Source organism: Equus quagga, chromosome 3 (assembly GCF_021613505.1).
Source record: "Equus quagga isolate Etosha38 chromosome 3, UCLA_HA_Equagga_1.0, whole genome shotgun sequence".
Taxonomy (NCBI): domain Eukaryota; kingdom Metazoa; phylum Chordata; class Mammalia; order Perissodactyla; family Equidae; genus Equus; species Equus quagga.
Window position 1 is genome coordinate 101,636,941 of NC_060269.1, and position 72,089 is coordinate 101,709,029.

The 72,089-nt window shown below is 35.9% G+C and overlaps 1 protein-coding gene and 1 pseudogene across 1 annotated transcript; both read left to right on the top strand.

Moving 5' to 3' along the window:
* The first annotated feature begins 14,771 nt into the window (after positions 1 to 14,771).
* Positions 14,772 to 48,716, top strand: LOC124237172 (UDP-glucuronosyltransferase 2C1-like). Its single transcript, XM_046656556.1, has 6 exons — positions 14,772 to 15,492; positions 28,516 to 28,664; positions 36,243 to 36,374; positions 41,874 to 41,961; positions 43,296 to 43,515; positions 48,437 to 48,716. The coding sequence occupies exons 1-6, from the start codon at positions 14,772 to 14,774 to the stop codon at positions 48,714 to 48,716; spliced, it is 1,590 nt and encodes a 529-aa protein (XP_046512512.1).
* A 19,750-nt stretch (positions 48,717 to 68,466) lies between these two features.
* Positions 68,467 to 72,089, top strand: part of LOC124236812 (UDP-glucuronosyltransferase 2B17-like) — a 5,002-nt pseudogene continuing 1,379 nt past the window's right edge.

Sequence of the window (72,089 nt, forward strand, 5' to 3'; positions counted from 1 at the left end):
TTGCAGTTCCCACACTTAATTTAGAAAATCTATTGGAATGAAACCTGGTTGATGAGTGAATCTAGAAATTCTTTTGTTCTGGGCCATAGTATCTAAATCTCATCCTTAATTTATATCCATATAACTTTCTGAAAGCAATGTAAAACAAGATTTGCATAATTTAAGCAAATATATAAAATAATGAATAATGGAAATAAGATATTAGGATATACATATATTTTGAAATTCTACCTCCTTTTGTGGAAGGCAATTTATAAATATGATAAAGAGATTAAAGTTTATCTGACTCTCTATGGGATCTGGTCAAGGGCCACTGTGATCCTGTTTGTGCTTTCTTCTGTGAGATTGTTGATCATTGTTCTTAATGAAAACAATACAATACCATATTGTCCTAAGCTCTGGACAAATTCTTCCATTTCTTGTATAGAAACAATTTGCTCATCCATGAAAGAAATGCATTATAGGGTTTTTAAAAAAAATTGATGGCTACACTTGTAAATAGAGATAAATTGTTAATACATTCCTGCCTTCTAATATGCCAAACCATTAAATACCTTCAGTTGAAAGGATTGATGTCAAATCTGTATCCCTCAAATTATGGATAAACCAGGCTAGTAGAAAAATTATGGAAATGAACAATATTCACCAGGAATTCATAAAGATGGCTTCGTTTTTTCTTATTGTGGTCATAAAATGTTATAACATTGTGAGATTTAAGTTGTATAATATTGTTTGTCAGACACCATATAAATGTACCCCTTCACCTCTTGTGCCCACCCTTCCCACTAGTAACCGCTAATCTGTTCTCTTTGTCTGTAAGTTTGTTTATATTACACAAATGAGTGAAATCATACCATGTTTGTCTTCCTCTGTCTCTCTTTTTCACTTAACATAATACTCTCAAGGTCCATCAATGTGGTTGTGAATAATGTTGCAATGAACATAGAGGTGCATAAGTCTCTTTGAATTGTTGATTTCAAGTTCTTTGGATAAATCCCAAGTAGTGGGATAGCTGGGTCATATGGTATTTCTATTTTTAATTTTTTGAGAAATGTCCATACTGTTTTCCATAGTGGCTGTGCCAGTTTGCATTCTCACCAGAGTGTATGAAGTTCCCCTTTTCTCCACAACCTTACCAGCATTTGTTATTTTTTGTCTTGGTGATTATAGACATTATAACGGATGTAAGCTGATATCTAAGCGTAGGTTTGATTTGCATTTCCCTGAATATTAGTGATGTTGAGCATCTTTTTGTGTGTCTATTTGCCATCTGTATAGATAAAGATGAGTTCTTTATGCTTGAAAACAGAGACAAGAGATCGTCCATAGTCTGGACCCTAGAATCACTTGTGGGCCATTCTATGTCTAACAAAATTATTATTACACTGATTTATTTTTCTTCTGGGTAGACTTTCAGGATACTTTTTCGGTGAGTACCCCTTACATATCTCTCCAAATAATGAAAACCACAGAACTTACAATTATTTGCTTTGTTTTAAGAGGAAAATTAGCTTTGTTAAATCACACACGCAGTAAATCAAAACCATATTCACAATACTCTTCCTGATGTTTCAAAGATTTGAGATTTGAGTCTTACATCCCTGTCCTGTTTTTTGTTTACTTAGTAACTTATCTTTCTAAGGAAATAAATACTTAAGCTGTAAGTGCTTACTATGTTGTTTGTGTGGTTTCCTAGATCTACAGCTTTATGCTACATCTCAATTAATTTATTTTTTGCTGCAACCTGAATAAAATTAAAATTGGAACCTCGATGCCCCACTTGTATTCAGACTAGCTAGTCCATTTTCATGCTTCCTTTGTTGTAAACTGTTCTCCCTATTCATAAGTGATGTGTGGTGTACCATCACAAGGGAAAAGGCAGTCACTAAGTTCATGAATAGTGATCTTTGGAGAAAATCTGAAGGTAGGGAAGGGAAAATATGTACTCAGAATAAGTATATCACCCTGTGAGGACCAAACACTGCCCCTTTCAGGTGGAAAGGAGGCCAATACTCACTCACAGGAGTTTAATACTCACTGCATGGCTGGTTTCCTCAGGAAATAATGATCAACATTAGGAGCTCAATATTGGCTGTAACTATTAGACATATGCAATGGCAGCAGCTAGTTCAGATCTAAAAAGGGGAAGTGCATATTATGTAACCCATGTTCCCATTGCCATTTTGTATGTGGGCCTATCTGAAAGAAGCAGGGAAGCCCAGGAAAGAAGCTGACTGAAATCCACAGGATGAGTTGTCACATCCATCTACTAACTGAGTTTCTTTTGTAGTGGATGTCCTCTGATAAGCATTTACATGGATCACAAATATCTTCACCCTCTGAATATTGTATATTGGTATGTATTGCCACATGAAATAGAGACACTTATTATCTTTGTTGATAGGGATAGGATAGAGAAGCATTTTCCAGATTAACACCTGAGTACCTGGTGTATGGATTTCCTTCACTAAAGATAGCACATCCAGGGCCAGTCCCATGGCCAAGTGGTTAAGTTCGCATGTTCTGCTTTGGTGGCCTGGGGTTAATTGGTTCAGATCTTGGGCGCTGACCTGAACACCACTCATCAAGCCATGCTTTTGCGGCATCCCACATAGAAGAACTAGAATGGCATACAAGTAGTATATGCAACTATATACTGGGGCTTTAGGGAGAAGAAAAAAAGAGGAAGATTAGTAACAGATGTTAGCCCAGGGTCAATCTTATCATTAAAAAAAATAAAAGATTTCACATCTGATCTTGAACCTGTGATTGGCTTCACTAACCAATTAAGTTTGTGATAAATTACAGTCATTTTGATAACCCGTCTAACTTTTAGTTCTCCAAACAGGTGTGTTAAATGAGATTGTGATAGGGATCATCAGCTCTTTATCTTCCAAGTCTGCGATGGTAGCACTAATATCTGAAAATCCCTGAGTTATGACAGTGCTTGTGATGTATTATCTTTATGGAAGGTGTGGAGAAGTCAATTCTAGTGGCCTCCACTTGGCCTTTTGTGAAGATCTCTAGCTTGGGACAATAGAAACGACTCACAGAACTCCACAGAAAATACTTTTGTAATGTTTTTAATAGAGAAAAAATAGAGCTTGTTGGGTTACAGTAGGAGAAAGAGAGTAAAGGTGAGCATCAAGGGTAGAAGAGATGTCCAGGAAGATCTCTAGAGTCCTTTCTTCTTTGTACAGGACACACTTTGTCGCAGGATAGGAAACACCAGGATTTGTATGATGAATTTTGATTGGTTGTACAAGACAAAAATGACTAATGGAGTCTTTTGTGCTCCTCTAGTCCTTTACCTAAGCCAGCCTATCTCATTCATTACTGCAGTTGTAAACCATCAGTAAACAAACTGGCATTGTTGGCTAATGGAAAAGGAGGGGAAGACTTTCAAACTGTAAATGACAAGTCATAAATCATTAGTTAGCCACTCTTCCTTATTGTGGCCCAGAGTTAGTACTAGACTCTCGACATCCACAAAGATAACCATAGAGTTGTCACCATCTAAGTGAGGTGACCCACATGGAGACTATGTCAGTTACTAAGTGTATCTACATTCAGGAATCAGAGAAATAATGTAGATGCTTCCACAATCTGCATGGATCCATTGTAAGAAGAATTGAGATAAATTTTTACCTATCATTTGACCTTTTTGAACTCTCACTCTTCATTTTGTACCATAGTAGTATTCTAGGTCTCCAGAGATTAGTGTCAGTTCAAAGTAATTAACAAAAAATCTTTAGATATTTGTCTTTCTCCCATTGTGAGTACCATGGCAAATAGACTCCATGTAATTTAATACAGAGATCTCATCTGAGACTGTAATTGGAATCAGCTTCTGATTTATGTTGAGATAAATTGCTGCATCACGAAGGAGCTAAGCAAAAGGAGAGAGATGTCAGGAGAAATGCTCAGAGGAAGAACGTGGAAGATGTAGGTCAAGATTGCATTATATTTTCCAATAATAATAAAAAAAATGAATAGTACCTCATAGCAAGCTATCATCTGGACCCAGGAATGAGTATCAAGTCCGAGATCAAGTCTGCTTTCATAATCATTCTGGGATGGGCATGTTTGGGTAGTGGAGCCATTGCTCTGTAATAAACTCTAGCAAATAACACACTCAAATTATGGCTTTGAGGCTCGAAGAGTAGCTACTACTTGGGGATGAGCATCATCATCTGGTCTTGTAAACATATAAAAGTACAGATGAATTAACATTCCAAATTTTAGGATTCTCCAGACATATAGCATTAGATTTTGTGAAGATCTGGAATGGAAACTCGCCACTAACTGGAAAGTGATGGTGCAGGAGTAATTATAACAGAAGTGGTTTCTGCTATCTCTCAGACAAGCAATATGCCACCGTGACACCTGGAAAGTGAATCCTCCTTCAATTCGTACTAGTTACTGATGAAATCGTAATTTTATATCAAGAAACAAAGAAAGACCTACTATTGCAAACTCTCAGAGAGGTTTAGGAAGCCTCCCCTTCATCATTACCTGTGTGATGAGATCTTATGTCTAGGAGTTCCTGGCAAAGAGACGGGAACTATAATTAGTCATGCTAATTAGAGCAAAGGATCTCCAGGACCATGGGGTGGCTTCCCTTCATGGAACAATCATGCTTTTATGATCTAACAGTTGCTTTAAGAGTGAAACAGAAGTGCCTGCATTTCATGGTGTCATATGGATTAAGTGGTATCATAATATGAGAGTATTTCATCTGACTGGGTGAAAGGACTGTCTTTGGGGGAAATGATTTGCAGGAACTGAAAGTGAGAGATTAGAATTTCAGCTTCTTTGTCTAGGTTTAGATCCAGAATCCAGAACAATGGCAGAACTAGAGTGGCATTTAGAAGCCGAGAACCCATGGAGAGAATGAAAGTGAGAGGCAGAAGGTTGGTGGTGATTCAGTGTGCACTGCAGAACTTACGTTCTCCATTCCATAGGCAGCAGACTCTTCTCAATCCCAGTTGTATAATAGTTTAAATATGGATACTATTCCATTAATTTAGGGATTATGGTAGATCCGGGTCTGCAGGTGAATCATTATTTTTGGTAAAATATGTAAACCTTAACAGAAACAAATACTTCTCTCATTGTAAAAGGCAATCAAGTTCAAAACTCAAAACATACAGCAATATGAATCACTTTTTATTCATAACGTATAAAACATCGCTTTTTGTTCACATATATACACATGTGTGCATGTAAAAAATATTTGCATCTACCTATTAGATTTTAAATTAAGTTATGATACAGACTAAACTTAACAGTGCTTCATGATATAGTCACATAGGAATTATAAGTAGTTTAAAAATAAACTATTTTGAAATGTGTTATTTTAACTGACTATGAAACCAGAGATCATTAAACTCTTAAGACCTGTTCTTATTAAGTATTCAACTGGAAAAATGTAATGTTTTACAAAGGTTTAGCCTCTGCATACCAAAAATTATTACCAGAATGTTAATATATTTTATATAATGATATATAGGTGATTTAAATAGATATTTTTTTTTTCTTTTTGGGAGGAAGATTGTCCCTGAGCTGACATCTGTTGCCAATATTCCTCTTTTTGCTTGAGGAAGATTGTGCCTGAGCTAACATTCTTACCAATCCTCCTCTATTTCGTATGTGGGATGCTGCCACAGCATGGCTTGATGAGTGGTATGTAGGTCCATTTTTCCAGCTTTATTGACATATAATTGAAATACTACAATGTGTAACTTTAAATGTACTGTACATAGATTTGATGTATACATTTATATATTGCAATATGATTACTACTGTAGCATTAGCTAAATACCTGCATCACAACACATAATTACCATTTCTTTTTTGCATTAAGAACATTTGGGATCTACTCACTTCACAACTTTTGACTATATATTGCAATATTATTAGCTTTAACCACCATGCTGTACAACAATTCCTAGAAATTATTGATCTTCTAACTGGAAGTAGGAGACCAAGTGATGATGCTCAATCACCAGAAGTCAAATTGTCATAATGATCACAATGAGCAGTAAGGTAAGAGTGACAGCCAGGCAGGCCAAATCCATGAAATCTATGGATACCATCATACAGCATGCAGCCCTAGGGACCAAATAGATAAGCCACTAAAAAGAGCACTGTTTAGTCTATACTACCAGAAGAGTTCCAGGATAGGTATCTGAAGGTTGAGAGTAATATCTCCCATAAAATCACAATTACTTGCCAGGTTTTTGGACCTGAGCATTTTCAGACCTGGAACTCAATGACTGATAAAGCGAATGGGTCTACAGAGGAAGAATCCTGTAACATCATAGTACATGTATATGCTGATAATTCCCTCAATTCTTTCCCAAAGAGACATTAGCATCTTTGGAACATCTGATGATTGTCTCAGTCCCCAACACACATAACTGAATAGATACTCTTTGTCATTCACATAAGTCTCAAAAGGCATTCGTGGCCTATGGGATAAAGCCTATCACAGAGGGAAAGGCCAAACAGAAGCACTTTGCATTGGATTCTCAGGGCTGCTGTATCAAATTACCTCAAACTCAGTGGCTTAAAACAGTAGAAATTTATTGTTTCATAGTTCTGGAAGCAAGAAGTCTGAAATCAAAGTGTTGTCAGGATCAATTCCTTCTGGAGGCTTTGGAAAAGAATCCATTCCATGCCTCTCTCCCACCTTCTGGTGGCTGCTGACAATCCTTGGTGTTCCTTGGCTGTAACTTCCCTCTAATCTCTGTCTTCACATCATCTTTTCCTTTGCGTGTCTCTAGTCTGCCTCCACTTTTCTTCTATTAGGAGAAGTGCCATTGGGTTTAGAGTCTATCCTGAATCCAGAGTGAACTTATTTTGATATCTTCAGCTTTAGAATACTGCAAAGGCTCTTTCTCCAAATAAGGTCACTTTCATAGGCTCTGAGGATTAAGACTTGGACGTATTTGAGGGGATACTACTATTCAACTCTCTACATCCTTGAGACAACTGCCTCCTATCACTTCTCTGACTTCATAGCCAAAGTGCAAATAGAAAATAAAATTACATTTCTGAGGACAGTGGAAGTTAAAGATCTTAAATATTTAAAGTATATAGGATGATAGACTCTATTACATCTCCATTAATTAACAGTCTTGCCACTGCAAAACCAACTGATTCTGGAGACTGATATTATACCCCTGAAAACTCTAGCACATAGTCACTCCACTCTCAGTCTCTGTGCCGGATGTAGGATCTCTGCTAAACTAGACTAATTCATTTTCATGGACATACATGGTATGAGGCCATTACTTTGGTGACTGTGTTCCTATCTGAAAAGATAATCAAAAACAGTTCTCATTCTCTTGGAGCACACAATGGAAGACATTTACAGTTTTGCCTCAGGACTACATAAAACAAACTTTCTTATCTTCTCTCATATGATAGCCCAAAGAGATATAGATTTTCTGGACACTCTTCAGAAAATTGCACTAACCCACCATGTTGATGTTATTATGCAAATCAGGAAAGATGAGTAAGAAATGGCTAGTATTTTGGAGGCCTGTGAAGATACATGAGCTCCAGAAAGTGAGAAATAAACTCCATGAATATTAAAGTATTTACCACATCAATAAAATTGAGATCCAGTCATCAGGGATATTTGAGGTTATCATTTCCATATAGAGAATAGATTTTCACATTTTGCCTTTCTCTCCACAAAGAAGGAAGACAGTCAACTGTAGGCCTTCTCAGGAATCAAACGAAGTATATTCCTTACTCTGGCTCATATACCAGGTAACACAGAAGACTACCAGTTTTGAGTGGGCCTAGAGCAAGAAAGGACTCCCCAGTGGGTCTAGCCTGTGAAGGACTATACTACTACATAGACATTATGATATTAAAAATATCAGTGGTGAGAGAAGATGCTGTGTGGATTTACGGCAGCATAATAAGAGAATCACAGCACAGTAAGACAATGCCATGTGAACTGGAGGATTACACGCATTTGGATAAAACAAGTCCTCGCATGCTACAGGGGCCTGTTAGAGATAAAATACCCAATCCTGGGACACTATGTTAATGCTCACCAGAGAATATCCATCACAGAACAGATGATAAACAATATATGCAAAATAGTTCAGCCAGTTTACTTCAGCCAGCTTCTATCATCAGTTATCTTAGTTTTTGCCACAAAAGCAATTAGAAAAGTGGTCATAGTGGCAGAGTGGCATTATGCATGGGCCTAAATGAATGGGATTCCATTTACCAAAACTGATCTAACTCTGCCAACACCAAGTATCTAGAGTATCAAATCTAGTAGCAGGGGTCAGCCCAGTGGTGCTGCGGTGGCCCATGGTTCCCTGGTTTGGATCCCAGGTGCTGTGGCAGGTGTCCTACATATAAAGTGGATGAAGATGGGTACTGATGTTAGCTCAGGGCCTATCTTCCTCAGTAAAAAAGAGGAGGGTTGGCGGTAGATGTTAGCTCAGGGCTAATCTTCCTCAAAAAAAAAAAAAAATCTGCTAACAACAGAATCAAACACTGAGTCCTTGATATGGCATCATTGTTTGAATAGACCAACTGGACACCTACCGGCCAGTTTTCTAATTGGATCCCTTTCACTCTGAATATTTACCCTGACAGGAATAGCCACATATTTTGGGAATGACTTTATCTTATTATTTGCATGGGTTCTGCAAAAATGTCACATTCTGCTAAACTGGAATTTTAGCAGTTTAAATAGTTGACAAGGGTGAAAGTTATACAAGCAGTACTACAGTGAAGACAGTTTAAGGCCATGCTTGAAAATTGACTTTGACATATAAAACAAAGCACTCTTTGAGTAGCTTAATTTTTCAGCATAAAATAGTGTGAGCTATTTTGAATTTCTAATTTATGCAGATCCTATTCCAGATGTATAGTCTCCTCAAACTCCACTTTCTTTTCCTCATTCAGAGACACCCCCAGCTTCTGATAGGTCCCATTCTTTGCAATGTAATCTGAAAGGTGGCTATGGTCACAAAGATGGAGTGATTTTAGGATTCACTTCATTATTTTCCCTTCTCTTGGTTGTCATCTTTCTGTGATGTCTAATGCTCATTATCTGAAAATAATCGTTGTATATAATTTGTCTAGTTTTCTAGTTGTTTATGACAGAGGGTTAATCTGGCTCCAGTTACATCATCATGTCCAGAAATGGAAGTCAATATCTTAATTCTTAAGCAGTACAAACAACTTGGAACATTATTTGAGTAGACAAATTAAAGCAGAAACTGAGGAAACTTTGTAAAAAGAGGAATTTTCATAATGTAGACATGTAGTGACTACCGAACTCACATCATAGTGACGGCAAATCTTATTTTTCCAGACTTACTAAAACTATGAGAACAAAAATAAGGACCACTTTTTTTCCTAATGAGAACAAAATGGTTAATACTCAGGCCAGAATGTACCCAAAGCCATTGAGAAAGTAATATTGATAACGAATGAATTCACTTCTGTAGGTCAAAGGTCTTTATCTCTTCTGTGGCATAACAATTACAATTGAGAAGAATGCTTGATTTAGGGGATTTTTAAAATAATATTCTAGCATTATTTTAAAATCTCAAAATTTTTTCAGCTTTACTGAAATATATTTATTTATATATTTTGAAATATATTTATTTATATATTTATATATTTTGGATATTAACACCTTATCTGATACATGATTTGCAAATATTTTCTCCCTTTCCAAGTGTTGCCTTTTCATTTTGTTGATTAATTCTTTTGCTGTGCAGAATTTATTAGTAGAACATAGTTCTACTTGTTTGTTTTTGCTTCTGTTGCTTATGCTTTTTGCATCACACCCAAAAAATTATTGGCAAAACAAATTTCAAAGAACTTTTCTCTATGTTTCCTCTAGGAGGTTTCCAGTTTTTGGTGCTGTATTTAAGTTTTTATTCACTTTGTGTTAATTTTCATGAGTAGTGTAGTATAGGGTCCAGTTTCATTCTTCTGCATGTGGTTATCCAATTTTCCAACCCTATTTATTAAAGATACTATCTTTTCCCCATTGAGTATTCTTGGCACCCTTGTCTAATATTAGTTGACCATAGATTAGAGGCTTGTTTTTTTCCTGGACTCTATTCCATTCCTTTTGCTTATGTGCATAATTGTTAAACCAGTACCATACTTTTTGATCACTATAGAATGGAGATACAGTTTTAAATCAGGAAGTGTGATGCCTTCAACTTTGTTCTTGTTTCTTAGGATTTCTTTGGCTAGTCAAGGTGTTTTTTTGTCTCCATACAAATTTTAGCATTGTTTTTTCTATTTCTGTGAAAATGCCTTGGAATTTTTACAGGGATTGTATTTAACATAGATTGCTTTGGGTATGGACATTTTAGCAATATTAATTCTACTGATCCATGTATCATTTCTTCTTTTGTGCCTTCTTCCATTTCTTTCATCAAAATCTTGTATTTTTCAGTAGAGACATGCATCACTTAATGATGAGATGCATTCTGAGAAATGCATCATTAGGCAATGCTGTTGTTATGCGAACATCATAAAGCGTACTTACACAAACTTAGATGGTACAGCCTACTACACACCTAAGCTATATGGTACTAAACTTATGGCACCATTGTTATATATGCAGTCCATTATTGATCAAAATGTGGTTATGTGGTGCATGACTGTATACAGATCTTTCATGTACCTTGTTAAATTTATTCCTAAGCATTTATCATTTTTGATGCCATTGTGAATGGCAATGTTTTCCTTCCTTCTTTCTTCCTTTCTTTCTTTTTTTTTTTTGTTTTGTGAAGAACATTTGCTATGAGCTAACATCTGTTGCCAAACCTCCTCTTTTTTGCTTGAGCAAGAATATCCCCGAGACCACATCTGTGCCAACCCTCCTCTACCTTACCTATGGGATGCGCCTACAGCATTGCTGACAAATGGAGTAGGTCTGCACCTGGGATCCAAACCTGCAAACCAGGGCCACCAAAGTGGAGCACACAGAACATCAACCACTCAGCCACAGAGTCAACCCCCTACTTATTTATTTTTTAGAGGTTTCATTGTTAGTGTACAGAAACACATCTCATTTCTGTATGTTGATTTTTGTATTCTGAAAACTTACTGAGTCCATTGATTAATTCTAACAATTTTTTGGTGGAGCCTTTAGGATTTTCTGTATGTAAGACATATAATCCACAAATAAATATAATTTTACTTCTTCCTTTCGAATTTGGATGCCTATTATTTCTTTTCCTTGCCTGATTGTTCTTTCTAGGACTTCCAAGACTATGTTGAATAAAATGGTGAGAGTAGGCAGGTGCCTCCTTCCTGATTTTAGAAGAAAGCTTTCAGCTTTTCACCACTGAGTATGATGTTAGCTGTGAGCTTGCCATATATTACTTTTAATATGTTGAGTTATGTTCCTTTTATACCCAGTTTGTTGAGCATTTTTATCATGAAAGGACGTTGTAGTTTTCAAATACTTTTCTCACATTTATTGAGATGATCATTTTATCTAAACTTTCATTCTAATAATGTTGTGTATTAAATTTATTGATTCGTTTATGTTGAACCATCTTTGTATCCCAGAAACAAATCTCACCTGATCATAATGTATGATCTTTTTAATACACTGTTGAATTTGGTTTGCTAATATTTTGTTGAGAATTTTGTTTCTATATTCATCAGGGATATTGGTCTGTGGTTTTCTTGTCTCCTCTGACTGGATAATTTCAATGATTTGTCTTTGAGTTCATGGATTCCTTTTCCTGCTTGATTAAGTCTGCTGTTGATGACCTGTATTCATTTTTATTTCACTCATTGTATTCTTTACCTCCAAGATTTCTGTATGTTTGTCCTCATCTAAACAAAATAGGCTCTTTAATATTTTTTCAGATTTATGTTTGATTCTTTTTATGACTTCTGTCTTTTTTTTAACTTCCCATTTCGTACATATATTGTTTTCCTGATTTCATTGAGTTCTTTATTTGTGTTCTTTTATAGCTCACTCAGCTCCCTTTAAACAATTTAATTTAAAATCTTTTCAAGCAATCCATCAATTTGCATTTCTTTGCTGTTGGTCACTAGGAAATTATTGTATTTCTTTGGTGGTGACATATTTCCCTGATTTTTCGTGTCCCTTGAAGTCTTGCATTGGTGTTCACATTTAAAGAAGCAGTCTCCTCCTTCAGTCTACTGACTGGTTTCGGGAGAGAGGTACCTTCATCTGTCGGTCTGGCTAGGAATTCTGAGGCTTTCTCAGAACTTTTCCATGGATATCCCTGCTCCACACTTCTTGTTCTCACTTGAGCAAGATTACATCAGATTATATGCCTTCTCTCAATCCCACAAAGACCCACTAAATTTTGAGAGTGTGCCATTTGCTTTCCCCAGGGAAGAGGTGTGAAATGTTCCCGTTTATGAGAATTCTCCTAAGCTCGGAAATTTGGGCTGGCCTTCTGCACTTGCTCACTAGCTGTCTCCAAAGGCTCACTCTCACCATCAGTGGGAGCACACATCTGGAGTGATCAGGGTAATGGCAGTGAAGTGTACGGAGTGTATGGAGCAACTGTGGGCCAGTTGAGGGTGGTCTGCAAGAAAGGTGTCCCTAGTGGCTTGTGGGCATGTTTTCTAATGGAATCCATAAATTATTTAGTAGGAGGAACCATGAAGTGGTTTGTAACATCCCTTTGATGGTTTCTGAGCTCTGGCTGTGATCCTAGCCTCTTCTAGCCCCTCAGCCTTGCAGATCTCCTCAGTAATCTGAGTAAGGCAGAAAGAAGTGCACCTCTTGGACAGCATCCTTCTTGACTGAGGAAACTAGGCATTCACTCACATGATCACAGTTTCTACTATAGCAGAAACCACAGGTCAGTGTGTTGTCTCCTGGCACTGAGTCATGCTGCCTTGGGGGAGGAAGAACACAGACACAGTGAAACTGTTCCTTTTGCCCTCTTCAGTGCATCTGTTCTTTAGAATTATTTGTTCCATGCTGGGTTGAAACTTCTCCATTGGACTCCCAGATTCCCAAAGTACTATTATCCCGGGTGACTGTGAAAACCAATTTTCTGTCAGGGGGATGACAGTAGAGAACACCAATTCTGCAATCTGCTGACGTTATTCCACAAAATAATTTCTCATAACCACAAAGCTCAAAGTAAGGTGGTATGGATTGGAGGACAAAAGTGGAACAACATAAGGTTAGAAAACTAGCCAGATTCTTAGGGGCCATTTCAGACAGGGTACATTTTAACATATATAAAAACAAAAGCTATTAAAGTTTTTTGCTCAGGAATGACATTCTCTGAAGTAGATTTTTTGAAAATCTGAAAAATTCCTTTGCAGAAAGTGGGTTTCAGATGTGCTAAAGTGAAAGCACGAAGATCAGAGGCTGCTGTAGTTAGTCTAGGTTAGATATGAAAATGATTAGGATTTGATCGATGTGCATGAAGACTGATAAAAGGGAATAGATTGATATATAACTTGGGGGTAGAATTTATAGATATGATGATCGATTGTATAATTGTTCAATCCTATTTTTTATTATCCAATTATTTTATAATAATAAAAAGGATAATGATATTATCATCATATATTCCTATTGATTAATTATTTGAGGCTGAAATCAACTTTTTAAGGAAAAATTATAGATGAAGTTATTGTTGTAAATACCATTGAATCCATTTCTACATGGAGTAGTGGCTTCCATGTACGGGGATCCAAGTGAAATAATGGAATTTTACTTTATAAAGTCTCTTAGAAGGGCTGGTCCCATGGCAAGCTAGTTAAGTTTCCATGCCTTCCACTTCAGTGGCCTGGGTTTGGGGGTTTGGATCCCAGGTGTGGACCTACTCCATTCATTAGCCATGCTGTGGAGACATCCCACATACAAAGTAGAGGAAGTTTGACACAGATGTTAGCTCAGTGCTCATCTTCTGCAAGCAAAAATTAGAGGAGGATTGGCACCAGATGTTAGCTCAGGGTGAATCATCCTCACACACACACAAAAGTTCTCAGATTGAAAAAGCAAAGAAAATAGAATAGATGTGACGTAAGGAAGGAAAAAATTATTTTTATTTTCTTCATGACTTGCTTTTTCTATTCTAAGATAGCTCTTCTCATTATAATATTAATCTAAACTAGAATAAAAACTTGAACTCATATCTACAGTAACAGAAAAAAAGAATACTTTTTCTTTTGAAGATAGGTGTGATTTAGCAGAAAGAGCAGTAAATTTAGCAGTAGAATATTGGATTTAAATCTTCTCTCTGCCTTAATACTTCTTACGGTGCACATATTATCTCATTCTGGTAGTAGATGGTACCCTCCTTTCCACCTAGAATACCTAGCAGTGTTATGATTAAGAGAAATACTAGAGGGATAATTCTGCTCAAATGAAAATCATATGTAACCAGAGAAAAAGATAAAGAGCAATCCTAATTGAATACGCATCACATGGTAATGGATTTTCTTAATAGAATTTACAAATTATTTTTGATCTGTAATTAACTTTAAGCCTCTTTTTATTTTCACATCCTCTACAAGGAGTTTTGAATCTCTGGTTCTGAGGATTTCCCTCCTAACTCATTTTATTGACTTTACTGACCTTTTCTTTATCAAAGCAGTTGCTTTAATTTTAATCAATGACACAAAGCATGCTGTTCAAAGTTCAGCCCAATCTACTATAAATAGGTTGAGAGGGTCAAAGAAGAGTTCTCTGCATTGCGAACTTCATGCACTTGGTTTAAGTCCAGGTTTCGTCAGAGCGGGAGCTGATCATGAAGACTGTGAAAGGCTTCTGTGTCCTTTTCATGCTGCATCTGTGTTTCCTCGACTCTGGAAGGACTGGGAAAGTACTTGTATGGCCCACAGATTTTAGTCATTGGATTAATTTAAAAGTTATTCTGGAAGAACTCCATCTTCGTGGGCATGAAATAACCCTCCTAGTACCCTCATTTAGCCTTCTGATGGATCATACCAAGATTCCCTTTAATGTAGAGGTCCTTCAAGTTTCAGTAACTAAAGAGACTTACATGGAAGAGCTCAATACCTTTATCTATATAACTACTTCTGAACTGCAGAAAATGTCCTGGTGGGACAAGCAAGTAAAACTGCCAGAAATGTTCAAGAGTTTTTTAAGGACACACAAAAGAGTATGCGACACTGTTATCACAAATACGGAGTTACTCAGCAGGCTTCAGGCAGCAAAGTTTGATATCTGTGTTGCTGATCCTTTAAGCTTTTGTGGGGAGTTGTTGGCTGAGCTTCTCAATATTCCATTTATATACTCTTTTCGGTTTTCTGTGGGGAATGCTGTTGAAAGACTGTGTGGAGGGCTTCCCACCCCTTCTTCATATGTTCCTGGAAGCACAACAGGACTGACAGACAACATGACTTTTGTACAGAGGCTGGAGAATTGGTTATTGCATGTAATGAGTGATGTGATGTACTTATATTATCTGTTTCCGGAATGGGATGAGTATTATAGCAAGGTTTTAGGTAAGAGAAATTTGCATGTAGTAAGGATTCTTATTTTGTACGTAAAATGTAAATATTTATCTGAGTGTATAAAAACTTTAAAAAGGTATTTCTAAGTGAAGACTCAAACTCCTGTGGGGCTTGGAATTGCAAAATTGGGGTTAAACAGTGACTGTGCTGTTTTAGGCCAAAGAAATGATTCTTTTGTTTGTTTGTTTTCGATGTTAGAGTACTTATATCAGAGAAAGGAATATTCTTTATATTTATACATAAATCCTACTTGCTGCTACTAATTTTTTAAATATCGGGAAAACCTACATCTAACAGTGTGATTTCCCACACCTTGATCTCTTTCTCTCTTGTTTGTTTCTTTTAGACATTCTGCTTTCTTTCTAATTAACTTGCTATTTCTTAGGTTTTCTCTTTCGTCCTACCTAGGCTTGGTTGCTTCATTGCAGAAATTGTCATGAAGCGAGCACAATACTAGAAAATAAATAAGCATATCTTGGTTTCATCTGCTCTTGTCTCTCAAAGAGGAAAAAATAGATTTTTCTCTGAAGGACCTTCTTTCCAGATTTTTTAACTTATCTCGCTGTTTTGTTGTTCTCGTTCTTTTCAAAAATGAATGAGAGGGCATCTGCTGAGCTTTGGTCCTGAGTGCAATGATTTTCTCGATTTCAGCAAGTCTTTTACTCCTTCTTTTTTCCTTTCACATAATTGATTTTTTTATTTAAGAAAGTGTTTGTATAATTGTATTAAGAATGATTTTGCATAATATATTAATCTTTGAGGAAATAGTATCCTGCCTATGTTATTTAGGTTTTTTTCTTTTTGTGAGACATAATTGACACCTAACATTATATTAATTTCAGGTGTACATCATAATGATTTGATATTTGCATATATGTTGAAATGATCACCACTGTAAGTCTGGTTAACATCCAACAACATATATAGTTACAAATGTTTTTTCTTGAGATGAGAATTTTAGGATCGACTTTCTTAACAACTTTCAAATAGACAATATAGTATTACTAACTATACTCACCATGCTGTACATTACATGCATGGACTTCCTTACTTTAGAAATGAAATTCGTATCTTTTGAACAACTTCAACTGTTGTATCCACCCTCCATACCCCAATATGACAACCACAACCCAATATGACAATCTAATCTCTGTATCCATCAGTTTGTTTTGTTGGGTTTTTTTAGATTCCACCTACAAGTGATATCACACTGTATTTGTCTTTCTCTGTCTGACTTACTGCGCTTACATAATTCTGCCTAGGTTCATCCGTATTGACAGAAATGATAGGGTTTCCTTTTTTCTCATGGCTGAATAATATTCCATTGTATATACAATGACATTCTCATTATCCATTCATACATAGATGTACACTTCGATTGTTTCCTTGTCTTGGCTATTGCCAATAATGCTGCAATGAACATGGAAGTACAGACATCTCTTTAGGATAGTGATTTCCTTTTCTTCGTATATATACCCAGAAGTGGAATTGCTGGATCATATGGTAGTTCTATTTTTAATTTTTTGAGGAAGGTCCCTAATGGTTTCCATAGTGGTTGCTCCAACTTACATCCCCATCAACAGCGCACAAGGATCCTTTTTACCCAACATTCTTGCCAACTTTTGTTATCTCTTGTCTTTCTGATGATAGCCATCATAACAGGTATGAGGCGATATCTCATAGAGGTTTTGATTTGCTTTTCCCTGATGATGAGTAATTTTGAGCATCATTTCATGTACTTGTTGCCCATTTGAATATCTTCTTTGGATAAATACATATTCAAGTCTGTTGCTCATTTTTTAATTGCATTTGTTTTTTTTGCTATTGAGTTGTATGAATTTCTTATATATTTTGGATTTTAACTCATCAGATACATGGTATGCAAAAATTTTCTGAAATGTCATGGGTTATCTTATTTTGTTTATCATTTCTTTTGCTTTGCAGAAGCTTTTTAGCTTGACGTAATCCCACTTGTTTATTTTTAATTTTGTTGCTTATGCTTTAGGCATCATATCCAAAATTTAATGTCAAGACTGACATTAAGAAGATTTTTCCTATGTTTTCCTCTAGGATTTTTACAGTTTTAGGTCTTACGTTTAAGTCATTAATCTATTTTGAGTTAATTTTTGTGAGTGGAGTGAGATTCTGGTCTAGTTTCATTCTTTTGTATTTGAATATCCAATTTTCCAGTACTGTTTACTGAAGAGACTATGTTCTTTTCCCTTGAGTATTCTTGGTTCCCTTGTCAATTATTAATTGAGTATATTTGCATCGATTTATTTTGAGGCTCTTGATTCTGTTCCATTGGTCTATGTGTCTGTTTTTATGCCAATACCAAATGATTTTAATTACTATAGCTTTATACTATAGTTTGAAATGAGGAAGTGTGATTCCTCCAGGTTTGTTTTTCTTTCTCAAGATAGCTTTGGTTATTTGTAGTCTTTTGTGGCTCCATGTGAATTTTAGAATTGTTTTCCTTGCAACTAACTTTTTTTAAATTTAAAAAATTTTGTTTTTATTTCAGTAACATTGGATTATAACATTATATAAATTTCAGGTGTATATCCTAATATATTTCAAATTCTGTGAAGATTACATCATGTCCACCACTCAAAGACTAATTATAATCCATCACCTCACATGTGGGCCTAATCACCCTTTTCACGCTCCTCTCTCCTCCCCTTCCCTCTGGTAACCACCAATCCAATCTCTGTTGCTGTGTGTCTGTTTGTCATTGTTTTTATCTTCTACTTATGTGTGAGATCATATGGTATTTGACTTTCTCCCTCTGACTTATCTCACTTAGCATAATACCCTCAAGGTCCATCCATGTTGTCACAAATGGGCAGATTTCATTATTTCTTATGGCTGAGTAGTATTCCATTGTGTATATATGCCTCATCTTCTTTATCCACTTGTCCCTTCATGGGCACCTAGGGTGCTTCCAAGTCTTGGCTATTGTGAATAATGCTGCAATAAACATAAGGGTGCATGTATCTTTATGCATTTGTGTTTTCAAGTTCTTTGGATAAATACCCAGCAGTGGAATAGCTGGATCATATGGTAGCTCTATTCTTAAGTTTCTAAAGAAACTCTGCACTGCTTTCCATAGTGGCTGTACCAGTTTGCACTCCCACCAGCAGTGTGAGGGTTGCCTTCCTTCTACATCCTCTCCGATACTTGCTGTTTTCTTTCTTGCTAATTATAGCAATTGTGACCAGAGTGAGGTGATACCTCATTGTAGTTTTGATTTTCATTTCGCTGATAGCTAATGATAGCTATGTTGAACATCTTTTAATGTGTCAGTTGGCCATCCATATATCTTTTTTGGAGAAGTCTCCGTTCAGCTCTTTTGCCCATTTTTTAAATTGGGTTGTTGTTTTTTTGTTGTTGAGACATATGAGTTCTTTGTATATTTTGGATATTAACCCATGTGATATATGGTTTGCAAATATCTTCTCCCAATTGTTAAGTTGTCTTTTCATTTTGTTGATGGTTTCATTGGCTGTGCAGAAAATTTTTAGTTTGATGTAGTCCCAATTGTTTATTCTTTCTTTTGTTTCCCTTGCCAAATCAGAGACGGTACTTGAAAATATGCTGCAAAGACCGATGTCAAAGAGAATACTGCCGGTTTTCTTCTAGAAATTTTATGCTTTCCGGTCTTACATTCCAGTCTTTAATCCATTTTGAGTTGATTTTTGTGCATGGTGTAATGTAATGGTCTACTTTCATTCTTTCACATGTGGCTGCCTAGTTTTCCCAACACCATTTACTGAAGAGACTCTCCTTTCTTCATTGTATGCTCTTGGCTCCCTTGTCGAAAATTAGCTGTCAATATATGTGTGGGTTTATTTCTTGGCTCTCATTTCTGTTCCATTGATTTGTGTTTCTGTTTTTGTGCCAGTACCATGCTGTTTTGGTTACTATAGCTTTGTAGTATATTTTGAAATCAGGGAGTGTGATACCTCCAGCTTTATTCTTTTTCCTCAGGATTGCTTTGGCTATTAATGGTCTTTCGTTGTTCCATATAAATTTTAGGATTCTTTGTTCTATTTCTGTGAAAAATGTTGTTGGAACATTGATGAGGATTGCATTGAATCTATAGATTGCTTTAGGAAGTTTGGTTATTTTAACTATGTTAATTCTTCCAATCCAAGAGCACAGAATATCTTTCCATTTCTTTGTGTCTTCTTCAAATTTCTTCAACAATGTTTTATAGTTTTCAGTGTACAGATCTTTCACCTGTTTTCTTAAGTTCATTCCTATGTATTTTATTCTATTTGTTGCACTTGTAAATGGGATTTTGGTCTTAACTTCTCTTTCTGCAGCTTGGCTGTTAGTGTATAGAAATGCGGCTGACTTTTGTATGTTGACTTTGCATCCTGCAAATTGACTGTATTCATTTATCACTTCTAAATTTTTTTAGTGGATTCTTTAGGATTTTCTATATGTAAAATCATGTTGTGTGCAAATAATGATTTCTTTTTTCTTTCTTTTCTTTTCTTCTTTTACGATTTGGATCATTTTTATTTCTTTTTCTTGCCTGATTGGTCTGGCTAAGACTTCCAATAGCATGTTAAATAAGAGTGGGGAAAGTGAGCATCCTTTCTGATTCCTGTTCATAGAGGTATAATTTTCAGTTTTTCTCCATTGAGAATGATATTTGCTGTGGGTTTGTCATATATGGCATTTATTATGCTGAAATATTTTACTTTTATACCAATTTTATTTAGAGTTTTTAACATAAATTGGTGCCGTATCTTATCAAATGCTTTATTGACATCTATTGGGATGATCATGTGATTTTTATTCTTCATTTTGTTAATGTGGTGTATCCCATTATTGATTTGTGGATGTTGAACCATCCCTGCATTCATAGTGTAAAACCCAGATGATCATGATGTATGATCTATTTAATGTATGGTTATATCCAATTTGCTGGTGTTTTGTTGAAGATTTTTACACTGATGTTCATCAGTGATGTTGGCCTATAATTTTCTTTTTTTGTGTTGTCCTTGTCTAGTTTTGGTATCAGGATTATATTGTCTTTGTAGAATGAGTGAAGAGTCCTCTCTTCCTCTTCAACTTTTTGGAGCAATTTGAGAAGGATAAGCATTAAGTCTTCTCTGAATGTTTGGTAGAATTCACCAGGAAAGCCGTCTGGTCCTGTACTTTTATTTTTTGGGGAGGTTTTTGATTGCTGTTTTGATCTCCTTACTGGGGATTGGTCTATTCAAATTCTCTATTTCTTCTTGATCCAGTTTTGGAAGATTGTATGATTCTAATAATTTATCCATTTCTTCTAGATTATCCAATTGGTTAGCATATAGGTTTTCATAGTATTCTCTTATAATCCTTTGTATTTCTGAGGTGTCCCTTGTAATTTCTCCTCTTTCATTTCTGATTTTATTTATTTGAGACTTCTTTCTTTTTTTCTTGGTGAGTCTAGCTAAGCTTTGTCAATTTTGTTTATCTTTTCAATGAACCATCTCTTGCTTTTGTTGATTTTTCCTATTGTTTTTTTAGTCTTGTTTTTGTTTATTTCTGCTCTGATTTTTATTATTTCCTTACTTCTGCTGATTTTGGGCTTTGTTTCTCCTTCTTTTTCCAGTTACTTTTGGTGCACTGTTAGATTCTTTATTTGGGATTTTTCTTATTTGTTGAGGTAGGCCTGAATTGCTATGAATTTCTCTTTCAGAAGTGCTTTTGCTGTACCCCATAGAATTTGGCATGTCATATTTTCATTTTCATTTGTCTCTAGGTAATTTTTTATTTCTCCTTTGATATCTTCATTCACCCACTTGTTGTTCAGTAGCATTTTGTTTAATCTCCACATTTTTGTGGCTTTTTTGATTTTATTCCTATGGTTGATTTCTAGTTTCATACCATTGAGGTCCCAAAAGATGCTTGGTATTTTTTTAATCTTTTACATTTATTGAGACTTGTTTTATGGCCTAATATGTGATCAATCCTGGAGAAGGTTCCATGTGCATTTCAAAAGAATGTGCATTCTGTGAATTTGGATGGAATGTTCTACATGTATCTACTAAGTCCATCTGGTCCAAAGTGTCATTCAAGGCTAATGTTTCCTTATTGATCTTATGTTTGAATGATCTAACCATTGGTGTAAGTAGAGTGTAAAGTTCCCTATTATTATTTTGTTATTGTCTAAATTTCCTTTTATGTCTGTTCATAATAGCTTTGTATATTTAGGTGCTCATATGTTGCATGCATACATATTTACAAGTATTATATCTTCTTGTTGGATTGTTCTCTTTATCATTATGTAGTGCCCTTCTTTGTCTCTTGTTACAGTTTTGTTTTAAAGTATATTTTGTCTGATATAAGTATTGCTACCTCCCCTTTCTTTTCTTTGTCATTTGCATGGAGTATCTTTTTCTATCCTTTTGCTTTCAGTTTGTGAGTGTCTTTAGGTTTGAAGTGTGTCTCTTGTGTGCAGCATATATTTGGGGCTTGTTTTTTTAATCAAGTCAGCCACCCTACACTTTTTGATTGGGAGAATTAGTCCAATGACATTTAAAGTAGCTATTGATAAACATGTATTTATTGCCATTTTGTTACTTTTTTTCTAGGTGTTTTAGTAGTTCTTTTCTGTTCCTTTCTTCCTCTCTTGCTCTTGAAATTTGATGACTTTCTCTAATAATATGTTTGACATCTTTCATCTTACTTCTTTGTTTATTTATTATAGGTTTCTGGTTTGTGATTACCATGAGGTTCCTATATAATATTCTACATTGAGTTGATAATCTCTTTAGCTTGACTTCTTTCTAGAAGCTCTACTCTTTTATTCCCCTCCTCCCACATTTTATGTTTTTTAAATCATATCTATTCTCTTGTTTTGTGTGTGCCTATCCATTACCCTCTTATCATTGAAATAGGTATTTTTAGTAGTTTTGTCTTTTAACCTTCATATTATCTTCATACTTGGTTGATCTGCTACTTTAGCATATTTTTGCCTTTTTTAGGGATTTTATTGCCTGGAGCTTTTTTTGATAATTTTCTTTTCCCTATTTGTGATCATCACTTTTCACTTAAATAAGTCCCTTCAGCATTTCTTGTAGAACTGGTTTCTTGGTGATAAATTCCTTTAGTTTTTGCTTGTCTGGGAAGCTCTTTATCTCCCCTTCGATTCTGAATGATAACCTTGCTGGATAGAGTATTCTTGGTTGTAGGGTTTTTCCTTTTGGCACTTTAAATATGTCATCCTACTCTTCTAGACTGCAGGGTTTCAGCTGAGAAGTCTGCTGATAGTCTTATGGGGTTTCCCTTGTATGTCACTTGTTGCCTTTCTCTGGCACCTTTTAGGATTCTCCATCTTTGGACATTTGAATTATAATCTGTCTTGGTGTGGGCCTCTTTGCATTTATCTTGTTTGATGCTCTCTGTACTTCCTGTACTTGTATGTCTGTTTCCTTCCTTAGGTTATGAAACTTTTCAGCTATTATTTCTTCAAATAGATTCTCTGCCCATTTGTCTCTCTCTTCTCCTTCTTGGACACCTATAATATGAATGTTAGTGTGTTTGATATTGTCCCTGAGTTCCCTCAGACTGTTCTCATTCTTTTTTCTTTCATCTGTTCAGCTTGGGTAATTTCCTCTAGTCTTTCATCCAGTGCACTGATCCATTCTTCTGTATCATCTAATCTGCTATTGAGTTCCTCTAGTGAATTTTTCATTTCCAGTGTTGTATTCTTCATTTCTGATGGATTATTTTTTATATTTTCCAATGCTTTCTTGATGTTCTCACTGTGTTTATCCAGTCTTCTCCCAATATCAGTGAGCATCCTTATGAGTTTCTGTTTGAACTCTTTGTCAGATAGATTGCTTATTTCAATTTCATTTAGTTCTTTTTCTGGAGTTTTGTCCTGTTCCTTTGCTTTGAACATATTCCTCTGCCTCCTCATTATGCTTCTTTGTCTGTGCTTATATCTATGTATTAGGTGAGTCAGTTATGTCTCTTGATCTTGGAGAACTGGGCTTATGTAAGATATTCCTTTTGAGGACCAGCAGTGTGCTTCCCTCTCATCTCCAGTCCAAATGGTCCAGGAGTGACCCCTGTGTGGGCTACAAGTGTCTTTCTGCTGTGACAGGGTTGCTTTTTCTTCAGGAACTCAGAGAATCTAGTCTTTCCCTTCTTGACTAGCTACTTTAAATCAGGTTTGGGGAGCCCCAGAACCATTGGCTGCAAGTTCTAATAGTGCACTCTTGTTGCAGTTTTCCTGTTGATTGGGCAGGTACCCAGTGTAGCTGATTACTAGGCTTATGTGCTTAAAGTTGCTGTAGGTCTCATGCCTCCAAGACTTTTGGCAGCTCTCTTAGGATTGCAGCTGAGTAGGGCTGGCCCTAGACATGGGAGCACCCAGTTGTTCCAGGCTTTGGAAGGTGAGGCCAATCCTCTTTGTGGCTGTTTGTGAAGCACAGGTCTTCTGCCACTGATAAGCCCCACCACCCACAGGTCCACACACACTATCATCACAATCCTGGTCCATGAACACTTCCAAAATCCCTGGAGTATACCCAGTTGCCCCACTGCAGTAGCCCCCACCTCTCCACCAATGACCCCCACACTTTACCTGGTCCTCATGCAGGCCCTGTGCCACAGAGACAAGAGACAGACACACTCACCTGCCTGTAGAGGATCATGGCTCCCAATCTAGGCAGGCTGACAAGTAGCCTGAAGGCTTGCTGTTGGGTGGTGCCTGTTCTTCTGTCAGGCTTCCTGGCCTGGCTGAATTGGATTAAATCTGCACTCTAGTGGTTGTGGCAGGCCCCTGGGCTAATAGGTCAGGAGAAGAACTTCAATGGCATCTGCCAGCATCTGCATCAACATGCCTGCACTAGGTCACAACAATGACTACAGTCAAAGTCTCAGTCTCTGGAGAGGGCTCACCTCTCACTGTGATACACCCAGAGCCTACCAGGTGAGTCCCTTTTCACCAAAGGACTGTGCAGCCTTCTTTCTGGTGATTTAGGCTGCTCTTTGAGATGGGTGAACTTGTGCATGGGCGCTTTAAGAGTTGGGTTTTTTTTGGCTTTCATCTGATAGCTTTTCTTGGGGTATTCCCTATTGCAGTTAACAACCAGTGAAGCAAGATAGTAGGACACTCATCTCAGTTGTTCTGAGTCTGAAGGGTGCTTATAGTGGTAACAGGCAGCTACTCAGGTCCCCACTCCTCCAGGAAGGGCTGTGTACCTGAGTGTGGCTCTCACCTGGCTGGCTGTGAAACTTTGTGGCTCACGAATGTGGCTTTTCTTCTCTTCAGAAAGAATTTCTGTCTCTTCTGCCTCAGTCAGGACTGTCTCTTGTAGGGGTTCTTTTCATCCAGTTTTCAGTTTTCTCTCCAGGATAATTTTTCCAAAAATAGTTGTAACCTGGTTGTGTAGTGGGAGGAAGTGTGTTCAGAGTCTTTCTATGCAGCCATCTTCTCCTTGTTGCTAATTTTAGCAGAAGTATTTCTAATACCTTATCATTATTAAGGTTAAGTTTATTCCTTAAAATATTAAAATTTTCCTTTAGAGTTGTGGTCTCTTATTTTATAAAGCAGCAACTCTTTTAGTTTTTTCTGGTATCTATTCTAACTTTTCTCTGAGAAATCATTCCTCACAACTCACACAAAAAAATGAGTGTTTTCAATAAAATACGCTGTCAAGGAATACGCCATATGTTCAAAGAGGCATATGACCTCATCAAGGCCGACACATTGCATTGAGACTTTTCTAGGTGTTCTGTGACAGAAGCAGGTGCTTATTTCTTCAAGACTTGACCCTAAAAGAAATGTAGGCAGAGACTGCTGCACCCATCACTTATCCATGGTCAGAATCAAGCAGCAAAAGGCAAAACTGAGAAAAGATAACTTAGAATCTCATCTTGCAGACATTTTCTGAGTCATGGATTAGGGAGTGACTGATCAACGGCTGGATCAAAATTGTTTATTTACTTCTGGTTTTAACAGTTTGGTACTCAGTTTTGGAACCTCTTACACAGTGAAGCATTAGAGATAAGGTATGACTCTGTCTCTGACTCTTTCCCAATTCTTGACCCGTTAGAATATTCTTTTGGGAGCATATCAATAATCTGAGAAAGAATAATTAAGACTTGATAAATAGAAGGAAAATATTTCTTTGACTTTCATAAAGTAAAAAAGTACTGTTAGCGGGGCCTGCCTGGTGGCGCAGTGGTTAAGTTCGCACGTTCCGCTTCAGTGTCCGGAGTTCACCAGTTTGGATCCCGGGTGCAGACATGGCAGCACTTGGAAAGCCATGCTGTGGCAGGCAACCCACACATAAAGTGGAGGAAGATAGGCACAGATGTTCGCTCAGGGCCAGTCTTCCTCAGCAAAAAGAGAGGATTGGCAGCAGAAAGCTCAGGGCTGATCTTCCTCAAAAAAAAAAAAATGCTGTTAACTATAGATTGTCATTTGGTTATTCAGAATTCAGGACCCTCACTTTAAAATGTATTCTACATAGACGCCGACCTGGTGGCACAGCAGTTAAGTGAGCATGTTCTGCTTTGGTGGCCCACGGTTCACTGGTTCAGGTCCCGGGTGTGGACATGGCACCACTGGGCAAGCCATGCTGTGGTAGGCATTCCACATATAAAGTAGAGGAAGATGGGCATGGATGTTAGCTTAGGGCTAATCTTCCTCAAAAAAAATGCACTCTACATATATTTTTCTAGTGTTAAAAATATAACTTGTAACTCTTAAATAGTTATTAAGTGAATTATACCATAGATCAATCCAAATCACTGAGGAAGAAATCAGTAAGATGCAAATTAGGTTCAAAAAATATTTTTAAGAACTATTTACAAACATTTTTGGGGAAAAAAAGGAATGTTAAGATAATAGTACTAGGTTACACATAACAGTGGTTAGTATACTATAGGACAATAAAATCATAATTTAGGAGGTGATCCTTTCTACTACACAGAAATATACAAGTTAACACAATGTTACTGTATCTGGACTCAAAAGTTTGTAGTAAATCAATAACAAATGACTGAGTAAACCATAGACACAATCTTCTAAAATTTAAACAATCCTTCTTTGCTTGCTCAAAATTCTGCAGCATGGAATCAAAAGGGCATACCATAATTTCTTTTGATTTCCAAATTTGGAACATTTTCTCATAATGTCTTATCCAAATCCATTACTTTTTATTCCTCTTGTACTATATTGTCTTCATTTCAATAAGATACATTAAGCACATTAGATATCATCTCAGGAGAAGAGATTTAAGATGAAAAAGATATCATCTTGTTAAGAAAGAGAGTCAATAAACTACATGATTCCGTAATTCTACTCCATACATACAATGTATACATACAAGATAAATGAAAACATATGCCCACACAAATATGTACATGAATGCTCATAGGAGCATTATTCATAGTAGCCAAAAATGGAAAGAGCCCAAATGTTCATCAACTGATAAATAAACAAAATGAAGTATAGACATACAAAGAAACATTATGCAGCAATAAAATGTAGGGAAATACTGATAGATACTACAACATGGACGTACCTTGAAAATATTACGCTAAGTGAAAGAAGGTAGCAATAAGAATACATAGTGTATAATTTCATTTATATGAAATGATGTAAGATTATTCTGGAATAGGCCAATAAAAACAGAGTGTAGATGAGTGTTTGTCAGGGACTGTGAAGAGGGAGAAATAGAGGCTGACTGCCAACGGACATGAGATTTTTTGTAGGGAAACGAAAATATTCTAAAATTAAATAGTGGTGATGGTTGTACAACTTTACCAATATACTAAAAACTACTCAGTTGTGTTTAAAAGGAAGGCTTGTATGGTATATAAGTTATATCTCAAAAAAAATACTGTCATACAAATGAGGAGGGAGTGAAATATCACATGAAGAGAATAAGATTATACCCATAGCCGACTCCAATGAGGTACCAAAATGAGATACATACAGAGTATAAAACTGGATTTTAAATATCATTGTCATTATCATGATCAAACCCATAAATTATGGATATTTGCTTGTGATCTCTTATACAGATAGATTGTCCTGGTAAGTTCAAAATCCCTTATATTTTTTGATCAAACCTTAGTGCACTTAGAACATCAAAGAGAATATTCAAAAAGCCATATGTTGGGAAACCTTGTAGTAATTATGATTTCCTCTTATCAATAATACTGAATATATATTTCAGAAGGACACCAAATGTCTGAGTAACCTTCCTTATTCCACAATAACTGAACAGAATTTAGAAATGAAGCTCTGGCTCCTAACTAAGGGAAAATGATTTAATCAGAGTCCCTAATTTGAGTTCTTGTTGTGTTAATGCTTAATGGTTGCCACTTCTTTGAAAGGTGACCTTTGCACTGTTAAACAACTAAATATGTCGGAAGAGCAAATATTTTGCCTCCAGATTATCATACAGTGCTATATCTTCGTCAAAGAGAACAAAGTTTTCTGAAACAGGAAATTTCATTTTGGATAGCAAGAGGATAATCACTTTTGAAAAGTTTGTCAAAAGATTTCCAGTCCTGGTAAGATGTAATTAGTTATGGCAGCACACTTGGAAACACCAGAGAAAGATGGATAAATTACAAAAGTCCTTTTTCAAAGATATCAAAAGCCTTTTGGAGCACCAAGGGTGAGACAAACTGGAATTGGAGAAGAGGAGGAGACACTGCCACCATGAGCTGAGGATCACTGCCTGAGTTTTTCCTGCTGGGAGCATTTGACAACTTTGAGCAGGGACTAGGGCTCAGGCTTAGCTCAAGCAGAGAGACTGTATTATCAGTAGACTTTTTCCTTGTTCTGGACTGAAATCCTACTTTGGTTATTCATAATCTCACTATGGTATACTTTTGATGAGTGGGAGGCCAGTTGATTTCTCATGCGTTACATAGGCCTCAAATTGGGTCTTTATGAATTTTTCTTAGAAAATTGGATGGTAAAACATTTTGCACTTAATAAATCAGTTTGTTTTTCCTCTATTACCCTTCCTTTTTATTCAGGAAAACCTACCACAATATGTGAGACTATGGGGAAAGCTGAAATGTGGTTGATTCGAACTTCCTGGGATTTTGAATTTCCTTACCCTTATTTACCTCACTTTGAATTTGTTGGAGGACTACACTGCAAGCCTGCAAAGTCCCTCCCGAAGGTAATTAAATGTCCTTATGTTTGCTTCCTTGAGTATTTGTCTTTTGGAATGATTTCTAGTTTATTATTTAAAATATTTGACGTCAAACTGAAAACATAGACACAGGAATTAATGGACAGTATCCTCTTAGGCTATTATACTGACATAGGGAACTTTTAACATTAACATGGCAATCATTAGTTATCCTCATCAAGTATACCAAATATTTAATACCAATGAAATTCCTAGCCCTGCGTTTAGTGGAACCGTGAAGTACTCTCTGGGCAACGACTATAAACTAAGTGTCTTGGATCATTCAAGGACCAACACCTAATTGGCGGGTCCAGATACTCCAGAATTTTCTTTTCCTTTGTTACCTCAACAGGCTGTGTTTCAAATATGGGCTATTCTGTCAACCTGAGTTCTGGATTAAAAGATATATGCACCAACTGCAGCTCATTAAATAGACATACAGCATGAGAAAGAAAGTGTTGTTTTAAGGCACTGAGTTTTTGTAGTTGCATGTTATTTAGCATCATTTCATCTTAGAAATGGACACCTGTGAGGAATTATAATAATTTGAGAACAATCAAACTGAGATATGAAGGTTTATCCAAAAGATCTGGCAGAAGTGCAGTGATGATGAACAGTTTTGTTTTAATAAAGGAGAGAAAATAGACTAGAGAGATAATCAGGGGATAGGTTATAAAAAATAATGGGCACTACTAAGTATTCTTTACTTCAAATTTAAGGTCAGTGAAGGATCAATGCAAAATTTTTAAGCAGTAACATGATGCATCTTACCCTTTCATAAAACTTGGCTATTAAATTTTTTGGAATGGAGCAAGATTTGAAGAAGGGAAATAAGCTAAGATACAGTTGCAATGCTTCCTGAAAGAGATTATAGAGATCCAAACTACAATATGATAGTGATTTGAGTGGAAGTGCAGAGATTTAAGAAGTATTTACAAAGAAATTCAATAGGATTTGGTTATCGGCTGGAAGTGGAGATTAAGGGAGAGAGTTCAAGAACAAATCCTTGGCTTCCATTTCTTTGTATGTCTTTCCCCTATTGTTTCTTTTTATGGGCACTTTAGTTGAGCACATTGGCATTTATTAAGGTGAGGAACAGTTGTGAGGGAAAATAGTGTTTATATTTGGGCATGCTGAATTTGATGTGCCAATGCAGTGTCTAGTTGCAGTTACTGAATTCAGCATTCTTAATCTCAAGGGATATGTCTATGTATTGTTTGTGATAAACTTTTTTTTATATCCATTTACATTCACAGAAAAATTGAACAGAAAGTACAGAGAGTTTGACCTATCTCCTGTCTTCTTCCCACTCACAGCTTCCCCCTACCATCAATATCCCACACCAGTGTGGCACATTTGTTACAATCAATAGACTAACATTAACACATAAGCATCACCAAAGGCCACAGTTTTCATTAAGGTTAACTGTTTGTGTTGTACTTTCTATAGGTTTTGATAAATGTAAAATGAGATGCATCCACACTGATAGTATCATATAGCAAAGTTTCTTTGCCCTAAAAATCCCCTGTGCTCCACTTATTTATCCCTCTCTGCCCCTAAATCCTGGGAAATAACTAATTCTTTTACTCCCTACATTGTTTTGCCTTTTCCATAAGCAGTGATTTAAAATAATGATGTCAAGGAATAAGAAGACATGATTTTGTATTGGTTAAGTCACCCTGGGTAGACGTAGAATTTGGGATGGACCAGAAGACTGTGAGCCAGATGGCAAAGGCTTCTGTGAACAGGGGTGTTGCTGAAAGTCTGACAGGTGGCATACTGAGCACGGGTAGTTGATAATACAGATTAAACACATAAAGACAAGGATATTTTTTGAAAGTATAGAGAAAGAAATGGTTGGAAATTCAGTCAGGAGAGGGAAGGACACAGATCAAGCCTCTGTCTGGCCCCTGATGCAGGTAGGATAAAATCAGTAGAGTATAGTGAAAGGATTATAGGCCAAATCCTAAGTTTCAGATAAGACCAGGAAGTACATGAAATACTCATTAAAGAGTCTGAAATATTTGGGAATTTTAAATCACGTAAGAAATCTTTACTTTATCTTGTTACATGAACACAGTAATTTAATTTTGACAAGTTAAATATTACTGGAATTTCATTCTTTATTGTTCTAAACCATTGCTCCTGCTCAGAAAGTAGTCACTTAAATATTCTGAGCCACCTTCATATTACTTCATACTTTTTGGATAAAAGATCTAAGCACTGTAAGGATTCAATTCTTTTTTTGTTTTTTATTGGCATCTGAGCTAATATTTGTTGTCAATCTTTTTTTTTTTCCTCTTCTTCTCCCCAAAGCTCCCCAGTACATAATTTCATATTGTAGTGGTAGGTTATTCTGGCTCTGCTATGTGGGATGCCACCTCAGCATGTCTTGATGAGCGATGCTAGGTCAGTGCCCAGAATCCTAACCAGTGAAACTGTGGCCCGCCCAATGTGAGTGGGTGAACTTAACCATTTGGCCATGGGCTCAGCCCCAAGATTCAATTCTAAAAGCAAAGAAGTCAACTGTTGGGATAGTGTGAGACTTACTTATATGCTATATGCCATATTTTAATAATTCAAACATATTCAGAAGCCTGCTATTGCCTTATTATTCATCCAGTAACACACCTATGTGTTTGTGTGTATTTATGTATTTATTTATTTTACCAACAGTGTGGCATGGAGGGTCTATCTGATGTTTTTCATATGAGCTTTAAGAATACCCAGAAAGGGGGGCTGGCCCCGTGGCCGAGTGGTTAAGTTCGCGCGCTCCGCTGCAGGCGGCCCAGTGTTTCGTTGGTTCGAATCCTGGGTGCGGACATGGCACTGCTCATCAAACCACGCTGAGGCAGCGTCCCACATGCCACAACTAGAAGGACCCACAACGAAGAATATACAACTATGTACTGGGGGGCTTTGGGGAGAAAAAGGAATAAAATAAAAAAAAAAAAAAAAAAAAAAGAATACCCAGAAAGGGGGGCTGGCCCAGTGGGACAGAGGTTAAGTTCACACATTCTGTTTTGGCAGCCTGGGGTTGGTGGATTCAGATCCTGGGTGCGGACCTACACACCGCTTGTCAAGCCATGCTGTGGAAGGTGTCCCACATATAAAGTAGATAAGATGGGCATGGATGTTAGCTCAGGGCCAGTCTTCCTCGGCTAAAAAAGAGGAGGATTGGCAGCAGAAGTTAGCCTAGGGCCGATCTTCCTTAAAAGAAAAGGGATACCCAGAAAGAGCTAGAGCTTTAACGTATTTCCAGTGGAATTTTATGTCCCCTGTCTCCTCTCACCAAAGTACAGTAGGCCCTTGAGGACATTACAAAGCACAATCCCAATCTCTATTCAAATAATGCACAGGCTCTCACGCTTGTGAAAAAATTGATTCCTAAGTCAATGATGACAGTAAAGTGTCTTTAATATAGAAAGTATTTTCATAATATTTAATTTTTTGAATAGTTCATGTTAAATTTTGGCATTAAAATGTTTCAGGATTTTCAATAATATTCCTAATAATTAAAAGTAGATTAAGGACACTAAATCTACGTTACATACAAATATAAGAACAAATGTGAACGTGCAAAGTAACTCATATTGAGGGTGAAAAGCAAAGTAATCACGAGGTTGAGGCTTTAGTAGAAACAAAGTGGGAGAACCTGGTACAATTTGAATCTTTCCACAAACAATAGCCATATTTGTGTGCTGTGTTTGAGTTAGTGTACGTACAATGGCAAATGATTAATAAGTGTAAGCTCTTTTATTAACTACATTCGTGCCTTAATCTCTATGTAGTAAATTATTCTGGATCTTTTGTTTAGACTCAACTGTACATAGCTTCAGCTTCCTTTAAATCAAAGTGTCATCAGTAATCAGGTAGCTATGTCAGAGTAATGAGATCAATTAAGCATGAAAAGAAGAAAACAGTATCTAAAGCCTGTCTTGAAATACTTCTTTTCTTCTTAAACTTTTGGCCTCATCTACAGAAGAAGTAGGGAAAGAGCCACACTGACCCATGTCTAGGTGTTCTTGCCACACTCAGTAAAACAATCTCCTAGAAATGTGACCCAATCAGGGTTCTACAGTAAGAACCAAACGGGCTTTCATTTCTTCCTTCTAAGAGAGACAGGTTAGGAAGAGGAAAGAATAATTTCCCTCCCACTACAATGTGAAAAAAATGTCAGTTTGATTTTGAATGCTAAAATCTATGTTTGAGGAACCATGGATTTTAGGTTTTGTTTTTGTTTGTTCGCTTGAACCTCAGGTCCTCAGAATGTGTTAATCATACCCTCAACTCATGCCATTCCATAATCAGCCCATATCAAACACCCCTTTTGATTTATCTTCTTACATGTTTCCTTTGTCCTCTTTTCCATTACCCACAACCAGTAGACAGTTAGTCAAGCGCACGTAATATTTATTCCCATTCCAATTTATACAGATAACTGTGGATCTTTGAAAATATATAGCATTGATTTGAGCTTAATTATGTAAATGGGGTTATGCTATAATTCACATTTGCCTTCTTTTACTCCTCTAAGTTTTTAATGTGTATCCAAGTTTCTATTTTTAAATATATTTCATTAATTCTGGCTGCTGTAGAGATTTTTGGTGCATGTATTTACACCATTTTGTATATTTATTTCCCATAAAGGGCAATTAGATGTCTCCATCTCTATCCTACAACAAAGAGTAGAGTGAAGAAAAGTTTCAAATGTGTTCCTTTATGGTACTTGCATATATTTCAGATACACATCCAACAGTGGGGTTGTGGAGTCATGTGTACATGCATACTTAATTTCATTCTGCATTAATTTCACTAAAAAGCCATACAGATGTATAGTTTCTTCGGGAGTGCTTGAGTGGTCCTATCTTCCATATCGTATCTAGCCCTTGATAGTTTTCTATTTTCTAATACGTGTCAGTTTCATAAGGGTAAAGTGGTATCATATTGTTGTCTTTTATTGATAATTTCAATTAATAACACAGTTGAACATCCTTTCAGAAACTTAGTTATTCTGATTTTCTGTGTTAAACTCACATACTTGGTATGTTTTTCTTTCAGATAATTTATTGTTTTTCTTTCCAAGCAATACAAATTCTTTCCATAGTCTAGAATATCTAGGTATTAATTCTTGTTTTAGCCATTGCAAATATCTTCCTCTATGAATCCATATATGTGTTATGTTACCTCTGACTTCCTTCTTTAAAAATAAAGTACTAAATTTGATGTAATCAAATCCATCATTTGTACTTTATGGTTTGTACTTTTCAAGTCTCATTTAAAATATTTTTCTCATTTCTAACATTATAAAGCTACTGTTTTATATTTTATTTTAAAAATTATAATATTGTACTTTAATATGGATTCACTTAACCCATTTAGATTTTATATTAATGTATAATATGAGGTAAAGAGTCCCCTCCCTTTTATGTCTAGGTAGTGAATATATTTTTATAGCTTTACCTAATAGTAAATAATCTACTCAGTATGAATTTTTCTCACTGGTTGTCTCAATGACTTGTGATATCACCTTTATATATAGCAGGCTTTTATATACTCATGGTTCTTTTTCTAGTCTCACTATTTTGTTCTTTTGTTCACTTTGTCTGTTAGGAGGTTAGTAGCACCAAATGTATTATGTATTATTATCCGATTTAAGAAGTTCCTAGTATTTCCTTTTCTTTTTCAAATTTCATTAATTATTTATAGAAAGATATTCTATATAAATTTTAAAACGTTTGCCAATTTATGAAGAAAATTATGCCATAATTGAAAATTAATATAAAAAAATTGATAGTTTTATATATTAAGTCAATCCACCAATAACCACAGTATGATGGTTACTTTTATGTGTCAACTTGCCTGGGCCAGGTACCCAAATATATTTCCAACATTTTCTGGATGCTTCTGCAAGGGTATTTTTGGACGAGATTAACATTTAATTAGTGCACTTTGAGTAACACAAATTGCTTTCCATTATGTGAATGAGCCTCACTCAATTAGATGAAGACATGAATAGAACAAAAGACTGACCTCTCTCAAGCTAAGGCAGTGTCTGACAGCACAAGGCCTTCCGATTTGAGCAACATTGGCTCTTCTCTGGATCTCCAGTCTGATGGCCTACCTGCAGATTTTGGAGTTACCAGGCTCTATAATCACATGAGCCAATTCCATAAAATAAATCTTTCTTGATTGATAGATAGGTAGGTAGATAGATAGAGAAAGAGGGGAGGAGGGAGAGAGAGAGAGAGATGGATAGACAGATTGATATAGATCGATATGTGTACACACATAGTATTGGTTCTATTTCTCTGGAGAACACTGACTAATACACACAATACATCTCTCTATATATCAGGGTCTTGTTTTACATCATTTACTAGAATTTGAAACTTTTTTCAATAAAAGTACATATTTATACTCTTAAACAGTTTATATTTTTTAATTACTACTGTGAATGATGACTCATTTTAAACGTTCACATTGGTTATTGCTGTTGTGAAGAAATATTATTGATTTTTGTGTAGTGATTATGAATCTGACCAACTATCATTTATAATGGTTTGCATTATTGGTTATTGCCATTTCCCCAATATTGTCATGTACATGTGTACAAAATTTATGTCTTCTCATTTAAATCCAACACATTTTTTCTTGTCTGATTTGATTGGATTATTTCGGTTAGTACTTAAACGTAGGGTGAAAAATTTCTTTTTACTTCAACATGATTAAACATGCTATTTTTGTTTTCAATGCAAAGCAATACATTCCCATAATATTACTGTTCTCTCCTGAGTGTGCATCATAGCTATTTCTACATCACTTATTTAATCAGTAAGTTATATGGCTACCTCATTCCTATGTGTGTTTGTGGAAACTTATATAAAGCACGAATGGAACCACAATAAAGAGAAATTTAAAAAACAGAAAAACAATGTAAATATACCATTCCCATGTCATTATACTGACTGACTCAGCATAAAAATTAATGATAATCTTCAAAGTATCCAAGGTTAAATATGAAGTGAAGTACCAGAGCTATTTATTATAAAGTAGGAGTCAAGTATTCATTTGGAGCATTGAGGAGAGAGTTGGACAGCAAAAGAGAGCATTAAATATGGTCATTGGCTTTACAGTCAACAAGCTTAACTTAGAAATTTGGTGCTGCCATCTACTGCTGTATATCCTTGAAGAAAGTGCTTAATCTCTCTGAGACAGCCTTCTAATCAGCAAAAGTATACATATCCCTTAAGATCACTGTATATTTAAGTTCAATCATACATGTAAAGAGCTTAGCACCTGGCAGAAGGTAACTAGTAGTCAATAACTTGTAAACACAAAGACACACCTGAAAAATGTTTAGACATGCTTGATAGAAAACTTCAATTTAAACCATTTTTAATTTGCCTAATAACCAGTGATTTCAGGTCATATTTCATACTTTAAAATCGTTAATGTACGAACAGGTAGAACTGTATAATAATTGAGGCTCATTGAGAAAAGTGTATGACTATTGTATTCTCTTAACTCTAGAGTTTCATATTACAAAGACTGTTTTCTTTACAGGAGGTAGAAGAGTTTGTCCAGAGCTCTGGAAAAGATGGAGTTGTGGTATTTACTCTGGGGTCAATGATCCAAAATCTCACAGAAGAAAAGTCTAACATGATTGCATCAGCCCTCGCCCAGATTCCACAGAAGGTCAGATAATCTTATTTTTGAGGGGCAGCTATTCTAAAATCCATGAATGTCTCCTTAAAAGTGTACTTTACAAGTGTAGAAAAAGCTATTGGTATCGTTAGCATCAATTTAACTGAGCCTTAAAGAAAAAGTATTAAATGTCAGAAGAAGGTAACTAAAAGCATTTGACTGCTCTCTTGCTTTAAATCTGGCATTGCTATCAGGAAAGCATGCTGCAGTATTTTCTTTAAATAGTGGACTACAACTAAATCATTCACTGATCTTAAACAATCTATCAGCTTTATGGCTAGGTTTTAAGGTTTCCATGTAATCTAATCTTGTTTGGTTGTTCTGTTTTTTCTTTCCTGGGAAGATTGACCCTGAGCTAACGTTTGTTGCCAATCTTCCTCATTGTTGATTTTTTCCCCTCCCTAAAGCCCCAGCACATCGTTGTATATCCTTGTTGTAAGTCATTCTTGTTCTTCTCTGTGGGATGCCACTACAGCATGCCTTGATGAGCAGTGTGTAGGTCTGCAACCAGGGTCCGAACCAGTGAACCCTGGGCCACTGAAGTGGAGCATGCAAACTTTACCACTCGGCCAAGGGGCCAGCCCCTCTTTTTTTTTCTTTAAGTCTGAGGCATGCATACAAGGTACAACTAGCATGACAGAGAGTAAAGGAAAAGATTTTCAAAAACACGGCCTCAATTCACAAGGTCCTTGGGACTATAATTAATGATTTTGGACAAGGCCTTGATTGAGCCTGGTACTGATAGCTTAGATTCTTGGAGTACTTCTAAATAGCGATTCTTCTGTTTAAACAGTTAAAACTTTTAGTAGGGGCTGGCCCAGTGGCCAAGTGGTTAAGTTCGCATTCCCCACTTCCACAGCCAGGGGTTTCACTGGTTCAGATCCTGGGCATGGACATGGCACCATTTGTCAGGCCATGCTGAGGTGGCGTCCCACATGTCACAACTAGAAGGACCCACACCTAAAAGATACACAGCTATATACTGGGGGGATTGGGGGAGAAAAATCAGAAAAAGAAAAGCAAAATTGGCAGCAGTTGTGAACTCAGGTGCCAATCTTTAAAAAAAGAAGCTTTTAGTAATATAGCAAAAGATTTGTGCAGTTCACGCTATGATGCTCCTTTAAAATATGATTTTTTTACTAATATCATTCTAGATTATAACTGAGTAATGTTTTTCTTATACTAGCAGGAATAATTTTCCTTTCTAGCTTTAGTCAAAATACCAGAATATATGTCATTTAAGTTCTAAATGATTGTAACAATCTTGTACTTATAACCAAATTTCTTTCACAGGTTATTTGCTGCAGTAGTACTCATTTAAATATTTGAGATAGAAAGGATCTTCATAAAAATATTCAATGTTCTATTACATTAAAATACAATGATTAGAGGTGACATCAGGATGGTGTAGGCAGCACCAAGGATCTGCCACTTAACCTAAAAACAATTATACTGGCAGAAACTGTCTGAAGTCACCATACCAGAACTCTGAAGTCCATCAGAGCACTCACAACTTCCAGGGGAGAGCTTGGCTGGTACATAGTGATTAATGAAAAGTTAGTCAATTTTTATTCAGCTTTTAGCAGAGCAGCAGCTTCAAATTCCTCATCTCCCAGCCCCAAGGCAGGCTAAATGCCTGTATTCCTTGCATGATTTTGTGGAGCCAAGGTTTAAAATAAGGACCATATCCTACAAATATTGTGCTTCTGCATTCTATTGTTGATTTCTGCCTTTCATCACTGAGGTAGAGGCATGGAAGTTGGTCAGTTTTTCCACAACCCTCTAGCTAAAACAGCTTTCAGGAGAATTAAAGGAGCAACGTTGTCTTTTTTTTTTTTTCATTTTTTCTTTTTTCTCCATTTGGGAGAAAGACAATAAAGAATTGGACCACTTTAAAACACCCTCACAGAGAGTAGAATTTAGAAAGCCATGTGCATGTCCAGCAAGAGACACAGGCTACAAAAAAATCTGAGAAGATGTAAAGCTTTCGCCTCAGGCTGATTCCTGGCAAAGAGATACCCTTCAACAACCGAAAAAAAAAAAAAAAAAAGAAAAATCAAACCACAACAAAAAAGGAGAATCTGATTCCACAGTTAATACATTATAAGAATCAAATGTCTGGTTCTCTACAAAAATCTCAAGGCATACAAAGATACATGAAAGTATCTTTCACTCAAAGGGCCAAAATAAATTGAGAGAAAGTATCCCTCAGGAAGCTTAGATATTGGAATTATTAGACAAAAACTTTAAAATAATTGCCTTAAAGATGATCAAAGACCTAAAGGAAGATATTGATAGAAAGAAAACACAATATAGGAACAAAATGAAAAGATCAATAAAGAGAAAGAAACTACGAAAAGAACAAAAAGAAATCTGGAGCTGAGAAGTATAATAATTGACATGAAAAATTTCTCCTGGATTGCAAAGCCGATATGAACAGGCAGAAGAAACTGGCAAACTTAAAGACAAGATGACACAAATTGTTGAGTCAGAGGAACGGAAAGAAAAATAAATGAAGACAAATGAACAAAGCCTAAGGGACTTCTGAGACACCACCAAGTGGAGGAACATACACACTGTGCCAGGAACATACACTTCTGTGGAAGTGCCAGAAAGAGGGAAATGGTCAAAAATAATATTTTAAGTAATAGTGGTTGCAAGTGTCCCAGATTTAATGGGAGAAATGAATATAGAAATCCAAGAAGATCAAAAAACATTAAATAGGATAATCTCAGGGACGCACACTAAGACACATTACAATCAAGCTTTCCAAAAGCAGAGAGAATGGTAGAATCTTGATAACAACAAGATAGAAGCAACTAATCACAGAAATGACCTTCAATAAGATGATCAGCCAATTTCTCATCAGAAACCTTAGAGGTCAGAAGGCAGTAGGTTGATATTCTCAAAATGCTAACAAAAAATTCTCAACAGAGAATCTTACATCAGGCAAAAATTTCCTCAAAAATTAAGTATAAATTAAAACATTCCCAGGTAAATAAAAGTTGGGGGAGATCATTACCACTAGACCTGCACTTCAAGAAAGTCAAGGGGGAGTCTCAGGTTAAAATGAAAGGGTACTAGATAGCAACACAAAACCATAAGAACTAATGATCTGCAGTAAAAGTAACTACAAAGGCAATTATAAAAGCTAGCAGTATTACACTTTTGGATGTAACTCCATATCTTCACTTTCTCACTGATTGAAAAGAAAAATGCATAAAAAACAATTATTAACCTGCATTATTAGGAACACAGTGTATAAATATGTAATTTGTGACATCGTTAACAGAAAGGGGGATGGAGCTATAAAGGAGTAGAGTTTTTGTATGCTATTGAAGTTAACAACCAGATGCTCAAAGAATAAATCACAAGGATAGTTAAATAATACGTAAAATGAATGAACACTGAACAGACTGAAACTTATGAGATGCAGTGAAAGCAGTTCTCAGAAGGAAATGTACAGCGGTAATGCCTATACTGAAAAAGAAGAAATATCTAAAATTAATAACCTAATTTATATCATAAAGCATAAGAAAAAGATGGCAAACTAAACCCAAAGCAACCAGAAGGAAGGAAATAATGAAGATTAGAGCAAAGATAAATAGATCAGACAATAGAAAAACAATAGAGAAAAGTAATGAAACCAAAAGTTAGTTCTTTGAAAAGATCAACAAATTATCAAAACTTTAGCTAAAGTGGCAAAGAGAAAAAGTAACTAAAATCAGAAATGAATATGGGGAGAACACTACTGACTTTAAAAGATCAAAAGAATTATAAGGGTATTATGAACAAGTATATTCCAAAAAATTGGACAATCTAGAAAAAATAAATTATTTGAAACATACAAGTTGTTTAAACTGACTGAAGAAGAAATGGAATATTTCAAATGACCTATAACAAATTAAGAGATTGAATTAGTAATCCAAAATCTCTCAACAAAGAAAAGTTTTGGACCAGATAGCTTCACTGGTAAATTGAATCAAACATTTAAAGAAGAATTAAAGAATTAAACTAATCTCTTTCAATTTCTTCCAAAAATTTGTGGAGGAGGAATCACTTCCTAAATGGTTCTGTGAGGCCCAATTTACCCTGATACAGAAGCCAGCTGAGGACATCCCAAGAAAATAAAATTACAGACCAAGATTCCTTGTAAATGCAGTTATAAAAATCCTCAACAAAATATTACACATCAAATCCAACAGAATATTGAAAGGAGTATTCACTATGATAAAATGGAGTCTATCACAGGAATTCAAGAGTGGGTCAACACAAGAGATCTATCTATGTAATACCTTACATTAATAGAATGAAGGATAAAAAAAACACACAATCATTTCCACTTGCACCCAAGAAGGGAATCTGACAAAATCCAACATTCTTTCAAGATAATACCTCTCAGAAAACCAGGAATAGAGGGAAAATTCCTGAATATGGTGAAGCACATTTTTGGAAAACCCACAGGTAACATCTTACTCCATGGTGGAAACTGAAAGCTTTCCTCCTAAGGTAAGGAGCAATCCAAGGACACCTGCTTTTACCGATGCTATTTAGCATTGTACCAGACATTCTAGCCTAGGATCTTACACAAGAAAAAGAAATAAAAGGCATCCAAATGGGAAAGGAAAAGGTGAAACATTTTCTATTTGCAGATATCATGATCCTACATACAAAGTCTCCAAGAATCCATAAAAAGGTACCAGAACTAATAACCAAATTCAACAAATTCTAATGCACTACAACACGAATGAAGCTAAAGGACATAACGCTAAGTGAAATAAGCCAGTCAGAACAAGACAAATACTATATGATCTCACTTATATGAAGTACCTAGAATAGTCAAATTCTCAGAGACAGAAAGAAAAATCGAGGTTACCAGGGACTGGGGAGTGGGGGAACAGGGAGTTACTGTTTAAGGGTGCAGTGTTTGTGTTTGGGATGATGAAAACTTCTGAGGTGTAGAAGGTGGTGATGGTTACACACATTGTGGATATACTTAATGCCACAGAATTGTAACTTATAATAGATTAAAATGATAAATATCATTATGTATATTTTACAATAGTAAAAAAAAAAGACAATGTTTGCCTTTACGTTACTGCCAAACAAGTAACAAAAGTTCAAAACACTAATTCTTAAAATGACTGTAAGTAACATCCCTCCCTCTTGCTTCCGATAACTCCACTTAAAACTTCGGTTTACCAGAGTGGCCTAGTAACATCAATTTGTAAATATTTCAGATACAGATTGTTTTGTTTCCTTTATCTACCAAATGACAGTTGTCCTGTTGATGACAGCCTATCTATTAGGACTATTGCAAGCAATTGAAACATAGTTGCAGTTTGAATTTAAAAACACCCATTACTTAATCACTTAAGGCCTCAGTTTGGCTATCTGCTATATGGAGGCATTGAACTAGATTAATTCTAAGTAACTGAATTCTGTGATTCTGAACATCTTATAATAGAGTAAAGGTATTTATCTTAACAGGTTCTGTGGAGATACACAGGAAAGAAACCAGATACGTTAGGACCCAATACACGACTATATGACTGGATTCCACAGAATGATCTTCTAGGTAAGACCAAAGAGAAGCAAAACAAAACACAGTTGAATGAGGGATAATCTGAATGATTACTCAATAACAAATATATCCAACAAATTTGTATTCAAAACAAGCAAATAAAACACTTCATGTCTTCTTCACATTTTTTCTGAAGTTTCTTAAAGAAAAAAGTATTCATGACTCTTGTTAAAGACTGCAAGGCACACTACTGAAGACCATCATGGACTTTTGCAGTGAGGCAGAGAGATTGGCCTCAACTCTGAATACAAAAAGGAAAAGTAGGGATTTTATAGCCAAGGAGCAGAGCAGCAGAGGGTGTGGGGAGGGGTGGCGGTCACTGGATGGAAAATTACTCTGAGGAAACCTCAGGGGCGTGGAGGACTCTGGATAAACTGACCTAAACAGATGTTTGTTGAAGGTAGGTCAAGGTGATGAGACATCACCTGGCAGATGCTGATGGATTAGGAAACTGATCAGATATAAATGGTGATCAGATATTGAGTCTGGGAGAGTCTAGCTAAACTGACAGCAGGATTCTTGCTAAAATTTGACAATGCAGAGACAACACATAGAAGCCAAAATAATAGGGTCTAGTTGAGAAGAATGTTCAGAGGAGCCTGACTAGAGTTTGGTCAAGGAGAGAATTTTTGTCAAGCTCTAACGTTAATATGGAATGTATAATTCTCCATTTGCTATACCATCTCCTTCTTTTCAGAATCAGAGTAAACATACTTTTAGGTCAGGCTCTCATTAACTGGCGTAGAATGTTGCAGTATCTCCTGAGTCTCTGTATCTGTTTTCAACTGCCTCTCTTCTCTCTTCCCCACGATAACTATTTGAAAATAAAAATCGAGTAATTCTATTTATCATTTTTAATATTATAAATGACTCCATGTTATAAAATCAAGTGCAAAATCCCATTTTCTTAAGCAGAGTTCTTCATGAACTTGTCCTAGTATTGTTTTCTAGCCTGTTAGTCCAACATCCTCCTGCTGAAACACTGCACATCTTGCTTCCCCTTCCCCCTCCACACAAGACTTTCGTTTCTTCAATGTTTCCATTATTCTTATTAACGTGTTCCTTACCCCAACACCTTGTCCAGCTGACAACTATTCTCCATCATTTAAACTCCACAGAAACCTTCTCAGAGATTTAGGGAATGACCTAATTGCTGGAATAACTAACTACTGCTTTGTTTAGAGTTTATGGGAATTTATATACGGCCTCATGGCACAGAGTTGTATAGAAGATGTTGTCTAATTGAATCAATGTTTTGTGCAGTGGTCATCATTTTCTGTTTCTGAAAGTCTCACAACTTAGAATAATGATATATTTTTTCCTGTTAGGTCATCACCAAACCAGAGCATTTATCACTCACTGTGGAACCAATGGAATGTATGAAGCTATTTACCATGGGATTCCTGTGGTGGGAATTCCAATATTTGGTGATCAGTTTGGCAATATTGCTCGTATGAAGGCCAAAGGGGTAGCTGTTGAAGTAGACTTGCATACAATGACCCGTTCCGATCTGCTTCACGCTTTGAAGGAAGTTATTAACAACCCATCGTGAGTATAGAATATATTCTTTACTGAGAACCAAATAGCATTTTAAAAGAAATAAACTTTCATTCAATTTTAAAGTGGTTACTTTTAAGTAAACACCAACACTTTAATTGATATCCAATATAATTTTCTTATACTTCTCAAATCTGTGATGACATTTTAATTCATGTATTGTTAATGAGTAATTGATTACAACCTGAAAGAAACACTAAATTTATGTAAAGAAAATAAGCTATTGTTAAAGACACACAAAATGTGACTTTTTATTAATAATAATTATTGTTTATTTCTCGCAAATTGCTGGTAATAGCATTATAGAGAATTTAGGTTTACAGCACAAAAATAGAGAAACGAAAATTAAAACTCACTTAACTCTCCTTGTGCAGCTGTAACGAATTACCAAAACAGATTATTACTTCAAATATTTTATTTTGCTAATTCATAAGGATAAAGAAAAATGTAGAAATAATTTTATAAAAATGGTATCATGCTAATTTTTAGCCAAAAATATTCTATATTGCTATATTTTAACTTAAAACAAAAGAAAGAAAATAAAGTAGTGGCTGCCTCAGTTGCGCAGTAGTTAAGTGCACACGTTCTGCTTTGGCGGCCTGGGGTTCACCGGTTTGGATCCTGGGTGTGGAGGTGGCACCGCTTGGCACATGACACTGTGGTAGGCGTCCCACATATAAAGTAGAGGAAGATGGGCATGGATGTTAGCTCAGGGCCAGTCTTCCTCAGCAAAAAGAGGAGGATTGGCAGCAGTTAGCTCAGGGTTAATCTTCCTCACAAATAAAAAAAGAAAAGAAAGTAAAATTGAGAGGTCAAAATGGGGATATAGAAGTACCAGCCTCTCTGTCTCCTGACAAACATCAGTAATTACATAGCTATCCATGAACAAAATTAGCTCTGGGAGAGCTCTTAACTCCACGCAAGAAATTGTAGCAAGAAAAAAAAAACATTGTGAAAAGAAAAAAAAACCTGAAAACAATCACCAAAGAAGAGAAAGAAGATAGCTTCCTTTTGCCTGCATCGTCCCATCCTCAAGCCAGCACTGCTTACTGCCAGGAGGAAACTACTCAGCTAGAAAGAGTCCCTAACCAAGAAAGGAAGAGCTGATTGAGCGACAGCTTCTCAAGCCTTTGGGGCACAGAAATAGAAAAAAAAATCTCCTAAATTGATATGGAGCCACAAAGGACCCAAAATAGCCAAGGCAGTCCTGAGAAAGAACAAAGCTGGAGACATCACACTTCCTGATTTCAAACTATACTACAAAACTGTAGCAGTAAAAAAAGTAATGATACTGGCAAAAAAAAAGACACATAGACCAATGGGCAGAATTGAGGACCCAGAAATAAACCCCTCTATATATGGTCCACTAACTTTCACCAGGTAGCCAAGAATATTCAATGGCAAAAGAAGAGTCTCCTTAATAAATGATGCTGGGAAAACTCGATAACACATGCAGGAGAGTGAAACTATACCCCTATCTTACACCACTCACAAAAATTAATTAGAAATGAATTAAAGACTTAAATGTAAGACCTGAAACCATAAACCTCCTATAAGAAAACATAGGGGAAAATAGCCTTTATATGAGTCCGGCAATGATTTTTTGGATAGAACACCAAAAGCACAAGGAATAATAGTGAAAACCAACAAGTGGGACTGCATTGAATTTAAAGATTCTATATGCAAAAGAAATGACCACAAAATGAAAAGCAATCTATGGAATTGGTCAAAATATCCACAAATTATATATCTGGTAATGGGTTAAATCCAAAATATGTAATGAACTCATATAACTCAATAGCAAAACAAACACACAAGAAAAACTAAGTAGATAAAAAAATGAGCAGGAGTACTGAATAGACATTTTTTCAAAGAAGACATACAAATGGCCAAGAGGTACAGGAAAAGGGGCTCAACATCACCAATTATCAGGAAATGCAATCAAAACCACAATGAGATATCACCTCACACCTGTTAGAATGGCTGTCATGAAAAGACAAGTATAATAAGTGCTGATGAGGATGTGGAGAAAGGAGAACACATACTTTTGCAGGGAATGTAAACTGGTACAACCACCATGTGAACAGCAAGGAGTTCCCTCAAACAATTAAGAAGAGAATTACTATATGATTCAGCAATCACACTTTTGGGTATAAATCCAAAGGAAATGAGAATAGGACATGGAAGAGATATCTGCACTCCCATGTTCATTGCAGCATTATTCACAATGGCCAAGATAAGGAAACAACCTAAGTGGCTGTCAATGGATGAATGGATAAAGAAGGTGTGGTATATGTATACAGTGGAATATTATTCAACCATGGAAAAGAATGAAATCCTGCCATTGGTGACAACTTGGATGACCATAAATGCATTATGCAAAGTGACATCTCAGACAGAGATGACAAATACCTTATGGTATCACTTATACGTGTAATCTAAAAAGCCAAACTCACAGAAACAGAGGGTAGACCCTGGTGGCTAGCAGGGCCTAGGGGATCAGGGAGTAGAGATATATTGGTCAAAGGAAACAAACATACATGTATAGGATGAATAAGTTCTAGGGATCTTTGTAAACCATGGTAATACATGCTTGAGAGTTGCTAAGTGAGTAGATCCTAAATGTTCTCACCACAACAACAAAAAAATGGTAATTATATGATGTGATGGAGGCATTAGCTAATGTTACAGTGGTAATCAAATTGCAATGTATAAGTGTATCAAGCTATACATCAACACCTTAAACTTACACATTTTTGTATTTAAATTATATCTCAGCAAAGCTGGACAAAGTCCTTTCATTTTGATCTTACTTGGTAACACTCTTTCATTTCAAGATAAACATAGCTGTGAACATAAATAAATAAATGTAAATTCTCAATAATAAATGATTACATTAATTATGTTATTTTATTTAAAATAAATCAAAAAAATATATTCAGGGAAAGAAAGAAGCTATAGTGAAAGTAAAAGAATTGCCAGGTTTTGGATAAGTATTCTTTAATAGACAAATATCTTACAAAAATTTACATATAGATCCATGAACAAATATTGACATTAGAGATTAGAATAATTATTTTTAAAATGTTTCCAATTTTGGTGAATATAGAATTTCTCACTCTAAAGTCACTTCTCAACCTCTCATATTTCTTTCTTTTTTTTTTTTTTAAAGATTTTATTTTTTCCTTTTTCTCCCAAAAGCCCCCCGGTACATAGTTGTGTATTCTTCGTTGTGGGTTCTTCTAGTTGTGGCATGTGGGACGCTGCCTCAGCGTGGTCTGATGAGCAGTGCCATGTCCACTCCCAGGATTCGAACCAACGAAACACTGGGCCGCCTGCAGCGGAGCGCGCGAACTTAACTACTCGGCCACGGGGCCAGCCCTCTCATATTTATTTCTTAAACCTCACATTTTAATTTTTGTTTGTGGTCTTATCATTACTTCATTGTCTTTTGGGTTTTTTTTGAGGAAGATTAGCCCTGAACTAACTACTGCCTGTCCTCCTCCTTTTGCTGAGGAAGACTGGCCCCTGAGCTAATATTCATGCCCCTTTTCCTCTACTTTATACTTGCGACACCTACCACAGCATGGTTTTTGCCCAGTGGTGCCATGTCCACAACCAGGATCCAAACCGGCCAACCCCAGGCCACCAAAAAGCAGAATGTTCGAACTTAACCGCTGTGCCACCAGGCCGGGCCCCCTCATTACTTCACTTTTAAGGCTTACAGCATATACATCTTGTCGATGACCACAATTTCCAGTATTGTTGAACCCTGGTTTGGTATTCATATGGATTTATTAATATCATTTGTGTTTTACCTCAGTCTTTCTATTCCTGAGAGGTTTTGGGTTTCTTAGTTTGTTCTCTAACAAATATTTTGTTTATGGATCTTGGAGCTTTTGTTGTTGTTTCTTTTTTTTCCTGAGATATCTCCAGAGGAACTTATTCCTTAAGTTCTTGCATATTAAGAAAAGCCTGCCTTGCTGTCTTAAAACCAAAGGATAACAGGGCTTTGTATAAGTTTTATGACTCACCATTCTCTTCCTCAGAACTTTTTACACATTGTTCCACTATTTTCTGCAATTTAATGTTCTATCTTCTCCTCAAATGATGATTGCACTTCACCGTGGAAGAATTAACTCCTTCCTTCAACTCCTTCGCAAATCCAAGGAAATCCTTCTTCTAGATCAGCCACCCAAAACCTTAAACCAAAACTCTGGCCTGGTCTTATGTTCCTTGAGTTAAGTTATAACGGTTAGTGTTCTCACTATTGCTATCGTCGCTTCTCACCACTGGCGCTTGCATCCCTCTGTAGCTTGAAGCAGAGATTCCAGTCTCCACTCACTCTCAGGTCATACCTTTTACCCATAGGGTTCCATTAACTTTTTGGTTTGGCCTCAAATGTCAGACCCAGGAGAATCATCAACAGAAACCAATGCCTGCTACTGTTGAAGACTAGCTTATTGTTAACACTTACACTCCAGATCCAACCTGTGGGGGAAGAGGGAGGTCTCTTTATCATAGATCTGCCCCTCAATGCTACTTCCTGTCACTATCTTGTTCCTAAAACACACTTAGCAAATGAGATCAAAATTATTTATTCTTAACTGAAATGTCTACATTCTTATTTCTGAACATTTTAAATGCTGTTTCCAATCAGAAATTATTTTCTCTCCTACCTTCAATTATTACTTAGTCTACGAAATATTGAATAATTCTAACTGATAGGCTGCCATATCTAGAAATTTCTCATGAGAAAATAAACTGTCATATACATTCTGGGCTCTCAGTGATATCATCTATGGCAGGTTAATTATATAATTATGTAGTAACCTTTAATAACATTACATAATTTAGTATATCATGTTCTTCATGAACTTTTCAAGTTGCTGACTATGTATCCAATCTTTAGCTATAAAGAGAATGCTATGAGGTTATCAAGAATTCACCATGATCAGCCCATGAAGCCCCTGGATCGAGCAGTCTTCTGGATCGAGTTTGTCATGCGCCACAAAGGAGCCAAACACCTGCGGCCAGCCTCCTACAATCTCACCTGGTACCAGTACCGTTCTTTGGATGTGATTGGGTTCCTGCTAGCCTGTGTGGCAACTTTTATGTTTCTGGTCACAAAATGTTGCCTGTTCTGTTGCTGGAAGTTTGGGAAGACAGGAAAGAAGAAAAAGAGAGAGTAGTTTTCTTTGAGTTTGGCTGGAAATATTGTTAGGGCTCATCAAGTTAATCGAGACACTGAGTTGGACAGATTCCTCTCCTACTCTTCCAAGCTCTTGTCCATTCCTCAGCTTATCAAGTCAGAGATTAAAGACTCTTCCAAGGAGTTGGCCTCATGATTTAGAATTAAGGTTTAGGTAATCTAGTCTTTAAAAAGAGAAGATAAACATATAAATGCATGGAAGTTGCTACTATTGAAATCTTAGTGCTTTACTTTATTCATTTGTTTCAGTTCAACATATTGAAATGCTGTTTGAGGCCTTCGGAACATAATGATTAATTCTGTATTCAGTATCAATCATATGGAACATTTTCTAAATACTTAACATCATTTTGGTTCCTGTATGTTATAATTACTGCACATTCTCTAAGGCAACTATTCAAGAAGCAGGATAGAGGAAGCTGTAACAAGAGCCTCCCTTCCAATTAGAAATATCAGGAGACTGTTAGGGTTTCTACTCTGTTATGAAGCACGTTTATACCATCAGTTTCCTTTCATATGAGACATCTGACTTTGTCCTCCTTGGAATATAAAACACTATTTTTTGTCTTTGATGTGCCTGTTGCCTTGACTTGGGAATTAATAATAATAGTACCTGATTTGTATTGTAACAATTTGTGGCTTCAGAGAACTAGTTGATTTTGACAAGTTAGCAGGATTGATGGTATGGTAGCATGAAAATCAATAATTAGAATTTAATATTTAACTTTTTAAGTAATTTAAAATTTTTAAAAAATTCCTTTCTACACTAATTTTACCTATCTGTATTTGGAAAGAAGAAGCAAAAGTACTTAGCTACACTTCAGATACTTCAGGGGGTAAATGCATTCTCAGAAATGCTATTTGCTATGGGAGTGATTTCTCCATCTAATCAGAAACTCAGTGAGTTTGCCCATTTCTTCTTCTTCCTTTCCTCCCTCACTTCACCTGGTCCTCTCATAAACTGTAACGTGACGACTATACCAGGCACAAGTACTTAGGATTCTTGATACCTAGCGTGGGCCAGAAATCTTCAGTCAATGTGAAGATGTAATTTGAATTTTAATAGAAGTAAGGCTTTCTCTTTCTTTCTTTTCTAAATACATTCTCTTACAATGTATTTGCCAATTCTTTGTCCTCAGGGTCATGGAATTATTCAGTCTGTGATAACTTTGTCTATGAAGCAAGTTTAGCAAATGATTTACCACAGAGTTTGATATTTATAACCCAAGCTTGAGAGACCTAAAATTATGGCTCTCTCTTAGAACAATACAAATCTCTGGGGGGATATCTATTTTTTACGGGAATTGTGACACAAATAAGACAAAGGTAAACAATACTTAGATGGGAAATTAGCTTTAAAAATATAGGAGAAAAAAGATATTTTCTCTATTTTATGAGAAATTGAAATAATTAAATACTTATAATGATTTAATGCGTCGAGTGTAAACATGGAAACATAAATGCTGTTTGGTTTAAGATATAATTAATGTAATCAGAGCAATAATTTACAATGGTGTTGAATTATTTATTTTGGCAATTGGATTATGATCTTTCCTATCATAGTCTTTAAAATCAGTGTAAGCTTTGGTTGTTTTGTGTTGAAGTCAAGATATCACTTCACTTCTTCATTATTATACAGCATAATGAGTTAAAGTAAACTCATGATTGAATATTTTGTTAGCTATTTCTGCATTTATTCAAAATAATTACTCTGACAAATAGATGAATATATTCTATCTTGTAGAGACAAATGCTTTTCTTAGGAACATATATTTATGTATTTAAATCACTTATAGATCATTATATCAAGTATAGTAACATTCAGGTATTAATTTTGGGTTTGCAGAGGCTAAACCTTTGTAACTTACTGTATTTTTTCCACTTTAAGTTGTAATAAGAACACATTTTTCAGGAGTTTAATGACTTCTGGCTTTCTTAATCACTTAAAATAACAGTTTAAAATATTTTATTTTTAAACTATTTACAATTCATATGTGACCACGTTATGAAACTCTGCTTAATTTTCTTCTGGATCATAACTTAATTGAAAATATAATAGGTAGATGCAAATATCTTGTGCCTACTCTCATGAATATATATGTGGCAAAAAGTTATGTTCTATATCTTATAAAGAAAAAGTGGTTCATATTGCTGTATGTTTTTATTTTTGAACTTTCTTGCCTTTTACAATGTGAGAAGTATTTGTTTCTGTTGTTTTGCGTATTTTACCAAAAGAAAAAGATTCTACCCTACTCCCTAAGTTAATGGAGTGGTATCCATGATATTCAAACTGTGATACAGCTGGGACTGAGAGGAGTCTTCTGCCTATGGAACAGAGATCCTAAGTTCTGCAATGCACACCGAATCACTGTCTACCTTCTACTTCTCACTTTCATTTTCTCCCTGGATTCGTGGCTTCTAAGTCCCACTCCAATTGTGTCATTGTTCTGGATTCTGGCTGTAAACCCAGACAAAGAAGCCGAAATCCTAATCTCTCACTCTCAGTTTCTGCCAATCATTTCCCCCAGAGACATTCCTTACATCCATTCAGTTGAAATCCCCTCATATACGACACCAATTAATCCATATGACATCATGAAATGCAGGCACTTATCTTTTACTCTTAAAGCAATTGTCATTTCATAAAATCATGCTCCTACGTGAAGGGAAGCCACTCCATTGTCCTGAAGATCGTCTCCTCTGATAAACATTCGTTCTTATAGCTCCTGTCTCTTTTCAAGGAACTCCTATACATAAGGTCTCATCACCCAGGTAATGATGTGGGTGGGGATCATAAAATTCCGAGAGAGTTTAGAATAAACTAAACCTTTCTTCATTTACTGACATTAAACTGCTATTTCATCAATAACTAATAGGAATTGAAGGAAAATTTGCAGGTGTCATAAAGGTTTTAGCAACTGACAGAGTCTCCATTTCAGTCACCTCAACTGGATGATGACAGGCCCACGGTTGTCTTCATGGAGGTCCAGAGTCTAGTATTAACTCTGGGACAAGATAAGGATGTGTGGCCAACTAGTTGTTTAGATTTGGTGTTTATGTTTCAAAGTTTTCCTCTCCTTTTCCCATGAACATCCAAGGCCAGTTTGTTTACCGATGGCTTACAACTGCTGTAATCCATGTGATAGGCTAGCTTAGTTAAAGGACTAAAGGAACACAAAGGACCCCATTAGTTATTTTTGTCTTGTATAAAAAATTAAATTCATCATACAAATCTCAGTGGTTTGTTTCCTGAGACAAAGTGTGTACCGTACAAATGGGAAATGACCCTGGGGATCTGTGCCAGGAAGTCTTTTGTACCCTTGATGCTTACTTTCTCCTACTTTAACTCCACAAACTCTGCTATCCTGTATTAAAAGCATTACCTGAGTATTCTCTGTGGAGTCTTGTGAGTCCTTTCAATTACCCAAGCTAGAGATCTTCACAAAATGCCAATTGCAGGCCACTGGAATTGCCTGCTCCTCACCTTCTACCAAATAATACATCACAAGCACTGTCTTAACTCTGGGTGATGTTCAGATATCCACATACTGTCAAAGACTTGGAAGATATGGAGGTTATGATTCGTATCAAAACCTCATTTAACAAACTTGTTTGGAGTACTAAAATTTAGGTATATCATAGAAATGACTATAATTTATCACAAACTTAATTTATGAGGCTAATTATAGGTACAGATATTATATCTATACCAAAGCAAATCAACACATCCCCTGGCATCAGGGACTTAGCTATTAATTTGGAAAAGGCTTTTCTCCTCTATCTCTACCAACAAAGAGAATAAATGTCTGGATTTTCTGTGGCAGTAGATACCATATACAGTATTCAGAGTTTGAAGATATTTGTGGTCCAAGAAACATGTATTAGAGGGCATCCACTACAAAAGAAACTCAGTGACTAGATGGACTTGAAGGCCTACCCTGTGGATTTCAGTCGGCTTCTTTCCCTATCCTCCCTGTTTCTTGTGAATAGGCCCACATACAAAACAGCCAGGGAAGCATGGGCTGCATAATATGTACTTCTCCCTTTCAGGACTGAACTAGCTGCTGCCATTGCATGTGTCCAATTTTAGCCCCCAATCTTAACCATCATTTTCGGAGTGGACCAGTGACATAGTTGGTATCAAAATGATACACCGGCCTCCTTCCATTATGGAAGAGGCAGTTTCTGGTCCTCACAGGGTGATACACATATTTAGACTACAAATTTGCCCACCCTACCTTCAACTTTTCTCCCAAGACCACTATTGGTGAAGTTAGTCACTACCTTTCCCTTGTGATGGTATACCACACATCACCTCTGAATAGCGAGCACAGTTTAAAACAAAGAAAGCATGAAAATGACTAGCTGGTCTGAATATATGGGTGGCATTGAGGCTTCAATTATAATTTTACTCAGGTTGCTGTAAAAATTCAATTAATTGCCTGAAGCAGTACCTCTAAGAGACCACACCAACCACACAGTAAGCACTAACAGTTTAAGAATTTACATCCTTAGAAAGCTAAGTTGTTATATATGGGAAAAAGATGGGACAAGGGTGTAGGACTCATATCTTCAAATTAGTCCCTCTGCTTTGACTGACACCAGGTGTCCTGTGCTTACTGATGCTTCCTAGAGAGACACAGGGAGCCAAGTACGTGGACCTCTCAATGGGAATAGCTTTTTGATATTGTGGCTTGTGGGGTTTTCATACTAGTTAGGCACTGGGTGTTGTTGTAACATGTCATCTTCATGGTTCAAAATTGTTTAATTGAGTTGCCTCATTAAAGTTGCATCGTTATTCTTAAATGCGACTGTGCTTATCATATTCTTAACTGCCCAGTGAGAGGTGGTCGTCTATTTATCAGTATAGTCAGATTCTCTTGGGGGGATATAAATAAGTAAATGATCTTAAGGCAAAATTAAATTCACTTCTAAGCAATATTTCAAATAAGGCAATTATAAATAAAGATAACAAGCAAACAAGATGAATTATCCTTTGCAATATTTTGAAATACACATACCATAATATTTCAATTAACTTAAAACAATTGACTAAATACATTTTTGGAAAAGTCAATTAAAAGCTGAAAGATGGCATCTTCTGGAGGTCTGTCATACAGGAATTGGTGAAGACTTTACTCTTGGGGGTCAGTATAGGACGCCATTGCCTCCAAAACCAGAATATGTAATTCTGGGACCAAGACGTGAAAGCAGCCCCGAATGCTATTACAAGAAATAACTCTTTCAGCAATTTTTGCTTCCAACCTCCATGACATTAGGGCTCAATGGAGTTTAAGATCCTATTTCTTGAAGAAGGAATGCATTTATCAGAAATTAATTCTGTCAAATTGAGCCTGTCCTCTCTCCTTTGCCTGAAGCAACAGACAGAGAAGGGCAATTAGAATGTTGCTTAGCAATGAACAAAGAGCACTATTTTGAGAATCCAAGAGATACACTGGGATGCCTTTTAATATTACCATGCCTGAGAGTACTTGTGAATGGGAAGCTGTAGCACCCGGTAAAGACAGTATCACTAAGAACTGGCTTCTGATAACCACAACCTTCTCCTGACCTTTGGATTTGACTTAGTAATAGCACTCTCAGCTGCTAGCCATAAAATTCTGCATTATCACTTGGCGATTCCCCTAAACCCTCCTCCTATGTCCAGAAATAGTTACATAATTAATATTAAATTTTTGATTGAGTACATTTGCAATCAGAGTACTGAAAAGAAGAAAATGCAAGAAGATATTAATATACTATGTGAACTTATGTCCTTTACACAAAATGTGTATTTATAGCTAAAAACTCTACTATAGATAATCATGTGTCTAGTGCTCTGTTAAATGCTAATAGGACCCAAGTATGACCAGTGGATGCAACAACCCCAAAATCTAACCTTGAACCATAAATATCTCCCTGTGAGCACAGGGGATGTCAAGGCAATATGCACAAGAAAAAACAGTAAAATGAGAAAGAAAGAAAGATCATCAGGTGTGTTTGTGCTTATAAACCCAAATACATACTCTCTGTGAAAATGATGAGTGCCTATGGTCCAGATGTAACTGCTTCTCACTATCCCTAACATACATCCAAATTATCAGAGACCAGGGTACTGAACAAATCTGTGGTGGTGGCAACATCAGTGAAGGTGTTTGTTAGTAGTTATTTAGCTGTAGACACATATGGGTGCATTTTATCATTTTTAAGTTATAACTCAACAAGATAATAGAGAGAGTAAAAATGCTTGCATTAGAAATTATTACCATGTATGCTTGTAAAATTCATAATAGATCTTCAAGCTTTAAACTACACAATCTCACTTGTCAAACTTGGAAACATAATGCTTTAGTCTTTGTCGAGGAAATGTCTAGTTAAATATTACATTGTCTATAAAAGTAAATCTTAAGTGAGAAATACAGTGCAAGTTTCCTCTACCTTTGTCTTATAAACTCATATTAGTGCAGAGATAAAATTCGCTAGATGATTTATTCTGTAGTTCCAACCAAAAGAGTAAAATCTACCATACTGATGCTGTACGGACAAAATGTGTCAATCATTCATAAGCATAGGTCTCAGATACTTGTGATAATTAGGCCAATCATGAGATATATGGTCAAATTGTTATCACATTAGTGATCTGAATGAAACAAACTGCTGAGTTTTTAAAAACAATTGCCAAATGTGAAGCAGTTATTAAACAGCATGCTCATTTTTAACTTTTCCACCTGCATAAAAATCATTTTCAAAATTGTATCTCTCTCTAAGGTAATTGATGTCTTATCATAAGGAAATAGTGAATTGAACTCAACATAGACAGAAATGCAGGGTGTTTAATGTACGAGTAATGTGGAAATTTGAAACATCAGGAAGAACATTGTGAATAAGGTTCTTATTTATATGCATCAGAGTGATTTAACAAAGCTACTTTTCCTATTAAAACAAAGCAAAGAGATGTAAATTCTTTGGTTTTGGTAATTTGGAGAGATACGTAATAACTGCTCACTAAAAAGGAATCCTGAAAGCCTACCCAGAAGACAAATAAATCAGTTATAATAATTTTATCAGACATAGAATGTTATAGGAGGGAACCTAGGGGTCACACTATGGACAATTTCTTGTTCTTGCTTTTAAGGAAGAAGAACTCATCTTTACCAATTCCTGGTGAATATACTTCATTTCCATAACTGGCCCACTAGTCTTATTTATCTGTAGTTTAAGGGATAGAGTTTTGATATCACCCATTTCAACTGAACGTATTTTATGGTTTGGCATGTTAGAAGGCAGCAATGTATTAACAATTTATCTCTATTTACAATTGTAGTCATCCATTTATTTAAAAAAATCCCTCTAATGCATTTCTTACCTGGATGAGCAATTTTTTTCTTTACAGGAAATGGCAGAATTTGTTCAGAGCTTTGGAGAGTATGGTATTATGGTGTATTCATTGAGATCAATTACCAAAAATCTCTCAGAAGAAAACATTAACATGATCACAGTGGCCCTTCTTCAGATTCCACAGAGAGTCAGATAAACTTTAAACTCCTCATTATATTTACTTTCCACAAAAGGAGGTAAAATTTTAAAATACACATAGTCAAATATCTTCCTATGTCCATTTTGCATTATTTTTACACATTTTCTTAAATTTTGCAAATTTTGCTTTGCATCGCTTTCAAAAAGTTAAATGAATATAAATTAAGGATAAGATTTTGATATTATTGCCAAGAACAAAAAATTTCTAGATTCATTCATCAACCAGGCATCATTCCACTGCATTTTCTAAATAAGGTGTGGCACCTGAAGCAGCATCAGAGGGAGTCATGTTATCATTCCAAACACTTGTTACTCAGTGTAGAATTGGTAAAATGTTGAGTGGATAAGCTCTGACTTCAGGTATAAAATGAGCTACAACTCCATTTCCTGCTCTTATTCCCTCTTTTTCCCAATTGAGTACATTAGACAATTTGGGAATAGCATACTTAAAGTATCTCCTGAGAAAGATGGCCTGGGCCTCCAGGAATCCTCTGCTACTCTGAGTGTGCATTAGAAGACAGGGACCAATATCCAGTCCAAAACTACAGACTACTTTTTCTAGTTTAAATTGGGAAATAGCAACAGAAATGTTGGGATATAGGTTCGTAAATGTAATGTCTTCTCACTTGCCCATTCAGAATGTGACTTACTCAGTAGAATTGCTTCTGAATAGTCAGATAAACAACTCCAACTTTCTCAGATGGAATACGAATAGACATGTATAAACTTGAGAAAAAGTGGGCAGAATCACGTCTAACCTTTAAAAAAGTAAATAAGTCCCCTTCTTTTAAAATCTTATTATTTTTCTAAAATTATAAGATCAGCTCTGCCATGGTTTTGAGCTACAGGCTAGATTCATGCCTGATCCTGAACTGTTTCTGAGAAATCTACATTATTTTCATCACAATGCTATTTGAGAACTGACCTGGCATATAATACACAGCAACCTGCCCTAAAAAAAATATTCCAGTTATCTAGGATTCTTTGGAATTTTATCCCATAGATATGGATGCAGAATGAAGCTCGAAGTAGATTCATGATCTATTCAATATTTTCTATATTATAAAGTGGGATTAGATCACCTAATATGATAAACTGATAATTTTCACATTTTAACTAATGATAGCCAATTAATCAATTGAAGAATTTGAGATCCTCATTCTTGTGGCTATATCAATGATAATATTATGATTTCTGACATTTCTATGGGCTTTTCTTCTTTCTACATCAAAAGTACAGAAAATGAGTGACAGGCATCTAGTGGCAAAAATACTTTAGTCCCAAGTCAATGATTTTCTGTCTATAATATTCTGGGAAACAGTGTTTCCTCCCTAACATATATTAAAAATTGTTATACTGTCTCTGCAAGAAGAATACATGTTATTTCTTACTCTCAAGTCAATGGTACTGTATTATTGACTACATAACATAGAAAGATATAAATCCTCGGCTAAATATCTGTGAGTAACAAAATGTAAGCAAATCACTCCTATTTCTTTCAAAAGAATGGTGTACCAAGGATCGTGGTAGAGAAACCTAAACTGCCTTAGAGAATATCTAAATTATAAAAACAAACTGTAAGCAGAAATACAGGTATTAATGTCGCTGCCAGTGAGGACTCACAAGGAGATGGAAAATATGGTATTGGAAACTGGAGGAAAGGGAATCCTTGGTCTTTAGTGTCAGAAAGCTTTGAGAAATTGTGTCCCATGACAACATGGAAATCAGGAATTGTAAGTGATGAACTTACATGTTTACCTGAGGATATTTCCCAGCAAAGTTTCAAGATACTACCTGGGGTTTCTTTTTCTGCTTAGAGTAAAATGTGAAGGGAGAGAAATAAACTGATGGAAGAACTGTTAACAAGGAACTTGGGCTTGATGATTTATAAAATTCATAGTCTGTCTAACTTGTAAAAGATGCTATTATTAAGAGAGTCACTGTGAGAAAAACATGCTCTAGAGGAAAAGCCAAGGCTGTCGATATGCAATCTTTTGCTGACACTTCAGAAAAACCAAAAAGTTTATACTATTCAGTCACACAAAAGACTGTTCGAAGAGATTAAAGGTATGACTCAATCTAACAAGAGAACATCTAGGAAGTTACTCCTCAGTAAAAGTCAAAGGAGAGAGAGAGGATTAGCTAAGAAAGATCTAAGAAAGAATCGCTCCTTATCTAAGGGAGTGAATCTCTATGACATACAGGAGACACACAAAGTTATTAAGAATTTTATACCAGAAGAAACACTCTCTGCTTTGACCAAAAGAGAGTAGAAGATGAAAGAAAGCTGTCTGATCTCCAGATTTCTGCACACAGGAAATGGGGTTAACACATCTACTTGGCTGCAAAGACATGCTATCTTCCATGAAAAATGAAACATGGCCCAGAAGGCAGAGTCATAAGGTCAAACAATCATTCTCGGGTCTTGAAATCTAGTGGTGTTTTCCCAGGTGGATTTCACAACGGCTTGAACCAGCAACTCCTTTTTTAAAAATGTTCTCCTCTTTTGAAACAAAATGTCTGTAACTATTTTCCTGGGTCTATCGCTATCATATTTTGGGAGCAAACACATGATTCTTTAGTTTCACAGAAAAGAAATTGTGTTCCATAATGGATTATAGCAAGAACCTCTCTGATACCTGACTTAGATGATATGGATGATGAGATTTGGGACTTGTGAGCTGATGATATTTTGAACTTTGAGTTGATGTTGCAATGGTTGAGACTTTGGGGGACCCTAGGATGTGGTGAACGTACTTTTCCTATGTGATGGACATGAATCTTTGGGGCCCAGAGGACAGGCTCTAATGAGCAGAATGATGGCTGTCAAAGATATCCACGTCTTAATCCTCAAAATCTGTGAGTATGTGAGAATCCGTGGCAAAAGGAAGTTTATAGATATATTTTCTATTTTCATATCACTGTCGTTGGAAAAGATGCTTGGAACTATTTCAGTCTTCTTAAATTGCTAAGACTTGTGTTGTGGCCTATCATATGATCTATCCTGGGAATGTTCATGTGCACGTAAGAATGTCTATCCTGCTGTTGTTGGAGGGAACGTTCTATGTATGTTTGCTAGATCCATTTGGGCTAACGTATAATTCAAGTCCTAACATTTTCTTGCTGATTTTCAGTCTGAATGGCCTATCCATTGTAGAAAGTGGTTTACTGAAGTCCCTTACTACTTTTGTGTTGTCCATTTCTTCCTTCAGATCTGTTAATATTTACTTAATATACTTAGGTCCTCTCATGTTGGGTGCATATATATTTACAGTTGTGATATCTTCTTGGTTAGTTGATTCATTTATCGCTATATAGTGAGCTTCTTTTTCTCTTACTACCATTTTTGGCTTAAGGTCTATTTCGTCTGTTATAAGTATAGCTACCTCTGCTTCATTTGATTTCCACTGCATTGAATATCTTTTCCATTCCTTTCCTTTGAGTCCATGTGTATCCTTAAAGCTGAAGTGAATCTCTTGTGGGCAGCTAGAGATTGGTCTTTTTTTAAATTATTATTTTTAAACCATCCATTCACTCTGTGCCTTTTAATTGGAGAATCCAAACCATTTACATTTAGAGTAATTATGGATATGTAAAGATTAATAATCTCATCTTATTAATTGCTATCTGGCTGTTTTGTAGTTTCATTGTTTCTTCTTTCCTCTATTTCTGCCGATCTTTGTGAAGTGGTGATTTTTCATGGTGGTGTTCCCTGCTTTCCTTCTCTTTATTTTTTCTGAATCTCTAGAGGTTTCTGCTTTGTTGTTACCATGAGGCTTCCATAAAACATCTTATAGATAAAACAGTTCATTTAAACTGATAACAACTTAACTTTGTTTCCATATAAAAGCTCTACATTTTAGACCCCATTTTATGTTTTTGATGTCACAATTTACCTCCTTTCATTTTGTCTATTTGATAACTAGTTATAGTAACTATATTAATTTTAATTCTCTTTTCCTTTAATCTTATACTATAGTTAAATAGTTAACACAGCATCATAATACAGAATTAGAGTTTTCAAAATATGACTCTATATTTAACTTTTCCAATATGTTTTATATTTTCATATGTTTTCATGTTACCAATTAGTGTCTTTTCATTTCAGCTAAAGAAATCCTTTCAGCATTTCTTGTAATGTAGGTACATTTCTTGTAATGTAGGGGTAACAAATTCCCTTAGCTTTTATTTGTGTACAAAAGGCTTTATTTTCCCTTCATTTCTAAAGGATAACCCTCCCAGATAGAGTATTCTTGGCTGGCAATTTTTTTCTTTCACCACTCTGATTATATCTTTCCACTTTCTCCAGGCCCATAAGATTTCGGCTGAAAAATCTGCTGAGGACCTAATGGGGGTTCCTTTGTAGGTTACAATTTTCTTCTCCCTTGATGCTATTAGGATTCTCTCTTTGTCTTTCACTTTTGATGGTTTCCTTACAATATGTCTTGGAGAAGACTGTTTTGAATTACAGTATTGGGGTGCTCTATTAGCTTTGTTAACTTGGATATCCAAATCTCATCCCCGGTTTGGGAAGGTCTTGGTTATTATTTCTTTGAATAAACTTTCTGCCCCCTTTTCCTTCTCTTCTCATTCTGGAACTCCAATGATTCAGATATTGAGTTTTTGATGATGTCCCATGGATCACGTAGACTTTATTCACTCTTTTACTTTCATTTCTTTTCTTGTTGTCCTCTTGCAAAATTATTCAAAAGTTTCTATTCTCTAACTCACTGATTCTATATTCTTTTTGGCCTATTCTCCTATTTATTCTATTACATTTTCCATTTCATTCATTCAATTCTTCAGCTCTACAGTTTGTTTGGTACTTTGTTATGATTTCTATCTCTTTGTTAAGTTATTATTTTGTTCCTGTACTGTTTTCCTAGCTTGTGTGTCTTCTCTTAGTCCTTCAACTCACTAGCCCAGCTGTTTGAAGCCTGTCTTTTGTCTTCCAGAAGGTGACACTACAGCACAAGATTTTGTTTTCTCCCTTACCCATAGGGCCTGGCGTTTTTTCTATGCACAATCTTTGTTTACCAGAAGTCGCTCTAACTGCTGCCCTCAGGAGCATGCACAATGAGCTAGTTGAAGAGTTGGGGAAGGTGTAAAGTTGGCACTTGGGGCTTTAAAATAATTAAAAATCAATAAATGAAAAGATTTCAAGGCTAAATTTGTCTTGATTGTTGAAGTATAGCGCTTTAATTAGCTTACCAGTATTTGTTGGCAAATTAAATATTTTAATTAAATGTGGTTCATTTCCTATAGATTCATCACTTACTGAAAGAAGAAATTCTGGATCTGGGTGTTAGTGTCCAGCTTCCATTAGGTTTAGGGAGCTTCATACATCCTTAGAATTGCTCTTTTTGTGAAAAATCCCTTCAAATTAATGACCAGAATTTTGTGTTTAAATATAAATCACCTCCCATGAAAATTTATATTAGATTTTAAATTTTATTATGATACATGGCTCATTTTTATATCAAAACAGAGTTATTTGGGAAAGTCATTTGTTTCACAACTTAAAGCAATTTTTCCTAATGGCTTTAAAGATTTTTTTCCTTAGGTGTTCTCCTTCTATACATAACCTTTCATTGTATGGATTCTCGAATGTAGCTCATCTAATGAGGTTAATGTCTTCGAATGCTTATTCTTTCAAAACATATGTGTACTTATATCTTCCCACACTGGAACAAGAGAACTCCCCACTTTCTTTAAGATTTGCTATGGTATTGGAAGTGTTTTGAAAGACAGTTATATATGAAGCTATTATTCCACATAAACAAAATTTAGATGATCTTTTCTTATTCCTTCTGTATCTTCTTAAAGACCTTTCTTTCTTCTCTCTCCTCACTTCAATACATAAACATCGACTTCTTCAGAAGGGGTGATTGATAATATCTTTTCCTCTTCATTTTAAGTTTAGGTAACATATATCTGTAATCAATAAAAAAATATAAAATTATAAATGTAGACTGCCAGTATTGGGAAAAGTTACAAACAATCTCAGAAAGTTTTAACAATTCCTCATAAAAATTGTTTTATAATAAGAGAGTTCTATAATGAGAAAAATGTAAATATCTCAATTGATCAAGAAATTCATAATCTAAAATCTTTACTAACCAAACAGTGTTACTCTCACAGAGCAATTCATTTCAAATTCAACTCCAATGAGATGTATCTGCCTGGAAACTTTATAACAGGATTTGTATGAGTACATCTAAAACGTATGGTGTAATTTTAGAGAAAAATAGCATCTTTAAACTGAAAAAATATTTGCTATATTTCCTAATTAAAATTATCAGTAAAAATTATTTGCCTAAAACATAAACTATAAAATCCATAAGATACAGGAGAGTTTCTTAATATTTTCTTTACAATTAAGATCACTAAAGATCTTTCCAATAATTATCCTTAAGAATGTCTCCTAAATATCAGTCATTAGATTATTTCTTAACTAGCTATCTTTTAACATTTCTTGTCTTTCTAAAGTGATGAGGCATTTGGCAAAATTCCAATTCCATGCTTTAAGAAATAGTGTTGAATAAGAAGTCTATGTGAAATTGTTTTCTTTATTAAAGAATATAAACTCCAGGGGCCAGGCTGGTGGCATAGTGGTTAGATTCATATGCTCTACTTCAGTGGCCTGGGGTTCCCTGCTTCAGATTCTGGGCATGGCCCTATGCATTGTTTATAAAACCATGGTATGGCAGCATGTCTCATAAAAAGTGGAGGAGGATTGGCCCAGATGTTAGCTCAGCGACAATCTTCCTCAAGAAAAAAGAGGAAGATTGGTAACAGACATTAGCTCAGGGCCAATCTTCCTCAAGGGAAAAAAAAAATAAGAATATAAACTCCAAAATCAATGGAACCAGCACATTTAATGAAAAATGTACTCACACTTGAAGATACATTACATAAGATTTTCCATAAGAAGAGAAAACAAAATAGGCATAAAATACGGTAAAGAATACAGTACCCTATTTCCTTCTGTTCAACCACATACACACACACACACACACACACACACACACATCACTACATGACATTATGGTTTTGATTTCTTTCTCTCAGTCAAATAATCTGCGGAGCTCTAAAGGACCATGACCACGTATCTTGCTGATCAGCCCACATCTGATATGTCATAGCACTGTGCACTAAAATTGGGGTTAAAAATGTTAAACAATCATTACTGTAATAGCCAAGTGAAACATTCAAATCACCTATTTGATTTTCCAATATTGTGCTTTTGCTCACATTATTTTTGTTGTTAGAAATGTTTATTTTCCTATTAGCATACAGTACTGCTTCATCTACCAGGAGAAGTTGCCAAAATCATTCACGAAAAAAAATCTTCTTTTTCTTCTTTCACATTTATATGTCTTAGTTTGTGCCATCTAAAACTTATATGTAATGAAGAAGAAGAAAACAATGTATTTCTTTCTACGTGTATTTTCCTTATTTTAAAATAATGCTAGCATACTATTTAAAAAATGTCCTAAATCAAGCATATTTCTGAATTATGTTTGTTATGAACCACAGAAGAGCTAAAGACCTTTTGACTAAAGCCAATAAATTCATCCATTATCAATAATAGTCTCTCAGTGTTATTGGGTGCTTCCTGGCCTGAGTGTTAAACGTTTTGCTCTTTATCAGAAAAAAAAAAAAAGGTGCCTATTTTATTCTTTTAATTTTAGTAAGTCTGGAAAAACAAGAGGGTGTACTTTCTCTAAGATGCAAGTTCAGTTAGTCATTAAAAATCTCTATTAAGAAGATTCCCTTCTTGTTACAAAACTTTCTCAGTTTCTCCTTTAATTTTTCTACTCAAGAATATTCCAAGATGTTTGGACTGCTTTAGAATTGAGTATTGATGTCCATTTCTAGCCCTCATGGAGTAATTGTGGCCAGACCAGCCCTCTACCATGAACAGCTGGAAAAGTGGACAAATTATGTACAATAACTATTTTCAGACATTGAACATTAGGCATCACAAGAACATGATAACTGAGAGACAGGAAATTGATAAGATGAATTCTAAGGTCACTTCCACTGTCTGAGTGTAGTCACTTTCCAGATTACATTGTAAGGAACAGGCTCTCCATCAGAAGCTGGGAGTATCACTGCATAAGCAAAAAAAACCTTGGAATTTGAGGAGACTAGACCTTTAGAATTGAATCTTCATAATCTGGAAATTCAAAATGGCCCACACTATTTTCTCCTGAAAATTAAGCTACTCAGAGAAGGGTTTGTATGGACCTGGTAAAATCAGTTTTCACATCTGGCCTTAAACTATCTTGATTTTAATATCAATTTTATGTCTCTCAGCCTTGTCAACTGTTCAAACTGATAAAATTCCAGGTTAATGGAATGTGACCTTTTCTTTCTCATCTGCATATCTGGTTTAATCAGATAAGAAACATAAAGAGATTCACAGTATTCCTGGCTAATCCTGTGAGGGTAAATAGCCAGATGGAAGGGATCCAATTTGGGAAACTGGCTCCCAACTATCCAGTTGTTCTATTCAAAAAATGGTGCCATATCAAGGACACAGTGCTTGATTCTATTGTTAGCAGATTTGATACTCTTGACATTTAGTTTTAGGAGTAGTTAGATCACCTTTGTTAAACAAGAGCATGTGTGTTTGGGCCCATGCTTAGCCTCACACCCTGCCACTATGGCCACTTTGCTAATTTGCTCTTGGGACCAGAACTGGGATCACTGATGATAGAGGCTGGCTAATGTCACCTCATCGAGTAAGTCATTTTGCCTACTTTATTATTTAGCACTTATTCCATGATGGATGCGCTCTGGTGAGCATTAGCATGATGTCCCATGGTCAAATGTTCCATTTCTAACAGGGCCCCATAACATCTAGGACTTGTTTTTCCAAATGCATGCAATTCTTCAGTCTAGACGCACTGTCTTGCTGGTTGTGGTTTTCCCATTGTGCTTACCACAGATTCCACACAGCTAGTATAGGTTGGGCAATGCTCTTTTTCATGGCCTATTTTGTCCCTAGGACTGGTTGTTCTATAACCATATCCATAGCTTTTCATAGGTTAGGCACGCCTGGCTGCAAATCGCATCTTTCTGCTCATTGTGATCATTGTGACCACCTGGCTTCTGATAAGTGAGTGCCATCATTTGGTCTCTTTTATTTTTAGATTTGATTATGATTAATATCAGTGACCTCAATTTTATAAATACCAAAAAAACCTGCCCCTCAGAGGACAGCCACACTGAGCATTCCTTATAACTTGAATGAACAATCACCTGCTAGATTTTCCTGATTTATATAACATATCTATCTTAATATATCCACTGCTGCAAGCCTTTTGATTCTTCTCTCACTGTTTGCTATGGCATTTCAAGCACTTCAGGTCACTTCATGGGGGCCATCACATTTCTAAGTTTCCATGGCATCTTAGTAGTCTATTACCACTATCTCCTGGAGGCTGACCACAGGTATTAAATCCTAAATCCTGAGAGAGTGCTCCAAAATAAAATTATGCTTCCTTATGCAACTGTATGTTCTATTTTCCATAATCCAGTTGCTAAGTATACAGTTCCCTAAATAATCTCTCAGCTCCTTCTGGTAAATATTGGCTAGATCATTCAATTCTTTTATTACCGAAACCTAAGTCAGTTGCCTCCTGGTGAGTTAAATCAGATTCTCCACAAGAAGTAGTTGTCTCAAAAAGTAGAGTACATTTTAGGTAAAGAGGAGACCATGAGGAATCATTTCCAGAGTCATGGCATCCCCAAACAAAGGGAAGCAGGGACATTTATTTTGGATGGGAAATGAATATTCAAAAGAGAGAGGTGAGTAATATCATGCACAGGCTCCCTTGGAAAACATGCTTCCAGTACACTGCAGGTTATGGGAATAAGGGCTAAACTCCTCCTGGGAGATCTTAGAATAAAAATAAGGCAAAGGTCATAGGCATCCTTCTCCTGGTGAGGCTTGGTCGCCTTCAGGATGGTTGGTGATTGCACCTCCTTAACATAACAAAAGGAAAAAGAACAATTTGGAAAACCAGGTAAAATATCCAAATTCACTCTTGAGTTCCTCAGGGTAACTAGTCCCTGACACTTTGAGTTATAATACCTTTCCTCCCTTGGGAGTGTAGCTTATACCTGGCTATGTTACAATGTGACTGAAGCCTAGTTATTGGCCCATGACAAAGAAGGGCAATAAGAGCAGATCCTGAGAGGGACACATGATGTCGTGTGGGTAGAAGACTCTACATCATCCTCAAATAATGGAAAAGTGCTATCCTTTGACTGACAGGAGTGCACCACTTCTGAGGACTAAAAGGGTTCAGAGGAATCTGTAATTTCAAAATCGTCATGCACAATTAACAATTTATCAGATGTCTTAGCATTCTGGTCTTTCTCAACTAAGGTCCTAACCTTGGTAAGAGATCAGACTAGGTTGGGACTTTAAGTAGTATTGGAAAAATTTTACTTTTAAAATGATACAGAATTGTTTTCAACTTCTGTAAGAAATGAGAATCTATTTATCTGCTATCAAGGAGGCCTCGGTGGCTTTCAGACTTAGTCTTAATTTGATGGTTAACAGCTGTCATTTTTCCATTTTATTCTCCAAAACATGAATTCAGAAGAAGCAATCATCTAGCTCCATTGTCTTCATAATTTCTATTTTTCCCGTATTTATCAAAAACTTGATATATCACAACCACTAGTCCCTTTCTTTCCAACAGTATATGTTGCCAATTCACCATCACCGAAAGTAGTAAAAATTTCAGTTACCACAGTTCTGAGGCTATTTGTGTCCCACTTCCCACCAAAGATAGAGTCCTCATTACAACTGGTGGTGAATGATCAGTTCCAAAATCCAATCTCAGTGTCTACTCTATTATTCCACCTTTTGTATCCATTATCAAAAGTTGAGTGACCGCAAGAAGCAGACACTGAGCTGGAGATTAGTTTGCGGGGTGATTACTGATTGATGCTCTTGCAAACAAAGTCTGTGAGTGTGAAGGGTAGGAAACAAGATTGGACACTGAAAAAAAGAGACATAACAAAGTTTCAGCATAGGTCTCAACCAACCCACTGAGAACTCTAAAGCTGAGATCACCTTTAAGAGTTGGCCTAAATTGAAGTGAGGAGACCAGGTATTGAATACAGGCTTCACCAGGAAGGAGACATCACTTTAGACTCGATAGCTCTCTTCGGCAGAGGTAATCCTCAAAGCAAGCTGGGACACAAGGGATGTAAGCTGACAATCTTCTCATCAGCTGGGGAATAATATCTGTATTCCCCAAAAGAGAATTTGGGTAACACACCAAACAATCCACGAAAGGGCATTGCCAACATTGAAAGATATAGCACTTCTGCTGGTAATGTTTTGCCAGAATCTATGTCCAAATTCTTTTTCAGAAAGAATCATCTCTCATTTCAGGTCAACAGATTGTTAATAGCATGACAACAAATCTATCCTGTAACATGCATTTCTCCCTTCCCACTTCTAAGTTGATGGGAATTCCTAGTAAGATTTTTTTTTTTTTAAATACAACTTAACTGGATTACTAAGGCAATGTGCAAATCAAAGTTCAAAGGAAGGTAATTAGAGGATAAACACTTTCTAAGAGGAAGTGTTAGAAGGGAAGAGTAACATAAGGAATGTTGCAAACCTTCAGAAAAGAAAAAGATCATAATTTAGAGGCAATATTTTGAAATAAAAGAAAGAAACTAAAGTGGTACTCAAGTGTCCCATGTTTGGATAGAAAGGAAACAAGGGAAAGAGTATCTACAGTCAGCAAAACGAAAGCAAGAGAAATAAAATGGAGCAAATATAACAGGTGTGAAAATATGGGAGAGGAAATTCAGAAAATCTGCCTGGAAATGCTCAAATAAATCAGAACAGATTTGTGCTGAAACAATGCTGCTTTCTTCTCAGGAGACTCCCTACACAAAAGATAATGTCCTCTTAGCCTAGTGGCAGTAGTGTTTACAATGTTCCTGGGATTTATTATATGCACATACAAGCGCGAGATCATTTACCTATTCTTTATTTATTTGCTTTCCAGTACCTCTGCTATGCACTCGTTCAATCATTGTGAACATGATACGTAGCAGTTATATTTTAACTACTTAACTCATTGTTTCCTGGATATAAATGAGAGCCACATCAAATTTAAAAGAAGTTTATAGAGAGATTGAATTTTACCAGGATGTCCAAGAAATGGGCCTCTCTTCTTGTACTGTATTACCATTTCAGTTGTGGGTTCTGTGGAAAGGTGCTGGTGTAGGCATTGGATCAATTTAAAGCTGATCCTGGATAAACTTGCTCAGAGTGGCCATGAGGTGACTGTGCTGGTATCTTCAGCTTCCATCCTCGTGGATCCTAACAAGCAATCTGCTATTAAATTTGAAGTTTATCCTACATTTTTTACTAAGAATGAACTTCATTTGCTTTTCATGAAATAGATCAAGGTGTGGTCATATGAGTTACCAAAGAGCACATCGTGGGTATAAGACCCAAAGATGCAAAAAATTAATTAGGAATATTCTGATCTATTCAAACTCTGTAAGGATACAGTTTTGAAAAAAAAAAAAAACTTAAAGAAAATCTTCAGGAATCCAAATTTGATGTTTTTCTTGATAATGTCTTTCTCCTTGTGGTGAGCTGCTGTCTGAAATACTTAATCTACCTTTGGTCTACAGTCTTCGATTTACCACTGGCAATACATATGAAAAACTCTATAGAAGGCTTACCTTACCTCCTTCCTACGTACCTGTCGTCATATCACATCTTAGTGACAAAATGACATTTATAGAGAGGGTGGCAAGTATGTTGTATTTCCTATATTTCAACTTTGCATTTGAGACCTTTAACAAGAAAAAGTGGGATAAATTTTACAATGAGGTATTAGGTAAGTCAGTGGTTTATTTATTACATTCTCCCTCCAGTAGGTGGGAAGAAACCTTACTTTCTTCGTCTGTGTTAGAGTGTATCTTCGTGTGCATGTGGATAGATAGATAGATAGATATGTATATAGATGTGTGTATATGTATACATATAAAATTAAAGAGAATTTATATTTTCTTAGATTTAGTGTCAAATGGGTATATGATAATTTCTCAGTCAAAATTTATCAATCATTCAGGAAAGCTTGTACAAATTATTTTCAAATTCTGTGGCACTGGAACTGTAACTCCATTTGACATTGATCCACCATATTAATTTTCTTATGACTTCTTTATTTAAAGAGCTACATATGTACAATATTTTTCATAAATCATAATATCTCTGTTATTTGTTGCTGTATAATCAACCATACTAAAGCTTAGAGTTTAAAAGAGCAACCATATGACTTGCTCATGATTCTGTGAACCAGCAATTTGGGCTGGGCTCAGTGAAATGTTGCTTCTTTGGGCCTTGCTTTGGCTCACTCATTAGGTTACAGGTATCTATCAGCTTACTTGGGGCAGAATGGTCCAAGAAAGTGTCACTCACATGGCTGGAGTTTGACACATTAGCAGGACACTTGTCTCCTCCATGCAGCCTCTCCGATAGGCAAGTTTGTACTTTTCCAGATGACAGCAGAATTCCAGAACAGCTTGCATGAATGTTCTAGGCCTGGAACATGAATGCCACTTTGGCCACCTTCCACTGGTGTAAAAAGTCATGAGGCAAGCTCAAATTCAAATAGTCTCCACCTCTTCATAGGAGGAATGGCAAAGAATACATAGCCATTTTAATGTACTACAGAAAAAACCTTGGTCAAAAATGTTTAAAAATCAAGAGAAGGTGAGCCATGAGGAAATATATTTTACCAATCTCGTTCTAGTAAAAAGTTTACTTTATGTATAAGAAAGTATGTCTACTTGTGTTAACTGTATGTTTACTTGTCTTTATAATTATTTCTATGAGTTCACAGCTAAGCTTCCATTCAGCTTTCAGAATCAACATCTCTGATATCTGTCTTCTAGATTTAATTTTTCTATTATTATATCTGAATTCTTTCTTTTGTCTTATCATCTAATATCTCTATTAAGAGGAAAATTCTTAATTATGGATGAGTTGTCTCTCAGCATTATCTAGTATTACTCCTTCCTTCTCAACGGGTTAAAAGTCGTCTGCTAAGTAAACCTAAAACTTTGAGAATTACTTTAGAGTTATCAATATCTGTTTTCTTGTTCTACAATTACTACTCCCCCTCAGTTTAAAAAATAAAGCAAAAGATGAGGATGTAGTATATGTTTCATATCTGAATGGTATCTAACCAAGATTGTTTGAAAACATTCATTCAATAACAAAAATTTGTTGAGCTTCTGCTATGATTTTGTTTCCAGGAGGCAGAAGGAAACTAGTCAACATTTATTGAGAATTTGCTCTCTTCCAGGAAATCTTCTACATCCTTTATATTTATTGACTCATAGAAGACACACATAGAAGTCCTTTTACAGGTACTATTATTATCCTCATTTTACAGATGTGAAAACTGAAGTACAGAAAGTTCAGATAACTTACCGAAGTTCTCATGGGGAAGAAATGTTGGGAATAGGATTGAAACACAGCAATCTGGCCCCTGGACCTAACTCCTTGTCGTATTGCGTTAACTGAGAGAAAAGAGAGACACTGACTTCAAAAATCCACACATAACTAAGAGACATTGCTAAGCATCAAGCACAGTATAATATAGAATATCAAGAAAGTTAGTTTTTCTTGATCTAGGTGGTCTCTTTAACAGACATTTTCCATTGCCAGTACACATCTTTCAACTATCCAAACTTAGTTATGCTAGAGTGGTGCTCCCTCACCACCATTTACTCACATATATAAAGCATTTTTTTTTGTTGGGCACTATTGTAAATATTTTGAAATCTAAAAATAGAAATTTCTTTCAAATGGACCTTAACTATATTTAGCTTAAAAGTAATAATTATTTTAAATGGGCAAGAAGGTATACAAGGTTAATCAAATATTTCAGAGGAAAGAAAGATCTGGATTTTAAAACCACAATGTTTGACTATATGTATAATATATGAGGGTTTGGGAGGTAGTGGCCTGGAGAGTAAAATCAAAGACTAAAGTCTCAAAAACAAATACACCAAAAATTAATGAAGTATCACAGATCACAGAAAATAAACTCTTTGATGAGATTCCACAGTAAGGGGGTGCAAAGTATTACGAATTACAACAAGGCATCAAATGGCAAATGATGAAAGAAGAAAACTGGTTGGTAAGGAGGGTGGCTAGGTCTGCCAACAATGAAAGACTAAACAAACAATCTAAATACCAAAGTTTTTAAGATTAATCTGCTAACAATTATTCAGGAATCATAAGTCATAGAAAATAAGCTCTTAGATGAGATTCCATAGGAAGGGCATGCATGGTAATGTCAAGGAAAACAAGGATCAAATGGCAAACAATCAAAGTAGAAAGTCGAGTGGTGAGTGAGTGGATGAGCGGGTTGGAGGGACTGTGGGAATGTAAGAATGAGCAAATAATCCACAAAGAAACTCAGGGGATATTTTAGGTAAATAAGGGATACAAGTGCAAGAGATTGATACAAATAGACTTTTACAACAAAGTCAGTTTTCCATGCTGACTTTCCAGAAGTTTTATGTCATTCTTTGAATGAGCATCCATCACAGTACTGTTGATTTATTCTAGGGCTAGAAATTGACAAAGGAGATGACTTGGCTAAGTTTTAAATACTTAAAAGGGAGAATTTTCAGCTTTTTTGCTGGTGAAATTCCCTTACCACCCATTCTTACATGCTGAGTAATACCTACTTTAGTTTTTTCATATATATAACTTTTCTGTAGACTAGAGACACAAATTAGG

Coding starts and splice junctions, on each gene's coding strand:
- LOC124237172 (XM_046656556.1), top strand. CDS start 14,772: ATGAAGACTGTGAAAGGCTTCTGTGTCCTTTTCATGCTGCATCTGTGT. Junction 15,493..28,515: donor GTATTATAGCAAGGTTTTAG/GTAAGAGAAATT, acceptor CTTTTTATTCAG/GAAAACCTACCACAATATGT. Junction 36,375..41,873: donor TCGCCCAGATTCCACAGAAG/GTCAGATAATCT, acceptor TTATCTTAACAG/GTTCTGTGGAGATACACAGG.